Source organism: Gracilinanus agilis, chromosome 1, assembly GCF_016433145.1.
Source record: "Gracilinanus agilis isolate LMUSP501 chromosome 1, AgileGrace, whole genome shotgun sequence".
NCBI classification, from domain to species: domain Eukaryota; kingdom Metazoa; phylum Chordata; class Mammalia; order Didelphimorphia; family Didelphidae; genus Gracilinanus; species Gracilinanus agilis.
In genome coordinates this window covers 611,030,742-611,102,830 of record NC_058130.1, presented here as the reverse complement: position 1 = coordinate 611,102,830, position 72,089 = coordinate 611,030,742, and the positions used below count along the sequence as shown (strand labels likewise).

Sequence of the window (72,089 nt, the reverse complement as noted above, 5' to 3'; positions counted from 1 at the left end):
TCAATTCACAACTCCACTAGCTATGCATTAGTGTCTCAATTTTGCAGCATCCCCTCCAACATTTATTATTTTCCTTTACTGTCATAATGACCAATCTGCTAGGTATCAGGTGGTACCTCAGAGTTGTTTTAATTTGCATTTCTCTAATCAGGAGGGATTTAGAACACTTTTTCATGTGTTTATTGGTAGTTTTGATTTCTTTATCAGAAAACTGCCTACTAATGTCCTTTGACCACCTGTCAATTGGGCGATGCTTGATTTCTTGTACATTTGACTTAGTTCCTTATATATTTGGGAAAATAAACCTTTGTCAGAGAATTTTGCTATAAATTTTTTCCCAGTTACAACAAAGTAAATTTAGCTCTAACTTAAGGAAAAAATTCATCATGATTAGAAGTTTTTAAAAGTGGAATGGGCTATCTCGATGGGGGCCTATAGTTATGAACCCAAGATTCCATGATTCCATGGCAAGAGCAGAGTTAGTCCAATATATTTAAGAGTCCTGAGGAAAATATTGCAAATATTCCAATACCCCTATCCTTATTTAGATAATAGATATTAAAGCAGAAAATAAATACTTGGACAAAATCATCCACAAACAGCTTTAAAAAAATTTTTTGACCCTGGTTCAGACTCATACTTCTCCAGAAGGATAAAAAAGAATAGAAGGGAAGAGAAAAGAAGGAAAGGGAATAAGCATTTATATAAAATATATACATATATGTACATATGTATGGAAATAGAGAGAGATATAGACATTTTCATAAGCACTTTTATACATGTCATTTTATTTGATTCTCACAATTCTGTGAAATAGGTGCTATTGGGTGAGGAAACTGAGCTGACAGAGGTTTTGACTTTAAATATCTGAAACTAGATTTGAACTCAAGTCTTTCTAACTTCATGCCCCACAAATTTCAAGATTTCTGTTGTGCATTAACATAGGATTATAGGTATAGAGCTGCAAGGTAATGCACATGGCACAAAGGCCTATACAATAGAATGTGATGGCAAAGTAAAGCTAAATGAGCATAAAAGAAGTAAGAATTTAATCCCAGCCTGTTGGAAATAAAGACCCAGTGTGAAGACATCTAGTAAAAGGTCTAAGTCGTTGGAGTCCCAGCAGCCCCAGTGCAGTTTTTAGCTTTGGAGTCTCTGGAAGGGGATAGAACAGGCTTGCAGAAGAGCTCTCTGGGTAGTTTTAAGTTCAAATTCATATAATTGTAATGAAGTTTTCTGACATGACAGCAGGCTTATTTGCATATTCATGTCCATTTGGGGGATGCAGTTTGAATGTGTAATAATAGTGAAGCTTTGCATCTGTTTAGAGAAGGCTGGCTGCTTCACAATTCCAGTTTTGCATAGTGCATCTTTAGAATACATACTGCTTATCATCTAAAAACCCAAAAGGGTTGGGGAGAGCTCAGAAATTTGTGTTTCTCAGGTCCTCATTGGAAAATTAAGGTGAAAAATCATATCTCATCATTAAATTAGATACAGCTTCAAGGGAAAAAATCAAGCAGACTTAATTTCTAATCCTGGATCATTACCCTTCTCTCAGGTGCACACATTATATTGACTTTTTAGCAAGGAGGAATACTTAGATGAATCTATGATGTCTTTACTGTACAGTAATCCCTCCAATGGTGCAAATTTTAATCTAATCATGCCTCTTCTCTCTTTTAAAAATATTTGTTTTAATCATCAAAGTTCTGCTTTCTTATCCTTCCACCTACCCTCATCCCAACACAATTTTAATCTAATCATGCCTCTTTTCTCTTTTAAAAATATTTGTTTTAATCGTCAAAGGTCTGCTTTCTCATCCTTCCGCCTACCCTCATCCCAACACACACACAAATTGAGAACAGAAGAAAAATAAAACCCATTACAAATACATATAATCAATCAAAGCAAATTTCCACATTGTCCTTGTATAAAAATTATTTTTCATTCTGCATTCTGAGTCTTTTACCTCTCTATTGGGAAATAGATAGCATGTTTCATCATTGGTCTTTTAGAATCCTGGTTAGTTATAGCATGGATCACATTTATATACCATAACTTCTCATCCATTTCCCAATTTATGGATACTTTTTCAGATCAATCATTCCCTTAGTCTCCCTTCCCTCTATACCACCCTCCTCCTTTTCCATGTCCCCCATTTCCCTTTTGAGTGAAATATATTCCTGTGTACAACTCTCTCTGTCTCTCTGTTTTCTGTCTCTGCCTCTGTCTCTCTCTTTCTTCTTTTAACCAGTTCAGAGGAGTTAAATTTGTTAGCTACTTTCCTCACTTCCTCTTCCTTGTTTGTATAGATTTCTATAGATGTACCCATATTATGTGAGATGATTTTCCTTAGTCTTCCTTTCCTTTCCTTCCTTTCCACTTTATTTTTTTGCCCCTCTCTTTACATTCTTTTCTTAAGATCTTGAAGACACAATGGAACCACTCTCAGGTCTTGTCTCAGGAACTCCCTCTGTGAACCCTTATGTGACAGGGTTCAAAGGAGATCTGCATATCATCTTCCTATATCTGAATGTGAGAAGATTAAGATTGATCTTGCATAATTTATTTATTGATCCTATTTACAATTAATTGGTTTTGTCCTGTAGCTGCTTAAGTCGTGGTTCTTTGTCTCTGTGTTTAGTTCAGAATTCAGCTGGGTTAAGTTTAATAATCTAATTCTCCTGCCTCAAGGAATTTAACTGACCTTGGAGAATGAGTGTGAACATATACACAATTTGGGTCTAATATTTTTACTCCACCAAGCTTTTCTTAAAGAATGTCTGATTTGCTGTCCAAAAGATTGGGTCTCCAACTGGACCTGGACTCCAACAGGTCCTGGACTCCAACAATGAGCACTTCTTAGTCTGGTAAGAAAAAAAAAAGAAAAAGAAGGGGCACAGGATTTGTTGCTAGCCCTCATTGCCAAACTTCCAACCAATCATATTGTTTCCTGCATCTTAGCTCCATAACCAATCAAGTTGCCCTTAATCTCATAATATCATCTACTTTGTTCTGTTCTTTGTTCTATATTCCTCAAAACTTATAGAAGGGGAACTGTCATTTTACTTGGGGTCTTTAGCATGAATGGAGGCAAGTCACAGACCCATTTGAAAGTACTAGTATACCTCTGTCAACAAATTGTATCTTGCTGGAATGTCTGCCTCAGCTTAATCTTTTATTAAAATTAAAATGCTACAAATAAAAGCAATGTATCTTTGTTTAGTTTTATCATTGTTTATTCATATTCATCTTGTTATGCTTTTCTTAATTTCTATGATTGAATCTCCAAGTTTTTATGTACCTCGTCTTTTTTTCAGGGATGCTTGGATCCTCTTTTTCATTGAAGATCCATTTTCCATTAGACTAATTTTTTTTCTGGGTGAGTTATATTTGGCCATAAGTCTGTATTTTTTGCCTTCGGAAATACCATATTTTAATATATCTACTTCTTTACAATGATGGCCTGCTAAATTGTTTATGATTTTGACTATGGCTTGTTGATTTTTTAATTTTTTCTTTCTGGCTACTTCACCAGGAAGTTCTGGATTTTGGTAATGATGCTCTGGGAATTTCAATTTTGAGATTTTTTTCCAGAAACTGACCAGTGGAGAAAGCTGGGTAGTTTTAGAGTTTCTTCAACAATAATGTCTGGTCTTTTTTGTGATCATGGTATGCAAAAATAGTCCAGTGATACTTAAATTTTTTTCTCCTCAATTTATCTTCTAGATTTATTTTTTTAATGGGGAACCCCACATTTTTGCTACATTTACAGCATTTGTCTTTGTTCCAATATTTTTTGTTGCCTCATGGAGCTGTTGTCTTCTACTGGGTTCACTCTAATTTTCAGAGTGTTATTGCTTGGGTAAAATTTTGAACCTCGTGTCCAGCTGCTAACACCCTTTCTAATTCTTTCATAGCTCTCATTTCTTTTCCATTTCCCCCCTTCAAGCACTATCATTCTATCTGTAAAAACATTTTAAACATTTTCTAAACTCCTGCTTTCTCTCTTCCAAGAATTATTGTTGAGTTGGTATTCAAGCCATGTTTTCTCTGAGGCTTTATTTGTAGATATTTTAGAGTAATTCTCTTCTCCTGCATTTGTCTCTTAAATGTCCCAGCCACCATAATAGCTCATTATGTGAGATTCTTTTTAATTGTCCTTTCCTCTAGTTTACTTCCTAATTTTGGACCTGATGTTAGGACTAGACCCTGCTATACTTCTTGAGCAAATGTCTGAGCCGATCCTAATGCTACCTTCTTGGGGGTATTGAGTATTGCATTATTCCAGGATCTGTGACTGGCTGAGGACTTGCAAATTTTAATAGCTTCCAAAGTGGTCTGATCAAGGACAAAGTCTGAAGTCTGATTATTGACTCCTCTCTACTCCCCTAATTGGGAGCCCTACAAATTCCTGACCTAGGTTTAGGTCTGTGCTAGAGGAGACCACTCCTGGACTCCTCTTTCTATCATACAACTGGAAAGCTTTTTAAATTTAAAGCAGCAGAATTTTAGGCTCCCTTTTGGTCTGGAACTCCTGCCTTAGTTATTCCTCTGCAGGCTGGGCTAGATTCTGGAAGTTAGACCACTCTGAGATCTGAGTGACACTATTGTTCTGGCTGCTGACTCCTGACTCCTGAACGTCCTCTTTGCTCAGTATACTTCCCAGGGCTTCTGTTGGAAGCTATCCAGCAGCTCCAGGGATCTGGAAAGGTGCCCGGTTTAGGTGAGAAAAAATGAGGCAGAAGCTTGGAACTGTCAGTCCAATCAGTTAGCTCAGTGATGGGCAAACTATGGCCTGTGGGCCAGATGTAGCCCTTCTCCTTCATAATCATTCAGTCATTAATAGGGCTTAGTATCACAAAAAATGCAAAAATTTTTTAAAATGTATCATTGTTATTTTTTAATAAATTGTATTGGCCCACCTAAAGATCTTTTTTTCCTTTCCTTTGGCCCCCTCTTTAAAAAGTTTGCCCATCAATGGGTTAGCTCATGATTGCTCTGATAGGCATTGAGCTTGGGATTTATTATATACATTTTTTTAAATTTTAAACCCTTAACTTCTGTGTATTGACTTATAGGTGGAAGATTGGTAAGGGTAGGCAATGGGGGTCAAGTGACTTGCCCAGGGTCACACAGCTGGGAAGTATCTGAGGCCAGATTTGAACCTAGGACCTCCTGTCTCTAGGCCTGGCTCTCAATCCACTGAGTTACCCAGCTGCCCCCTATTATATACATTTTTAAAGAGCAGATTCTTACAAAGCCCAATTGAGTTCACAGCTGTATAGACACCCAAGGTTACAGAATTACCTCACATACCAATTTTTCCCATGTAGATTATGCCCAGATGAAACAAGGTCCAAGGTTAAAGAATGAGCCTTTAAGATTGTGGGGTGTATTTTGTCATTGGAAAGTACCTAAGTGAGAGTGGAATTTGTCTGGGTCCACCTACAGTGTCCTTAGAATGTCTGAAAGCAGGAAAAAAGATACAGGGCAGCTTTGCTAATTTTTTCGGCTTGGGGAAAAATTGTTAACTCCTTAACTGCTGGTTTACTATATGGTACACTTAGAGGCTTTCTATAAAACTTGAGGCTATCCTAAAAATTTAAATTAATATGTTTTCAATAATAAAAGGAGCCACGGAAAGGGGTCAAAGTTTTTGGATTACTCATCCACTCTGTGGCCTGATTTTGAGGCCACAAAATTCAGCGTAGGGCTTTGCCAAACTATGTTGATCTTGATGGGGTCCAGATAAGAGATTTTATTAAAAAGATCTTATTTCTCTGAGTGGCTCCCAACAGGCTTCCCTACTCTGAATGCCATATCCTTCCATGAGTCTCTTTCTCACCCTTTCCTGGATCTGTGACCTGGAACTGGGTAGTGGAAAACAAACCATCTATTTTGCTCCCTTCCCAGTTGTAGTGCCCTCGTGCTGGCCCGGAACCTCTTCTTGTCCTGGTTTATATCCTCTTCCTGGATGATGGAAGCATACCAGCATAGTGCTCCTGGATGACCTAAACTCCAGCATCCATTGACCTCCCTTCTGTCTCCTTCTATTGAGCTGCACTGGACAAAGGGCCCTCTGGGCCTACTTTTAAGTTTCCACATCAGGGTTCACTTTGGTGCATTTTGTAGATCTGTTTGGAGAAGTTTTTGGATGGAAGCTCATTGTACTGCTACTTATCACTCTGCAACCTTAGCTCCACTTCTCCCTATTAGTGCCTTCTAAGCCTATACAACTCTCATCCATGTTCTCTCATAAATCCTTAACAGTTTGATCAGCATGCTGGGGACCTTTCTGCTCCTTTGCCCAACTAGGTGTTCACAGCAAATAAAGCATTGGGCTTGCAGGAAGACCTGAGTTCAAATTTGACCTCAGATACTTTTTAGCCATGTGATCCTTGGCAAGTCAATTAACTTCTGTCTGCCTTATTTCCTCCATCTGTAAAATGGATATGATAATAGCACCTACCTTAGAGAATTGATCAAATGAGATATTATGTATAAAGGACTTATCACAAAGCTTGGGACATAAGAAGTGCTTTATAAATGCTTCTTCCTCTTCTCATCTCTTTTTCTTTTCATACTAATAGCTAATAATGTTATTTACCTAGTTTGTCTTTTACATTTCTTCATAGGTGATGGACTATGGAATACTCATGACCCCAGCATATATTTCCATTTTTCTTTGGATGACCTAATATTTTAATACCTCATAAACTTTGGGATTCCATAGTTAAAAAATTGATATTAAAAAAGGACCTAGAACCAATTTTATCTTCTTTTATTAGGAAGGATACATGAGGATGGTTTACCAAAACACCATGAGTGTGGGTTCCCTTCTTTCTTCCTTTATAACCCATTAGGGTAACAAGTAATGAAAGTGTATGCTGAAGAATTGCCTCTTCCTCCCAAATTAATGGGGCATGTGTGATGAAACTGCACATTTCTCTCAACTTGTGTTTTAAAGAAGGATTGACTAGTATCTTTGTTAAGTTAATAGACAATTTCTTCTACCTTTTGGAGATGGTTGCACTGAGTAGAAGGTGATTTTGTTTTAGCAACTGGCCATGTCAGCTTCTTTTAATCCTTAATAATCATTCCCCTGCCCCCTGTTCTTTCTTTGCTTTCTCTTTACCTATTTCTTCCATTTATTAAAAGAAAATTTGGTAGCTGCTAAAAGAGAAACAAAGGTTATTCTGTTTGGGGAAAGCTGTGTTGGGACATTAAAATTACCATGGGAATTTCCCCATGTAATCCAACCTATTCTCTTGCTGTCAATTCCAGTCCTCGGCATTGCCCGTCTTTAGTATTTGTCCAAATAGTCCTAATCTGATGCTTCGTTGTGGCATGAAAGTGACACTGGCTTTAGGGGGCTTATGCCTGTGGAGTGTTCATTTCTGAGGAAATCTTCCATTTTTGGAAAAGTTTAGAAAACAATTAGCAAAATAGACTATCTTTGCCTTCTGAGTTTCCAGCCTATTTAAGTATGAAAAAATTCATTGCCAGTAGAGTAGCTATTTCTTGATGAATTATTTGCCCATGACAACCCATGCAACAAGGAAAAATACAAATGATTCTCAGACCTAAGTGGCAAAGTGGTCAGAAAGGGGTCAGATGGCATTACAAATCATGCAGATTTTAGACTATCTAAAACTCATCTGATGAAACTCTAAATGTGAAGTCCTTACATAGTGAATAACTAGTCGATATTCTGTCACAACCCTTCTGGAGTGATTGCTTCAAATATGGGCACTAACATTCACAGGGTGGGATTCCAGGAGGGTAGAACTATTTCTGCTGCTCATATGGGTAACTCTGAGTGTTGCTGAGTTTATAGTTCTGTGGCTCATCAGCTTTCAGTGGTACCAACCGTACTTCTGGAATCACTCATGGCCAAAAAAGTAGGGATGTTCTTCACTAACCAGTTGAATTCCATTACTTTTTAGTAGAGGGTTTTACTGAGCAACATTATTTAAAAAGTTACAAAACCAGAGGCAGTTAGGTGATGCAGTGGATAGAGGTAGATTCATCTTCATGAGTTCTAATCTGGTCTCAGATAGTTACTCACTGTGTGACCCTGGACCTTAGCTCTGTTTGCCTTAGTTCTTTATCTGTAAGATGAGCTGGAGAAAGTACTGGGGGAAGCTAGGTGGCTCAAGACAGAGCCAGACCTAGAGAGGGGAGGTCCTGGGTTCAAATATGACCTCAGAAGATTCCCAGCTGTGTGACCCTGGGCAAGTTACTACTTAACCCCTACTGCCTAGTCCTTATTGCTCTTCTGCTTTGGAACCAATAAATAGTATTGCTTCTGAGATGGAAGGTAAGGGTTTAAAAAAATTACAAGACCTTCCTCCTCCAAAGAAGGGGCACATTCTATGTTTGTACACACAAGGTCCTGGGGAGGGTGGTCTCAAACTTAAATATAATTGTAGAAAACATGATGTGTGGCAACAGGGTACCTTCTGACTCCTGGCCTTGGGTACCCTTTTCACTCTTTGTGGAATCTTCATGAAGTCTTCACAGATCTCTACTCTGAGGTGAATGTGTTTCCATAGACCATAGCTGGCATTTATTTCTGTCACAAGAGACCTTACTCTTCCCTAATGCCATCATAGTCAAGTGATTTTCTTTCCACATTTATTGGAAAATGTTCACATTTCTTTCCACATATATTCCACAAAATTTCCACATTCCTTTCCACATATATTCCACATGCATTGGTCCAGTGAGAGCTCCCTCTGCATCTCTTGAAATCATCAGGTTAATAGGGTTCTCTCAGAATATTCATTTGAATGAATTCAGGAAACAATAAATACAAAAGAAATAGCGGCATAAGATTCTTACAGACACATGTTAGCTAGGTGGGGTAATGAAGCCAACGGTCTTTTTCTGCCTTGATCCCTCCAACCCCACCTCAGAGATGGAGAGGTTGAAGCTTTTGGACGCATCTGTTCTGTTTTGTACATGTTGAGTTTAAGATGGCCCATGACATATTCAGTTCAAAATGCCTGATAAGCAATTGTTGATGTGGAATCGAATTGAGAAAAGAGATTCATTTTAGAAACCTGGCACTTAGTAGGCATTTCAGTATTGTTTGTTGGTTGATTGACTTCTCAATCAATTTCAAATGTTCAACAAAGCAAGTTAGAATCTTAGGGCTGGAAGAGACCCTCAAGATGATCTAATTTATCGCCTTTGTTTGAGAGATGAAGACATTGAGATCCAGAGAGGTTAAATGACTTGTTTGAGGTCATCCATCAGACTAGTTAGTGGTGAAGCCACTAGTTTTTCTGATCCCTAGTTCAGGGCACTTTCCATGTCACTATGGTAGTATTCATGATGGTTTCATTTGGCAAGTATATATGGATTTCCCTCAGACTAATAGTGACTGCCTTATTCTATTCACTTTTTATATGTCTTGATAAAGGGATAAGATTTTTCTCTTGCTTAAACTAACTTTCTTCATAATATGTAGTTCATAATATGTATTTTAACTGTTTTTCCCTCTTGGAACCTATAATTAATCTATCTATCAATTTAATCTATTAATCTAATTAATCTATTAACCTACTTATAAGAGGATGTGAAAAATGGTACAAGTGAGTCAAATTCTTCTGGCCCCTTTGTGTTCTGGCTAACATGTGTCTGTAAGAATCTTGAGTTAGAAATTAGTGTCTCCGGATAGCTGAAATACAGTTTTGTTTTTGTGGTCCAGATCTAATTATTTCATTAATGTAAACTCTCAGGAAATTTCCTTTTAATGATCAGCAACAGTTTTCTAACTTAGAGCCTTCTAGAACACTAAAAGTTTAAATAATTTGCCCTTGGTCACTCATCTAGGATGTACTGGTGGCTGAGCTTGAACCTAGGTCTTTTTGACTTCAAAGTAGGCTCTCTATTCACTATGCCATGTTGCGTTCTCAGGTATATTCTATAGGCATTTCTAAGGTCAAGAGATGAGATTTTTGCCCATAAATCAACTGAAATGAGAATATGCCCTTTAGCATTTTGCACAGGTGTAAGCATTTTGTTAAGTTTTTGTTTTTTAGAAAAGTTGAATTATTTAGACTTAAAATAACTTGCTATGCATATCTCTGTTCTCCATATATTAGAGTTATGAAAACCATATCAAGTCCAGAGAGACAATGATCCAAATATAAAGAATTGCATTCATTTCATTTAATATCATAGTGGGTCTAAGGACATTGCAAGAAAATAACATTTTTTAAAAATAGTGAAACTATGAAAGTTGATGGAATGAGTCAACTATTTAATGACAAAGTAGGAGCACTAATTAAAGGTGATACACTGATTCTACTGTGTAATTTAATCAAACAGGTGAACTAATTAAATTGTTATGCTGATTTAGTTTCTACTTTTTATCAACAGTGATAAACTTTGAGTTAGAGCATCCTGAGACAACTTATTACTGGAAAGAAAAGCAATAGTCAAGGGATTTGATCTTGCAGTCTGGCAAACAGGTATACATCCAGCGTACAAGATGATAATACTGCCTTCAATTTGCTTTAATGGGAATGACGGACTGTTAAAGAAATTGGTCAACTGATAATTTAAAAAAATTTAGGAGGCCACTTAGAAGCTGTTAGAGCATGAATAACTAATATATTTTAAAAATTTATATCTTCTGATTTAGAAGAGGGATTTTCTTTTTAATCAGAACCTCTTTTTCCTTACCCAGGTCCTATTCAGCCCTCAAGGATTTGGTTTTAAGATTACTATGACAGTCCCCTGGCCTCCTGCTGCTCCCACAGCAGCCCTAACCACCAACCTTCTAAAGGTGTGTTGAATTATTTTAACTTTATTCTCCTTTTGTGATCTCTGTATCCCTCCTGACTCAAAATGGAGAAGAACAATATAACTACACGTGGCTATGTTTGAATCAGAGCCTTATCATATGTGCTGTTTTTCATTCGCTTGTACACTTCTCAAAGGCAGATATCTCATCTGTTTCCTTTAAGTCTAATTGTCTAGATACTGATTGTTCTGAAATATTTTAGTCAAAAATATTTAGATAATCAGAAATGAAAAACTATTGTCATCTTGATTTTTATTCTTTTCAAAGTCCATTCAGTCACTCAGTCAACAAGCTTTAATCAAGCACCTACTATGTGCCAGTATTTTGCTAAGTGCTGAGGGTTAAAGAGAGACAAAACCCAAGTCCTTTCACTCCAGAGCAAGTTTAATGGTTGAAACAATCTGCCAATAACAATGTGCAAACAAGATTGATACAGGATAAGTAGGAAAGAATCAATAGAGGCAAAGCACTAGAATTAAGGAGGATTGCAAAAGGCTTCTGGGAGAAGGTAGGACTTTTGCTGAGACACGAAGGAAGCCAGAGAAGCAGAGAGGCAGAGAGCATGAAGGAGAACATTCCAGTCCTGGAGGACAGCCAGAGAAGATGCCCAGAGCTCAGAGATTAGAGTGTCTTCTTGTTCCTTGAGCAGCAAGGATGCCAGCGTCAGTGGATCAAAGAGTATGTGAAGGGGTTTAATTGGAAGTCTGGAAAGCTTTGGAGGGTATGTATGGCTGGGTTAGTAAAAGCTTTCAATGCCAAACAGAATACAAATACAGCATTTTATATTTGAACTTGGCAGTGATAAAGACCCTCTGGAATTTACTGAGTAGGGAGGAGAGACACAGTCAGGTTCATGCTTTAGTAAAATCACTTTGGCAGGTGAATGGAGGATGGATTGGAGTGGGAGACACTTGTGGCCAGCAGATCAATCAACAATCTATTGCAGCAGTTCAGGTGTGAGGAGACGAGTGTCTATTCGGTGTATATAAGTGGAAGTTTTGTACCTTTGAATTACGTTCCCCAGAATTCCTTTAGTATTTCCTAAAATTCCTTTTAATCTCTCCACCACCTCATGTGGTCATGTTTTGTATATAACTGGTTGTAACTCTGCCTCTGGCTTTTTTTCTTTTCTCATGACCATGGCTTGGTTAGCTAGCTTTTTATTTTAGTTATTATTAATAAATCTTATTAAATATAATACTTTGGAGATATTGTATATTAATTTTAAATCTCACATTGGGATGGTGGCAGCATCAGAGAAAAGAGAAGAGGGCACAGCTGAGAATGTGGCAAAGGTGAAATCAATAGGCCTTGACTATAGATTGGATAAGGGGGAAGGGTGGGTGAGTGATAGTGAAGATGGATCACACCTAGGTGGTGAGCCCGGAGGGTGGAGCACTCACCAGTAGTAACAGGCTAGTGTGGAAGGCATGAGGAGGAGAGAGAAGGTCAGCGTCGGGCATATTGAGCTTAAAATGTCTCCTGGACACCCAGGTCAAGATGTCTGAAAGATAGTTAGATGCAAGGATGAGGGAGCTGTGAGTGTGTTTGAAGGCAATAATAAAGCAGAAAGAAGAGAGGGAGAGACTGAAGATAAGTGATGGAGTAGAGATGTTAGAGGGTGCAATCTGCTGGAAGAGACATAATAGAATGGGATCACTAGTGCAGTAGAAGGGTTTGCCTTGGTAAGAAGCATTTAAGTTTATAGATTAGGAAATAAACAATAATATATGTTAATGTCATTCTATTTGGATATAATTATAGCTCGATTTAAGGTTAGTAAAGTGCTTTCACATAAATTATCTAATTTGATGTTCATAAAAATCTTGTAAGACAGCTAATTGGATACAGCACTGGACAAAGGAAGACCCCGGTTCAAATAGTGCTTTTCACAGACTTAATAGCTTTGTGAACCTGTTTAGGTTATAGCCTCTCTGCCTAATTCTCCTCATCTGTAAAATGGGGATACCAACAGTATCTATCTATCAGGGCTGATGTGAGGATAAAATAGGATAATATTTGTAAATTATTTTGCAAATCTTAAAGCATTATGTAAATATTAGCTATTATTATTGGGTAGGTGATATTATTATCCTCATTTTATAGAGAAGAAAACTTGTCTCAAAGAGGGACTTGCCTAAGGTCATTATAGCTAGTGAGTATTGGCAGGATTTGAACGTAGGTCTTTCTGGTTCTAAGCCCAGCACAGTATCCATGACACCATACTGTCTGCTTCCAAAAACATTCTCTGAATGGTAGTGAGTGTTATGATTTCGTGTTAATGAATGAAATAATTTCCTGTTCATCCTTCACACTGTGGTTGGCTTGGGATAGAAAAGTGGGAGACCAAAGCTAAAGAGCTGCCTTTTAGATGATGATGCATCACCCTCAAATCATTGCATTAATGGAAATAAGCAAATCATAGAGTTAGGAACTGCTTATGATTAAGGGATTTGGTGGTTGCTTATATTATATAATTAACTACTGAATGATGCACACATTTCAAACATAACCTCTTGGAAAAATCCCTTATGTGTTAAGTCATACAATGCTTTGAAGCTTTTCTAACCCCTTGTAATACAGAGCTTACTCCAAAGCAACAGTTCACTGAAGTGAATATTTTTTTTCATAATGTCACTACACTGTAGCATAAAAAGTATTCTAACTATATGCCATGAAATTAAAACAACAGACCATGACTCATAGTGAATTATGGCTTTATCTGACATTCACAAATTTTTTATAAGTAACACATTTATAGAGAAAGTAATGAATACCAAATCTTTCAAATACTTGTGATGATTAAAGAAGTCCTTTCATTTATGCCGGCAGTTCTTTAGGAGCTAGCAAACAAAAATAGAGAACGTGTATACTGGGAAATGTGGAAATCAGGTTGAAGAGGATGAAAACCAGGTGTCAGATAAAATCAGATACATTCAACTAATTTTGGAAATCCTAATTGTATTCTAGGCTCCCAAAGATATCCTGGTGGTATTGAATTGGGGAGGAAAATTTGCTATCATTTTTGAGAAGTTAGAGAACTAGGGAAGTTTCTAAGGGGTTTAAGAGTCAACATATTGTTAATATGTAAAGGGGAAGAAAACCAAACATGGTAATTAAACCTGTAAACTTAAATCCTAAATTGCTTGGGGACAGTTCAAGTAAGAGGGTGCCCCAAAAAAATCATCTGTTAAGTCCTTGAAGAGAACATGGTACTGGTTAACAACCAGAATGATTTCATAAAGATCAAAGTCTTTTCAGTCTAACACAACATGGTTTAAGGTAAAAACCTTAAACTGACCTAATTAAGAGTCTAGACAACATGTAATCTACACCAACTTTATCACAGTTCATTAAGGGCTAGTATAAAATACTTACTAATAAGTCAATTAGCACCATAGATTTTAAAGCTGGATGGGATCTGAAATACAATGTCCTTATTTTATAGAAATGAAAAATGAGGTCTTGAAGTTAAGTTCAAGATAGTGAGATCTGTACTTCAGTCTACTAACTCCAAGTCCAGTGTACTTGACACTGTAACCACACTCAGGAAATATAATAGATGCCATGTAATTTTAAGTGTTTTTGGTGTTTCCACTTCAAAGTGTGGGGGTTGAATAGGACGGATATTGGTGGTGTTTGGGGAAGGTAATCTCTAGCTGAATATCATTGATATATATATATATATATATATATATATTTTAAACGCTTATCTTAAGTCTTAGAATCAATACTGTGTATTGGTTCTAAGGCAGAAGAGCATTAAGGGCTAAGCACTGGGGATTGAGTGACACGTCCAGGGTCACACAGGGAGGAAGTGTCCAAGGCTCCAAGGCCAGATTTGAACATAAGACCTTCTGTCTCTGGGTCTGGTACTCCATCCACTGAGCCACCCTGCTGCCTCCATCACTGACATTTTCATCACAATCTTGGTCCCTGGCAAGAATGGCTAAGCCATTCTGCAGATGCTATTTTCAGTGCAGGGGTGGGAAACTTCATATGAGAGTGAGTCAAATTTTAAGTAATCTTGATAAATAATAATCCAATAAAACAAGAATTATATTAAGTACTGCTTTATATAAGGCATAGTGTTAGGTTCTAGGATACAAGGACAGTAGTCCCTCTCTCAAGCTCCCTCTCACATACATTGCCATAACGTATAAATAAATTGGTGTTGTCTTTTATCAGTCATGTCCAGCTCTCCCGGATCCCATTTGGGGTTTTCTTGACAAAGATACTGGAATGGCTTTGCCATTTCCTTCTCCAGCTCATTTTACAGATGAGGTAACTGAGGTAAACAGAGTGAAATGATTTGGCCAGGGTTAGTTACTTAACCAGGAAGATGAGCCTTCCTGAATCCAGACCTGGTATTTCAGCCACTGCACCACTTAGCTGCCCCCACACATTTATTCTAGTCCCATTGGAAACTATCTTAGCTTCAGCAGTCTCCTCTTTATCTTCCCCATTGCACCTGAGTGTTGTTGCTATGTGTTCAGTCATTTCAGTTGGTTCTGACTTTTTAGGGCTTGCTGCCCTTATCATCAAATAATACAAAGTAATACAGAGAAGGAGAAAGCATTAACAACTGAGGAAACTGAGGAAAGATTTAGGGAGAAGGTGGTACCTGAGTTGAAGAAGAGAAAGATTTAGAGCAAGAAAATGAGTAGGGAGGTGATGGATTAGAAACAAGCAGACTGATGTTTAACAAGTTTTAAGAGAGAATGGCTGAACAGGAGAAAACCAAAATGCTCAAATACATAATTGGGAGGATGGCTTATAAGTTTAAAAAAGAAGCAGAGATAGAATCTAAAAATTATAATGAGTAACATAGTGTTGTAATATGAGCAATTTCAAATAGATGTTGTTCTAAAAGCAAGGAAAGAATCAAATGAAATACTTAAAGAACCATGAAGCAACTCATCCATTATACTAGCCAAATTTAACTAATTATGCATTAATTAATAATGCAAATAAGAGAACAATAATGCAAACAAGATTGCAGGAGCAATTTTTAATCTACTTGGACAGGAATTTTTTTCAAATATTCAATATGTTTGCAATGAGGTATTTAATATTTAAATTCTAAATGAATTTATTCATTAAGGCACTTGTAGTAAGACCTCTACTTGGCAACAATTTATTAGTCTTTAATTAGTGCTACTATAGGTAACAACACAACTGTATTTCTTTTTAAAATTCTGTATTTTAGATTATTATATCATATTAGTATTTCCCATAATGATTGAATTCAAGAGGCTTTACTATATAAGAAAGCTATGAAAGGTCAGAATGATTTAACTTAAGCAATTATGCTTGGTAAAAGAAAGAATATTTTGACACAGGCAATTGAAACTCTGCAACAGGTTATTTAAGGATTTTGTGTAATCAGCTTTTTTATTAGGCACTTTCCCCCAAAAGGACAGTTTTATTTATCCATCTTTTAAGGCCAGAAGGGTAGATCATATTTTTCAAGGTTCATTTACATTGCAAGACAATACGATAAATTTACAAATGTGTATTATTAAGTCATCATGATTCCTGAAATAGCAATTAGATCAATTTTGAAAGATTAGAATTCAACTTTTCAACCCACAAGTGATTACTTCAAAATAGGTAATTGCAAATTTCAAATATTGGATGATCAGTTGTTATAACTTCTTCCTCCATTAAGTTACCTTCATCAGAAATTTAGTGATAACCATTATAATCATTGACAAAGTTAATAATTACATCAGATATGTTGCCAAGGCTGCTGATTTCACCTTCACATACCTTAAATATGCCCCCTTCTCTCCTCTGATGCTGCCATCATACTGGTGCTAGCACTCATCGTAGTCCTCTTGTGGGGACTATTCAATAGCCCCGCTGGCCACTGCAGGTGGATTTTTCTGCCATAAGTCTCTCCTCATTCCAAATCAATTTTTCAAAGTCACAGGTCCAACCATGTCCCCCATCCCTATCCTTCCCCCTTTAATAAACTATAGTGGCTCTCTATCACCTACAGGATCAAATATAAAATCGTGTGGCATTCAGTGCCCTTTATAACCCAGACCTGCCTCTACCTCTCCAGTCTTTTTACACCTTCTAATCTCTACACATATACTTTGACCCAGTGGCATTAGTCTCCTGACTATTCTCCCCTTCCCGCCAACACCATCTTGTCTTAGGGCAATTTCTCTGGTTGTCTCCCATGTCTGGAATGCTTTTTCTCCTCATTTCTACCTTTTGGCTTCCCTGGTTTCCTTCAAGCTCCCACAGAATTCTCACCTTCTAGAGGAAGCCATTTCCAATTCCTCTAAACTCTAGTACCCTCCCTCCTCTCATTTATTTATCCTGCATATAGCTTGTCTGTACATATTTGTTTGCTCTTTGTCCCTTCCATTTGGTTGAGGGTTCCTTGAGGCAGGGGCTTTCTTTTGCTCTCTTTTGCCTTTTTTTCTATCCCTGCTGCTTAGCATAGTACTTTGCATCTAAATAGTGAAATAGTACAAGAAATCTGAAATCATGTATGAAATAATCTATTGGAACAGACACTGAATTGATCTGACCAATATTATTTGTATTGGGGAATCAAATTTACGTTGGTTTTGAAAGGAAATGGTATTGTTATATGTTAGACATTTGAAAAGCTATTAACAGAATTAAGATAAATGGCTAAAAAGTCAGATTATTCTAAATGTAAGCAAATTCTAAATGGCATATTTTTGGACTTATGCCTTAATGGATAGAATCCTGACTTGGAGTGAGGTACACCTACACTGGTTTAATTCCTGGCTGCAGATAGGGCTTACAAGCTGGGTTCCCTGGGGCAATTCCCGGAACCTCTATGTATCTCAGTCTCTCCCTCAGCACTGATATAGTAAATGGAGAACCTGAGTTCATTTCTAATATTTACTACTTGTGTGACCTTGGGCCAGACACTTACTGTGGTTCAGTCCTAGATGGTCTTCCAATTATATAACTCTATTGAGACTATGGACTTAAGTCCTAAGAAAGGTTGTGATTTGTTGGTGGGCCCAGCTCCCTATGTCTTTTCACAGAAACTTTAATATTCTAAAATATCAATAAGTGTATTTACACTTCGGTAGATAAGTTCTTTATAACTTGTTTCACATCCCACCCAAACCAACATCACCTGTTGACCACCTTTCTGGTGATAAAACATTTGAAACATGTGAGGCTGGGACCAGGCCACAGGCAAAGCCCTTTCCCCTTGTTAGGAACTGACTATTTGTACCTCCCTGGCTATCCCTTTCAAAAACTCAGGGTCATCTCAATGCTGCAGCCCTGTTTTAATGACACAGTAAAATAGCATTTTAGTGGCGATCACTGCACTTCAAATAGTACATAAAAATAGCTTAGAAAATTTTTTCTATGTAAGAGCTTCTAATTATTTTTTGTATACATGAAAAATAAGCCAAACTTTCAACTACTTCAACTTTACCGTATCTTTTATTGTTTCAAAGCTGACTCAACGTTTTTTAAGAAAATTAAATTATAATTATTTTAAGACAAACTTTTTTTCTGTCTTAGTTAAGTGAATGAATCTCTCTGGGATCACTTAATTTTTCAGCACCATCCTAGTGGACAGAAATAATCCTTCCATTGATATGCATTAAACTGCTGCATAAAGGTAACTCCAAAGGACATCCTAGGCACATTTTACAGAATAATTAAAAGGCATGCTGTCACTGTGAAACAGATTTTTAAATTACAAGTGAGAGGAAATCCCTCAATTTTTTGCTTAGTTAAAGACTATCTAATTTCCATTTTTAACTTTAATACATAATCATATTAAGAACATTACAAATCATTAAATATATATTTTATTTAAAATAACCACTCTTCTAAGACTTTAAAGTGTAAATTTGGTCATCAGTATCATAATAGAAAAAATCAATTTTAATAACTCCAACCAAACAATAAAGACAAGACAAGCCTATGAATTCCATATCAATGGCATTTTAGATATGACATAAATATGATATCCAAGTTGGTCTTGCAACACTCCATTTCTACTGGAAATTCTCAATAAGCTGCCAAGTATATTTGGTCCTTCATCTTGATATTTTATTCTCATAATGTGCTACACACTGGCTTGTTGAATGTTTCAAAAGTAAAGTGAATTCAAGTGTTCTGAAGAGAAGGTCGATTTCATATAAAAATGTTCATAGTTAAGCCATAATGCATAGCTTGCCTTCTACTCCTTTGGTTTTTATAAAGATCCCTTTGGAAAATGAATTGATAATTGTTCCATCAAAAAAAAAAAAGAGTTCCATTTCAGACAGTGTAAATTACTGCCTATACTGTTTGTGCCAACGTCCTTGTCTTTCTGTCTTCCATTTTTTTATTTAATAGACTATGTAATGATGGGAGCTTGATTTTATCCATATTTTTGCTGTAAACATTGAGAAATATACCAAGCACAACTAACAAACCAGACCACACATACCTGAGAGGAAAAAAAAGTAAAAGAATATCAATTTAATAATTCATTGTAAACAAAGGAATTTGGCTTTGTACACATAATTATTACCTTCAAAAACAGAAGAAGTTTACTAAGTTACCATATTATTTGATATTGTCATTGCTTATTTATTGTTGATTTCATTAAACAGTATCTTCAGGAAAGCAAAAAAAGTACTGGATTATAAGTTAATCAATTTTAGAATTTCTAACTTTGATAAGTCACTTTACTAACCTGGGCTTTAGTATTTTCTTACGTAAAATCAGGGATTGGACTTGTACCAGAGGGACTGAAATTTAAGAATATCTCAAAGACCAAACTGTATCAACTCATGCTGTACATTTTTTTAGTTAATGAAGCAAAGAAAATATAATAGATGAAAATTTGTATTTCAAAGTAAAATTATAATTTTTTGGTGTCTGAATTCATGAGCCTGGTTCATAGAGTATTCTAGTTCTTCTACCTTCATTCCTAAATTCTATGCCTTCACTTACTGAGATCTGAGAGGCCTCTACTATTCTGAGTCTTTTTCCTGAATCTTTAGAGAAAAGCTATTCTTTATTTTTAGTATGTTTAACAAATTTTGAGCCTTTCATTATATTGGTTGAAAGTTTAAAACCCAAACTTTCCAAGAGATTTAAAAAACATAATCAATGGTTGTGGATAACCTCAGATGCTAGAAATTGGTTATGGGTCACTTAGAGAACCTAGAAAACTACTAGATAAGAGATTTAAAGGCATGAAAGAAGGAATCTCTGGGAAACAAAGAGAAACCAAGGAAACTCCCATAGATACTGTATGCTTTAACTATATATAGTCCAATCATTCTGTGTTTTGATGACAACTGAAGTGCAACAATTTTATTTTTGTGAAGATATAAATCTATATGACATGTGTAGATGGAAATGTATTCTAAGGCAACTGAGATAGATTTAAAATTCATCTGAGTGTGATTCCTAGGAATTGCAGTTTACAGCTTCCTCTGTTATGAAAATGCTGATTTCAAGTGAGATTAAGGATCAGTGGTCTTACTGGTATGTCCTAATATATTGACACAAGTCACAAGTACAATACACTCCTCCTCCCTCCTTAAGGTCAGCCTTGGGATGAACTCATCTTGGCTGGGCCTCAGACAACAAATAAATTATTTTTTATCGTAATATATATTATTTTATATTACATTGTTAATAATATTTTAATATATTTTTGCCAGAGTCTGTACTCTGCTGGCTTAGCCTTCAAAAACTCAGGGCTGCCAACATACCATGATGAGGTATGAAATGTCTCTAATGAAGGATGGGCATGTATAATACATGACAGAAATCTAATAGCAAGTAAATATTTTAGGCACATCAACATGGTTTCCCTACATTATGAGGAAAAGTCTTGAATTTCTGCATTAGAAAATAAGCACTTATTCTCAGTAATATATACAGAATACATTACTAGCATTTGGGTTTCAAGTTATGCATACTACTTTCAATAGAACCTATTTATACAAAAAGTGAATTAAGATCATATCTATGAGAACAGTATAGAGATATCTGCAAATAAGAGCTTCAAGCAAAAAGGTTCACTATAAAATATTTTCTAAAGCATTAAAATTAAGGTACTTATCAAAGACATAGAAGAAAAGTACAAGAACTAGAGTTAATGTTATTTAGGGAAATATGTATTATATGCTACATAGAAGCTGAAAAAACTGTAGAAAGTACTTACTGAAATGTGAATGGCTTAGCAAAGAATATAAAAGAAAGCACAATGGTCATTGCTTTTCTTCCTGTTGTTACTGTAGGAAAAAAATGATAAGTTTATAAGTGTTTACTTTCTTGCTAATGACTTCTGAGACTTTCAGTGACGCTGTTATAATACAAAACAGAAACTTAATATAATATAATGAGTTATCTAAACAGTGTCCATGAATGAGAAACATAACAGATTTCTTTCTTCTATCTGAGCTATGAATTTTCACTCTAAAATGTAATTCAATGGCTATAAACATTTTAAAATGTTACCTTTCAGTTTTATGTGATGTTATTTAAAATAAAATATATTACATTTTAATAGCTATGAAAGGACTTATTATTGATATGGGAGTTATCCCTGAATCAGCTGTCTGTATATAATTAGAACAGTGACTCAGAACTAACATCAGGATCATTAGTAAAAAGAAGAAAAAAAATAGGAAAAAAAAGATGTGGAGCAAAACTGAAATGTCTTAATAAGTAAGTGGAAATTTTTAAAAATGGGCAAACGCCATCAGAAATGACAGCAAGATAATTTATTCTAGAAGTTTAATCAGTATAAATTAAATGTACCAAAAAGGAGACCACTGATGGATTGAATGTACTATGGTCAATTAAGAAATATCCACTAAGAATATTTCAGAGAAATTTGGGAACACTTTTATGTATAAATTCACACAGAAGGTGGTAAGCAAAACCAAGAATACAATTTACATAATGAATATAATAAAGTGAAGGAAAATGATATTGAGAGATGATTTTTGATCTTGGGTCAAAGCAAAGACCAATGTTATCTCTGATTTTCCTCTTCTCTCCAGACATGAAAAGGTTGGTGAGGTTTTTAATGAAGCCTACTTTGTCAGACACGGACAATTTTTTTTTTAAGCTCTGCCTAGGGGCAGCCTTCTATGTATTTATACAAGGCTACTATCAGTAAAGCTGAAATCTTCCTATTTATTGTAAAAATAGCCACGTCCTGTGTGAATGATTTTTAGTTATGACATTTCTGGGACTTTTCTCTTTGGAGTTCTTTCTATCTTTGCTTTCTTGCCAGACCTATTAAACTGGGTGTTTCTTTTTTTTTTTTTCTTTTCATTCATGATTTACTGAAATACAGTGTTTCAGCTTTAAAGAAAATATGGTTTTCAGGAAGTTCTGCAATTAAAATTTTATCTCTTTGATCTGTCAATTATTTTATATCAGTTTATAGCTTTTCTCACTTTTTCAACCTTTTGATTTCATTCTGCTATTTTTTGATATCACTTGGAATCATTGATCTTTGTTCTATTCCAGTTTTCAAGTATTCCATTTCTTGAGTATGATTTACCACTTTTTCTTAAGCTACTTTCAATTCTTTTCTCCAAAAACTTAATTTCATTTTTTTGGATCTTGCATTTTTTTCCTCCTGGCACTCATGTCATTATAGAAAAATCTATTTTTTTAACCTTTAAATCTGTCATTGTTATGCTGTTACGTGCTCCTTTTTGGGAGAATCAAGATGAAATAATGTTTTACATTTTGGTTAGTGTTTTCCTTGATTTACTCATCTATCCTTTCCTAGTTCCAGAATTGAGCATTGTACCCTCCCAACCCCCTAGCTTCCTGTTGCTCATTTTAGAGGGAGTAGTTCTTACTTGTGTTTACTTTGGGTTCTTGCCCTGATTTCCACCTTTTGGATCTACCTCCCCTAGTTCTCCCCTTCCCAAAAGTTCAGCTTATTAGTTTTCAAGGTCTCTTTAGAGAAGTTTGAAGCTGTATGCCTAGGGTGTCCCAGTCTGAGTACACTGTTGGTCATGGCGTATTGCTATTGTCTGGGGCTTTCTGACCAGCATGGTGGTTGGTTCTCATAGGAGTGAGTATCAAAGCTGAGATTTCAACCTAGGTTTTTGGACTCCAAGTTCAGTGTTCTTTCCAATGAACCACAATGCTTACTTCACTAAGCTTCAATTAACATCTTTATGGAGATGACCACAAAAATCCAAAGTTAGCTTTGATTTCTCTTCCAACTATGAAATTTAGACCCATGTTTTGAATGCCTGAAGAATGTGACTGAACAGGTAGGTATCTAATGGCACCTCAAATTCAGCATAGTTTAAGTTTGGATTTATAATAGCTCACATCCCAAACCTGTCTTCTTCAGATTTGACTATTTCTTTAGTGGTACCATTGTCAACCAGTCTTTCATGTTTGAAATATCAATATTACTTTCTTTTCCCTGCACCCTTCATTCTCTACCAGTGTCCCAATCTTTTGACTTCTGATTCTGCTGTATCTCTTATACCCATGCTCTCTTATTTGTTGCAAGTACTATCATACTAACATAGGTTCTTATTACTTTCCACCTAGATTATTTGAAAAGCCTCCCAAAGGATGCTCCTATTTTATTCTAGTTCTTTCTCTATTCACTCCCCTTTAGAAATCATCCTATACCAGTGATGGGCAGACTACAGCCTGTGGGCCAGATGCGGCCCCTTGAAATGTTCTATCTGGCTGGGTGACATTATTCCTAATCTGACAAATACAATGAGTAGGATACAATACAATGAAACTTCGAAAGAGTTGCCTTAGAAACAGACTGACAGATGAGCATTTCCTTTTCTTTAGCCCCCTCTTTAAAAAGTTTGCCCATCACTAGTCTATACTGCCAATCATATTTCTTTTATGCTTTTCCTCTTGCTTAAATATTATCAAATTCCTCCCTAATGTTTTCTGCCATGTATATACTGCTTTGCTTGTCAATTAAGGACATCTGCAATCCAGGACCACCTTTCATTTCTGGCCTTAACTAATATCACTCCTCTCCATGTACTCTATGCTCTAATATTTAGCAGTTTTCTACATTTTTGATCATGTTGGGTTGACCAACACACCAACTTTTTTTTTTTTTCAGGAATATATCACTGTCTGTATTATACAACTATCATGGACATTCATAACTTGTCTCTACTTTCTTCAACCCATATCTGGCCAATTAAGACCACATTAGCCCACATTCATTTATAACTCAAGTTATAAAATGAACAGGAGTTAATTGGGTATCAATGTTTCAAGTGTATTTCATGCTAAAAGACACCAAATTTCTTATTTTTACTTCTTAAAAGTAACTGAATTTCAAAATTCTTTTAAATAAGAAGTGCTATACAGTTTCAAATGAAATGAAAAATATGGGCAAGATAGTAGCCACAAGCCCATAATGGCAGCTTCAGCTATTAAGCCTGGAGAAATAGCTGGTGCAACACAGCAACTTTTTATTTTTTAAACCCTTAACTTCTGTGTATTGGCTCATAGGTGGAAGCAGTGGTAAGGGTGGGCAATGGGGGTCAAGTGACTTGCCCAGGGTCACACAGCAACACAGCAACTTTTTGACAAAAATGCTACCCCTTCTAGGAAGTCTAATTTCCCCAAGTAGGTAATGACTTTTTGCTTTGCCCACATATCAATTCTTGGCAACTCAATGCCAAAATCAACTGTTATATATTACAAAGATTTATATCTCTCTTTTAATCTTTATGAAGGCAGGGATTGTCTTTTCTAAACTTTGCATCTTTCCTAACTCCTACCTTTCTATTCTCCATATCATAGGTAGTTTATATAAAAATGTATTGAATAGAATGACAAGTCAGAATTCAACAATGTAGGTAAATATGTATTCAAAAGTTTTAAAAGTAAATAAAACATTTCCTATGAATTTTAAGCAGTGCCAAACTATTTAACTATATTTAACTATATGATTTCTCAGCAACCTTTTGTACCTTAAATTTTTCAAAATGATAATTCTGCATAAAATGTATAATCACAGAGTATTCCTTGCCTATTCATGGTATGCATCTAATCATTACTTATTTTAAAGATAAATAATGTTTTGTAACATCGTCTGAATTTATGTATATTAGAAAAAAGATTTTTTCCATTATATGGAAAAAAGCAAAATAAAAAAGCATAGTTTTAATTAGAAAATTGAGTTTACAGATGAATAATTTAAAAATGCTTAAATTACTTCAGTTTTTTAATTAGTGTTATTTCTACTGTTTCACCAAATCAGTTATTAATTAAAATATTTATAACTATTTCCTAAGTTAAATGCCTTTTGTTCTTTTTTCCAATTAAGTTTGATAAGTTCTCATTTTCCTAATAGAAATACAATTTTCATTAAACATTTTCATCAGTCCCCACACTCAATAGAAGAATGGAAAGAAATGCAAGAAACAAGGGAATATTGTTCCACAGAAAGTAAATAAACATGTTCTAATTTTTGTATTTTTAAGGACTAATTAAAATTTAAGATCAGGGAGATAAAACCTAAGAAGTTTCGTATTAAAGTCAAACCTTAAAATTCTCACACATGAAATATGTTATATTTTTAAACTTGGTTAAATAATACTTTACTAAATTAAAATGAAAACAAGTTGTAGAAATAAACTAATGAAAGACTAACTTTTTTATTTTATTATTATTAAGTAGGTCTTTTGATGAGGTTGCATATGTATGTGTATATGTATATATGTATCAGTGGATATATGTATGCAAACATATGCACACATATTTATATTATTTTACATATATGTATATGTGCATAGACACATATATACATCTTTCATTACTGCATCAAATGTGGATAAGGAAGGAATCTTAACAGTTTCAAAAAATTAGACCCAATATTGCTAAGCTCACTATGAAGAAAGAAAAAATAAAAAAAACCTCATAGGTTTATGATCTCATCTTTTGATTAAACATATTACAATTCACCATGCCTGCCCATCCAGTGCAACTCTGCCTAAGTTATTCTGTATGTTTATCGCAGAAGGTCCAATCAACATGCTAGTTGTAACTTTCTTTGGGTTCTCTTGAAATTATGAGGATACCGATGTAGTGAGAAGGCCACCTAATTTATGCCCTGTTCCTACATGATCAGCACATCTTTTATTTGATCATATATTTCTATGTCGGCATCCTTTATTCTAGTACTCCTCCATAATTCCTTGTTTATAAAATGCCTCTTTCTGCTCATGTACTTAAGTGCCTTTTACATAAGTCTTATTTTGAATTCATCAGAGAAAATAGTATTCAATAATGTGCAGCCATATGATGTCATTTGAAGGATGCTAGTATTAAAAAAAAAATAGGATTTATGTCAGGGTGAAGTTTTGGGTAAAACTTCTACAATTTTCTGAAGATAAATCAGCGTACTCCCCCCTTATATTTAATGCTGAAACTTATTTCACAAACACATACACATGCGCACGCACACACACACATACATACATACAAGCACTATAGCTTTCCATTTAAATGAATGTCAGAGAAGACAAAAGATATTCTTAACCTACTTGGTTTTTCTGATGTGGATAGTTAGATCAAACTCTTCTAAGAGATTATGGATATAACTGAGAAAGCTTTACAGTGTTCTAGACTTTGACGCAATCATCACATTCTCCTCTATAAATAGAAACATTTGTAAGACATCACTGTCTAGAGATCAGGGGTTGGCAACCTTTTTGGCCGTGAGAGCCATAAACGCCACATTTTTTAAAATGTAATTCCGTGAGAGCCGTACAGTGCTCACAGTGCGCTCCTGTAACAGTGCCTGAAAAAAAAATGGACTTTATGGCTCCTGCAGAAAGAGCCATATGTTGCCGACCCCTGGGCTAGAGGAATCCCTCTGCACTGTATCTCCTTAAAGTGTTTAACACCTATGGAAAGTATCTATTTCTGTTTTATGCCTCACTTACTTAATGATCACAGTCTATGGACAAGATTTTAGTTATTATTTTTCAAGGAATTTTGTATGAATTTGACATATACATATGACTTTGTAGGAGGAAAGCCTTTAAGGTGACTATTCTACCAAGTTACACACTTTTATTTGTAGTCAATAAATAATAAGTACTATAAGATCTTTTGTTTTATATTTAAATCAACTTTGCCATGAAAAAGATATAGTCCTCTGGAATATCACTCAAGAAAGTCTGTCTATTTCTTTCTATTATCTCATCGAACAGACATCTGATGTATGTAGAGATTTATTTATCATTATCATAACAATATTGCACATGTAGGATATAAGTCAATAGTTACTGATGTTTTCTCCAATACTCTTTATGGGGAAGGTTCAAAATTTTCCCCTCCTGTACTTGATCAAATCAGGGCATTTACAAGTATTTACAAAGTATATATACTATGTACCAGGCACTATGCTAAGTGCTGGTATTTTACTTGCTTTCAGATACTTTGAGAATTAATCCCTCAAAACTGCTGCATTAATCCCTCAAAACTTGGGCATTGTACATTGGAAAAAATGCTAGGTATGGAATCAGAGAAGCTATATTCAAATTCTTCCTGTTAATTACTGACATGTACTATTTACTGATGCATGATATTTATATAATGATTTATTATTATAAGTCACTTAACCATATTTTGGGATCTCAGTTTCCTCATTTATAAATTGAGGTTAGAACTCTATAACTTCTGAGATCCCTTGTAGCTCTAGAGCTATGTTTCTTTTATTTCCACTTTCTCTACATGCACATCACTGACTGACTGATATGAGTCCACGATATTAAAAGTTCAAATATGGTGGTTCCACTGCTCTTGATGAGGAAAATAATTTATTTGCAGATCTTTTCTATCTTTTGTCTCTGTTATCTTCCTTCCAGTTCCATTTTTAATTGATCTCAGAATAATTTTGCTTAGTTGGGTCTTTAGCCTAGCTTTCTTTAATTTTTTTTTTTTTCTCTACTTCTTCTTCCCGTTCTATAAAGGTCAAGCAAGTCATAATCACCAGGTTCTGTGCAATTTTATGAATGGGGTTATATTTTATATCGGTGTTGTACTCAGGTACTATAGTCAAGTAAAGTGAATATTGACTAAAGTTTTTAGGCTCTTTTTGTTCTGTTGTTATGGTAATTGATTTATATATTTTCAAATATGGTAAGATTTTAAAAACATGAATTATATAAAAAGCAAATATAGCTTCATTTTGAAAGCTGAATCAAGAACATACGCAAATCACTCAAAGGTAAATGGAATTAATTTTTTCCTTTTTGCTCCTGAAAAGTGGATGCTAATCCTGCTCTTAAAGAATAACATTTAGATACGTGTTAAAATGCTCATATTAAAGAATCAAACATATATGCTAGCCTTACCAGTTACAGCAAGAAGAGCACCGAAAATTTTAATCAAAGCCAGAACAAAGGAGATTCCAAAATACCCAGTAAGGGAGAAAAGGAATGCATAACCATACGTCTGTACTGGATGCTGCAACAACAAAAAACCTGTTAGGAAAATGCAAAACAAACCCTGAGGTATTACAAGATGAAATAAAATACAGATTTTAATCAACTGCTTGAGCAATAATAAGCTGTTCAACAATGCATTCAAGCAAAGATTCTTATTTAATTTTGATTAAAGAATGGAAAATTATAATGAAATTAAAAATCTACAACTTTGGCATAGTGATTTAAAAAAATTAATTTGCTAGTTGTAGCAAGGACAAACACATTAAAATATAAATCATGCAAAATAAATTTCTGATGTCCTGACATAGATCACAGTAAAGATAAATTAAAAGACTTTCTAAATTACACTGTACCTGTCTTTTCAAACAAGGGTAGCTTTAAAAGCATATAGAAAACTATTTAGTGGCAGATGTTTGTTTAAAAAGTGATTAACTAGCATTACCTTTGAACAAAATGCTACTGCAGGGCTTAATCCAGTAGTGCATGTCAATCCCAATAAAATGTACACAAAACCTATTGAATAGGAATATAAAACCTGGAATGGATGAAATAAAGTGGTAAAAAAAATTACCTAGTGTTAATAACTATCAAACCAAACGTAGGTAATTAAGGCCTTTCAATATGTGGCTCAATTAATTTATTCAATTAAATCTACAGCACAAAACATTTTGAAGCTAACATCAATGCTACTGTATGGATTAACAAACTAAAAATGATGGCTGATAGTAACTGTTTATAACCTTACAGACAAAATTACACAAAACCCTGAAGTGTATTCTCTTGTATGTACTTATTACTAATATCTGGAAGCAGCTATTGAATTAGAAGACATTTTTGGAACAGGACACAAAAATTAAAAAAAATTCATAGCAATATATAGTAAACATGCAAACATACACACCCAATTTTAATCTTTCTAAAAGAAAATAGCAAAGCCTTACATGGCACACTTAACATATAAACTTCTCTATTCCTCCATCAACCTACCCAAGGTTTATCTGCCCCTAACAATCTCAAATCTTTATGTCACTGGGAATTGCTTACCCATTCCATTCCCTTCTGGCCAAGAATACCTTATCTGAAGAAAGGATGGTGATGATATAAAATTGCTTCTAACTAAAGTTTTAAAAGGAATCTATTGATTGATTCCACAAGGGGACTACTTAAAGCTGTCCAGTCCCTGTAAATTGTGCAGGGTCTGTGAGAAGAGGCTAGGGAAGTGGTAGAAAATTATAGCTTCAGGCACATGGCCTGGGGTATCAAACCCCACAGAAATTTAGTCACTATCCTGGTAGAGCAGTTACCCCAATACTCCCCTGTCCTGACCAGGGTATTACTTTGAGACATCCTTAGAGATAGAATAATAATATATTAGAACACCAGGCTTTGCAGTAAGTGGACATGAGGTCCATTCCAGGTTACAACCTTTATTAGCTATGAGAAAACAGGCTAATCACTTGATCTCCTCTCACTCCTTAAGTCATCTTGGGGGATCCCCTAACCCATCTGAGCCCCAGTGTTCTCATCTGTAAGATTAAGTTGTTCCTGATGAATTCTAAGGTATCTTCCAATTATAAATCTATCATCTCATGGTCATTTCATTTTTTATCCCCCCCATACTCATTCATTTAATTAAAAGAAAAAAAAAAGAAGGAAGGGAGGGAAAGAAGGAGAGGAAGGAGAGAGGAAGGAAGGAGAGGAAGAAAGGAAAAAAGAATAATAGGAAGGAAAGGGAAGGAGGAAGGGAGGAAAGAAATGAAGGAAAGAATGGAAGAGTGGAGGAAGGAAAGAACAAAAAAGGTGGAAAGAATGAAAGGGAAGAAGGAAGTGTAAAGAAAAAAGGAATATAGAACTCCAGCATCACATAATTTATGAGAAATAAATTCCCAAATTAGTCATGCCTAAAAAATGCATTTCTTATTCTGTATCATGAAATTGGCCTGGGTCAATCATGAAATTGGCAAAGTTCTTCGTCAAGCCTATTGAACCATGGCTGATCATTTAGTTTATCAGAATTTTTAAGTATTTAAAAATTAATGGTTTCTATAATGTTAATGTTTATACGATGTTCAATGTTCTTCTGGTTCTGCTCACTTCACTCTGCCTCAGTTATTAAAAGTCTTTTCATGTCTTTTTGAAACCATCAGTTTCTTCTTTTGCTAAAGTGCCTTAGTATTCCACTCCATTCGCATATAACAATTTGTTAATCTATTCCTCAAATGACGGGTATTCTCAGTTTATGGGGTTTTTTGCCATTAAAAAAATGAAAAAAAAATGGCCATAAATATCTATCTGTATAGGCCTAGCAATGATATATTTGAGTCAACGCACATATGCTGTTTAGTAGCTTTATGTGTATAATTTCAAAACTACATTTATTGGACACCAGTTCTCTTTTGCTTTTATTTCCATTTCTTGTCTTTGCAATACACTGTATGTCCTCACAAGTAATTTATTTAAAAAAATTAGATCTGGAAGGGAATTTGGGGTTAGAACAGGGCAACTCCTATATTAGAGATTGATGAGACATAGGCTAAGAGAGGGTAAGCAATTGGCTCAAGGCCATATACCCAATCAGGAGAAGTAAGATCTCCCTACTTACAAATCTAGGCTCTTTCCATTATGTCACACTGTTTAAGATTAGTATTCTGGGGGGCAGTTGGGTAGTTCAATCAATTAAAAGCCAGGCCTACAGAAAAGAGGTCCTCAGACACTTCCTCCCTGTGTGACCCTGGGCAAGTCACTTAACCTTCTTCTGCCTTGGAACTAATACATAGTATTGATTCTCATGAGGAAGGTAAGGGTTTAAAATAAAAAAAAATAGTATTTTGTCTACCATTTCTTTTATTTCCATTTCTAATCCTACTAAAACAGGACAATTTTAAGTCATATATAGCCAAGCTTTGGTAATACAAGCAGCACAGATTAGAATGGTTCAATAGTTATGGTTCTTAACAGTGAAAACAGGATTAAATTTAATTCAGTACTTATTAGACTCCTATTGTTTGCAAAGTAATTATGTTAGACAAACACTGGAAAGTTTAATTGGTCCAACAATGAGCAATTAGCATTGTTAGCTAATTGCACTTTCTCTGTCTCCTTTGCAGGATGTTCATCCATGTAAAATCTGGCAAAAGTAGGGACTGCCCAAGGCTCTTTCCTGTGTTCTCCTCCTGTGCCCTGGTCATCTCATCAATTCCCACTGTTTCAATTATCAGCTCTCCTAAGATAATTCTTAAATCTACTTGTCCAGGCCTCACTTTTCTGCTGGCTTCTAGTGTATCTTAGATCTAGGTAGCTAATTTGACACAGTAGGCAGAGTACTAGACTAGGAGACAGGAAAATTTGAATTAAAAAACAGCCTCAGACACTCATTAGCTGTGTGACCCTAGATAGGTCACTTAACCTCTTTGCCTCAGTTTCCTCATATATAAAAGAGGAATAACAGCATGTACCTGTTGGGCTATTATTGTCAAGATCAAATGAGATAATAATTGTAAAGTGCTAAGCACACGCCTGTACCATTATTAGTACTATATAAATATTAGCTATCGTTAGTATTATGGCTATTATCTCCAACTGCGCCATCTTGAGCCAGATGTCCCATAGACATTTTAAACTCAACAGGTTCAAAACTGAATTCATTGTTTTTCACCAGGAACTCCTCTTCCTAACCACTCTTATTGCTGAGAATACCATCAACCTCCCAGTCACCCAAGACACAATCTCAGTGTCATCCTCAACCAGTTCCTCTCTCATTGACATCTGCCTGTGCCCTCCCCATTGTCCAATCAGTAGTTGAATCTTGTCATTTGTACCTTTCTAATATCTCTCCTACACAGCATCTGAGACCATCCCCATGCTTGTGCAAGCCCTGGTCATCTCAGTCCTAGACCATTGCAAATCTGGTGGTTTGTTTCCCTTGTCTCATATCACTGCACTCCAGGCTCCAGTCCCTCCTTCAAATTCAGCAATTAAAATGTTCTTCCTAAAATGCAGGTCTGACCACATCACCCATTTACTCAATAAACTCCAGTGGCTTCCTATTACATCCAGGATCCAATATAAAATCTTGTCTGGTTTCTAAAGCCTTTTCAGAGCTGGCCTATTCCCTCCTTTCCAGTCTTCTTATATCTTTACTCCCCTCACTTCCAAATGTTCTATGATCCAGTGACACTGGCCTCATTGCTTTTGCTGGCTGACTCCTATGCCTGGAACACTCCTCCTCATCTCCATCTCTTGACTTCCCTTGATTTTTTCAAGAGTCAGCTAAATTCCCACTTTCTGCAAGGAAGCTTACCTGGCCCTTCTTTATCTTAGTGCCCCACGCCCCTGAGACTCCCTCCAATATCCCCTATTCATTATCTTATTAATACAGTTGTTCACATGCTGTCTTACTAACTGAATTGTAAGCTCCTTGACCACAGGGATTTTGTTTGTGCTTTTCTTTGCACCCCCAACTTCTTAGCATAGTGCCTGGCACATGGTAGGCACTTATTAAATGTTGGCTGACTCATCTTTCAAATTAATTTCAAAATGAATCAACCAACTAATTATATAAGTTGGTTAAAGGTTTGTGGTTGTCACTTGCAAATAAATTTATTTTCATTCTGGAAATACTTTGTGGGTTACTGGGGGTTGTTTTATACTGTACTTAACTAATTTATGGTTCCTTCAAAATCTTCTATTTGAAGAATCTCATTTAATGTGTTTATTCTCTGGCTCACATTAATGAATTTGGTCATTATTTTGTCTTCTGGCATATAAATTAAAGCTCCAACTGGATCTATCATTTATTTAAAATAATTTCATTCTTCTACTCTACGACTTCTGGATGCTTTCTTAATTAAGAATTTTTTCAATTATTTGTGCATGCTCAATTCTGTTGCAATTTGTACTTCACTCTCTTTTTAGTACTGAAATATGTTAACAAGATAGCAAATGCTTAATTCTTTGTATCTCTCTCCAGGTAGTTGGAGAATATGGAGACTGTAAAAGCTGGCGACTGTTCACTAGAAAACTATGAAGAGCTTCTGGGCTTTGTTCGGCTTTTGAAATCCCATATTGCTCATTATGATAAAGCACTTAATTTTATAAGCTCTGATTATTTTCTGAAGTAATTTCTAATGGGGCTAATCACCCAATTCTCTTCAGTACTAAGAACAAGCTACTAACTCTGATTAGGTAAAGTTTTAAGTTTTAATGACTATGTCTCTGTTGCTGTTTTTATATAGATGAATTTTTATCAAAATAAAAATACATTATAATTTTTTATTTTGCACAAAAGCAGGCCAATTCTATATTGTGCCTTGAGACAATATCTTATTGTAACCACCTTTATCTCTGAACTCCCTGATTTTCTGTTACTTTTCTCCTGTATCTTTTTGGATTTACCTACATTGGCAAGTTATTTGAAATTTTTCTTTTCATTATTTTATTGGTCCCATTGATGTGAAATAAGTATGATAATATATAAAGAATATGAATGCCTTCAAATGGAAATTATAAATCAGGTTTTAACAGCATTTAATATATAAAACCAGAAAAGAACTCTTCTAGAAAAAGCATGCTGCAAGTGAAGTTCCTATAATTAGACCTATGAAAGCTTTAAACATGTATAAGTTCCAGACAAAAAATTCTGCTCTTTAGAAGCATCCATGTGATAGCAAATTTGCTTTCTATACTCAGAATCACCTGTTGCCAAAAAGTGCCAGAGGAAGTCACACAACTAAGTCCATAGTGTTCATTCATAATTCATGAATGTCCTTCAGCTGGGCCTTCCCTGCAGCAAAGCAATCTGTTGCTTCTACTCTAACTGTCTCTCCTACACTGTTCAAATCTTTCTGTCTTCCTCACATTTCCCATATTATTCCTTTATTCCACTCTCTCAGTTGAGGACTCCTTTTCAACCTTTATTGAGATGAGGCCATTCTGTTAGCTTTCTATATTTCAGCACCACTTGACATCATCCCTCATTCTTTCCTCTTTTAATATTGAAGAGGTAGTCTTTTTCTCCTTCTCAAAGCTAACTTGTACCCTTGATCTTCTCCTCTCCCATTTCTACTATACTGCCCCACAATCACCTTCCCTTTCTCTCTAATCTCCAATCACTTCCTATCTACTAGCTGATTCCATATTACCTATAAACACTCGCACCCAGGTCTCCCCATCCTTATCAAAATGTTCACTTAATGAAATCCTCTCTTATCATCCTATATCTTTCCGCCCTTTCTCAACTAAATAGCTGCAAAAATCTGTCTCTACTTGTTTCTACTTCCTCTTCAGTTATTCACTTCTCAGTTCTTAGATGTTTGGTTTCTAACCTCATTATTCAACTGAAACTCATTTTCCCAAAGCTACTAAGATCTCTTAGTTGACAATTCCAATGGCATTTTATTAATCTTCACTCTTGACCTCCCTGCAGCATCTGATAGAGCTGACCATGCTCTCCTATGAGAGAGTCCCTTCTCTTTGTTCATGACATTCTTCCAGGGTTCTCCTATTACCTGTTTCACTTGTCTTCATTCTTCTTTGCAGGATCATCATCTATGTTACAAGAAACCATGGTTATGACCCAAGGCTCTGTACTGGGCATCTTCTATTCTCTCTCCAACATCCTTCTCTCAGTGACTTCATTAGGTCTAATAGGTTCAGATCTATTTATCAGTTCCATGTTACCAAATGTCAGTTGCTATGGAATATTTTCACTGGATATCTTACAGGTATCTCAAACTGACTATGTCCAAAGGAAATTCATTATTTCTGACTCTGAATCTATCTGTCTTCTTAACTTCCCAATTTCTGATATGTATGTACCTGTGTCTACTGAGTCATTCTCAGCTCCTCATGCTTTCTCTCTTCTCAACAGAAGTACATAATCTTTTTGTTCTACTCCCCTTAACATATCTTATATCTGCCCAACTCTCTTCTTATAGTCACCCCCCTCCCCTTAGAGTCCCTGTACATAGAAGGTACTATATAAATCATAGTTATCATTAGCATCACCACAACCTCTTGGCTGGACTATTGTAAAAGCCTTCTAAACTTGTCTCTCTTTTTCATTTCTTTCCTCTCTAATCCATCTTACACAGAGCTACCAAAATGATAGTCTAAAGTGCACACCTGACCATGTTGCTTCCCTAATAAGTTCCAATGGTGTATTGTCTCCAGGACCAAATGCAAATTCTACATTTGCCATTTTTTTAAATTATTCAGACATTTTAGTTGTGTCTGACTCTTTGTGAACCAATTTGGGTGGTTTTTTTTGTTTTTTTTTGGCAAAGATACTGAAGTGATTTGCCATTTACTTCTTGAGCTCATTTTGTAGATGGGGAAATTGAGGCAAACAGAGTAAAGTGGCTGACTTAACGGTCACACAGATAGCAGATGTCTGAGGCCAGGTTTAGGTTTTAGCTGACTTTCCAATCACAGATGGCTGTGATTGTCATTGTAATTCTCAATTACTAGAAAGTTCTTTTTTCATCAGTGTTTATTTGTGCTTGAAAGAGTAAAAGAATATTATTTCTTCTTTGATCTGCTTAATAAGAATGAGGAGCATGTGTACATATATATGTATATGTTTCTTCAAGATCTTTAGAAATGTATTTATATACTTTTAAAAATCACTATCTAAAAATGGAGCTGTCAGATAAAATTCAGTGTCACCTCTAGAAATTGCTGGAAAAAATTAAATATTATGTAGAATTTTCTAGACATGATTAATTCCAATGAATTTTTAATTTCTAAAATTTCTTTAGTGGATTATAGATTTTTGAGCTGGAAGAGATTGCAGAGTGAAGTCTACAAGGGTTAATGGACTTGCCTCAAGTAAAGATTTGAACCCAGGCACTCTGAATTCCAATCTCCCCTCACTCCCTGAAATAGCAAATTGTTTTTTAGTGTAATTAGAGGGAAATAGTTGAGCAAAATGTATCTATTTTTTACTAACAATATCTTTATAATTGGTTCATTTTACGTGATAGAGTACAGTTAAGATTCATACCTAACATAAGGTTTCACATGACTTCCTGTTTTCTGCAAGTGGGGGATTTGAGGCTTTTAAATTGGGTACAATTTCCTTCATCTTGCTACATGTTCATAAAGATTCACTTACAACAGATATAATATTCTGTATTATATAACTATGTAAACATTAATTTTTTTCCTCCTTGCTCTCCCAAATATGTACCATTTTTTTAGTTATTTTTCAGTTACAAATTAGTTAACTTGTAGTTTAGGGATAAGTTTGGGTTACACATTATATACATCAAAATTTTTTTCTCACAAGCGTAAATACTCATAATTTCTAAAAGTAGCTTCATATACTGGGTAGCTGGAAGAAGCTTTTTTTCTATGAGTGAAAAGAGAGAAGAGAAAGATTTCATACTTCTTTCTAAATTAGAACCTCAGTCCTGCAAAAGAGGGGATCTGAAATTAAAGGAGAGAGACAGGATCTCATTTTATTGTAAACCTCAATGATCCGGATCCTAGGATTTCTGTTTAACACTAGTGGATAATTGCAATATGACTTTTCAGTATTTTAGTACTTTCTTCTCTTAAAAGTCAAAGTATTCTTTACGTATTTTATATTTACATGATTATACTTTGCATCAGAGATATTAATACCTTGTGAGCTTGTGAGGCTACAGAATAATCCTCTAATATTTCCAGCTAAGGAAGATAAATGGAGAAGAGTTCCAATGTCATATCTAAATATATACACAGCAGCTTAATAGCGGAGTCAGAAATCAGAACTCAAGTGTCTTGAGTCTTAGTTCAGTGATCTTTCCACAAAGCATACTGTCTTTCACTTACATGGCATAAGCAAATATATCAATTTTATTTCTCAAGCTATAAAAAAAATACTACGTTTAAGGAGTAAGAAAACATAGTACTTATAAATCCAAACATGATTTTCCAAGAGAAACATTTATGTACTCTAGGAGTTTGCTATAAGAGAATGTAATAAATACTTTTCCAATAAGTTAGATTAGGTAGGGGTAGATTGTTTACAATGCATTTTTTTCTTTACAAAAGAACTTTCTCGAGTAAATGCCTAGTTTCCTAGTGCATTTAAAATGATCTGATCTACCAAAAACAAAATTCAACAAGTTTTCAGGAAGATAGCTATTACATGAAACAAGTTAAGTTCTTACATCTGAGTTTTTTAATGTGAAAATATAAGTGTGTTTGAGTTCATATTTACCATTTCTGAATTGGAAGCATTGTGCATCTTCATAGCTTTTTCCTGTACATTTCCTATAACAGCATCTGCACATAAGGCAAGGGAAATAAGGACCACACCTTCAAGAAAGTAAAAACAAAGGGAAAAAATCTCTTTATTTAATTATAAGAAACACAATAAGATGTCAGGTTTTAAAGTTGTCTTTGAGTGGGCAGCTGGGTAGCTCAGTGGATTGAGAGTCAGGCCTAGAGTCAGGAGGTCCTAGGTTCAAATCCGGCCTCAGACACTTCCCAGCTGTGTGAACCTGGGCAAGTCACTTGACCCCCATTGCCCACCCTTACCACTCTTCCACCTAGGAGCCAATACATAGAAGTTAAAGGTTTTAAAAAAAAGTTGTCTTTGAACTTGAATCCTCACACAAAGAGAAAATAGTCTTGCCCTGTCATGTCTATTTAAATCTCACATGTAATTTCTTTTTCCATCTGGTTTAATAGCCATATAAGAAAACTGATCTCCTTACAATAATAAGCAAGCCTTGTATTAGACCTAAAATCATGTCCTTTAAGGAATAATGATTTAGTGATGAGAAGTTATCACAAAAATGATAAGATTTTTAGAGAGGGCAAAGTATTGGTTCTCTATATCTTGGGGTAATACATAATTACTTTGGGCTATTTGGAGTCTATACATTATGATCCTAAACTGCCAACATTTCCATTCAAGTAAGCCCATCTTTGTTGTCAAAACAAGTAAGCAATCGATCAAAAGGTAAGCCAAGAGATTTTTCTGAATGTTGATAAAAAAGATAATGAAATTGATTAAATAATTCATAGAACCTAAAGAAATAAACTACCTTTTTTATTGGCTATATTATTAAAGTTTTTGCCTATATTGTTATTCCTTTGAGGTCAATATTAGTTATTTTATGATGAGTTATAGGAGGAGCTCAGGGCAGATTCAAGCCCACTGAGGAAAGCAGCCATGCTTGCCTGAGACTGCTGGCAAGGATCCAATTTCTCACACAAAGGCACTGCTGCTCTCAACCAAAAGCCATCATTAAACCCTGAGTCCCCCCGCACCCCCCCCCACCACTCTGAAGAGCAAAGAAGTTCTTGTAACATCATGACTGAAAGTACCAAACCTGCCTTTCCCCAAGAACAGATTAGCAATCATTGTTTCTAAACTTACATCTATAATAGCAACCCTATTAACGTTCATGTGTGAAGCCATTTTCATAAACATCATCCTGTGGGAAAGTACCACCCCCCAAGAATGTTGTAATGCTTAATATTTTACTCCCTACAAAAGTCTTTCTCTTTGTCATAATAAACAAAGATCATAGCCCCCAGTCATGGTGCCTTGATTCTTCTGTTCATTCCTTCTCAGGCAGGCTGGCTCCAACCTTTCCTGTACTTCTCCTTGTCTCACTCTCTCTCTTTCTCTAGCTGCTAATCTCCCTGGCAGGCTAAGTGGTAGCATTTAGAGGAAAGATGTTTCTTACATTCTATTAGCAAAAATCTAACATTCAATGCTTTCCTTTAAAGGCAACAAAAATATAATAAATGCCCAAATTAATACAAAATGACATTTTAATTATTTTATATCATTCTTAAAACCCAAATGAGATTTTGAAGATTGTCACTTTTAGGGAAAACATATATATTATATGCATATAATATATATATGTGTATTTTCTTTAAAAGTATATGTAAATAATAAAAGAACCACTCTGTTTCTAAATATTCAGAAATAGGGATACATTATCTATCTATCTATCTATCTATCTATCTATCTATCTATCTATCTATCTATCTATCTATCTATCTATCTATCTATTGCAGCTAAGNTATCTATCTATCTATCTATCTATCTATCTATCTATCTATCTATCTATTGCAGCTAAGTGGCCCAGTGGATAGCGTGCCAGCCCTGAAGTCAGGAAGAATTATCTTCCTGAGTTCAAATCTGACCTCAGACACTTACTAGCTGTATGACTCAGGGCAAGGTACTTAACCCTATTTGCCTCAGTTTCCACATCTATAAAATGAGCTATACAAGGAAATGGCAAACCACTTCAGTATATCTGCCAAGAAAACCCCAAAATGGAGTCATGAAAGAGTCAGAAATGACTGAAAAACTGACTAAATACAATAGTATGCATTCCTAATTCTTTTTAACGAAATTATAAGCCTAATTTATTGAAATCTACAAAGCGTAATAAAGAAAAAATCATTCATCTGATGAAAATTCTAAATGTGTTTGAGTTTTATTATATGTAAGAGGCAGCAAGGAATTTTTATTCTATTTAATCGTCTAATATAATTCCTCACTCTTAGGCAAACTAGTAAGATATAAATAGGCATGTCCTTGACCATGTGCACATTTAAAGAATTTTTATTAAATCAAGAGAGGAAAAGAAATCAGTACTATAATAATACCTTTGTATTTGTTTCTAGTTCTTTTCTGTTTATGCATGAGCACACAAAAACAGCCACATCCACCTATAAAAAGTAACTGGATTATATAATCAATAATTATAAGCAGCATGTTGGAATGCATTGGTTGTTGGAGGAGGAGTCAGAATGACTTCAGCTTGAATTTACAACACTAAGTAGGCTGAGTGACAAAGTCACTTGACTTCTGAGATCAACTTTCTCCTCTGAACAATGGAGATGATACCTACCTTTGGTAACTACCTTGCAAGATTCTTGTTCAGTTCAAATGAGATAATGTATGGAAAATGACTTACAAACTTTAAAGTTCTACAGAAATCTCAAGTGTTATTATGATCATGAGGCAAGACCACGGGCTCACATTGGGTCAGAATTCAAAGGCCACTGAAAGAATTACATTATTTCCAATTATCTTTGTAATTTAATTCTTCATACAGAGAATATGACAAGCTTATGTCAGAATCATGTGGATTATTGTTCTGATCTTGCATCAGGCCATTACCCAAATTTCTTATAAAATTTAAAGAAGTCTTGTTATGCAAAGGCAAAAATGATTAAGAAGTAAGAATTTCTTTACCTGTCAAGTTGAAATTTGGTGCAACTGTACTGTCAGCCAGAGTAAACCATATTAGGCCAAGACTCATACACACTGCAGCAGATACATCTGCAATATTATAACGCTTTCCTACATGGAACAAGAGTTCATAAATATCAAACAAGCTTGCTGTATGCACATATATACTTACTATAGCTTTTGCTATGCATTTAATAAAAATCTTCCACATAAATCCTTTGATATACTATGTAGGCTACTTTCCTTTGTTTGGAGGTGCTTTATTTTCTAGTTTTGAGTGTTTGGATGGTTTGGATGAGCTGAGAGTTCTTTACTCCAACATCTTAGCTCCCAACATACACAGTGGCCTAATTCTTTACTTATGCATGCATCTTGTCTATTTTTAGCATTGAGGAGGGGGAATCAATGAGAGAGAGAGAGAGAGAGAGAGAGAGAGAGAGAGAGAGAGAGAGAAAATATACAGGATAGAATAAGTAAGGTTTGCATAGTGTCTTCATGGTTTTGCTAAAGAGTAGTGAATTTCAAAAGGAAATAGGAGTGTATTCTGAACATTCATTAAATGTTCCCAATCCATCAGGGCAAATAAAATAGTTTTGACTACATTTATTATCCTTTAACTTAAAGAGTAGAGGGCTCTCCTAATCACTCTTCTTTTTACTACCAACTTGAGAAAATGTAAATAAATACAATATTGCTTAAAAGAATAAAAAGGAATTGTTCAAGAGCAAGAGAATGAAATGAGTCAGTCTGATTGCATTCTTCTAAATTTCAATTCTGAACCATTCCCATTTGTTTGGTAATTAGCTTTCCTCATCAAAGAGTGTTTTATAAATAATCAGCAAAAACTAAAATCAAGAAGATGAATATAAATTCTCTCACATAACTTAACAAAAAATATACCACCACTAAGGAATTTTTAAATTTAGGGAAAAATGAGATAAATCCTAATACTATGCCTGCATCTAGGTTAAACATTTCAAGAGATATGCCAAATACTTCAGAGAACAAGGTAAACAATCATATTTTGTTTTAAACCTTATGTTAGTTTTTTAATATACTAGTCATAATTTAATGATTGAAAATGACCACTTACTACTTTTTTAATGGAAGAGAAATGCCTTTTCCTAGTGTTAGATGCTATTTAAAAAACTGTAATGGACAATCTTTAATTAGCTTTAGGAATATTAAAAATCAATCATTACCTTGAATAAAAACTCCTCCTAGCATAACTGGAATCAATTTGCAGCACTTGAAGATGACTTGGGTGGGGTAATTCAGGTAGCCTAGGGAAGTGTTTGACAAACCCATAGTACCCACGGTTAGAAAAGCTATTATCATATAGGTTTTTCCTGGTATCCTGTGAAACACAATTAACATTAAAATGAAGACTGAGGACCAAATTAATAATGAGACAACTCAAGATGTTCATGAAAGGAAAATGCTTTAGTAAATATTTTTCTAATTTTTGCTTAGAATTGCTAGAAAGTATCATTTATTAAGCCAGAGTTATTTTTTAACCTAATGTTACAATTCTTTTATCTTTGAATTGCTTTATGGAAGTATGTTGAGAGAATAATAATTTTCACTTTAATTTTAAAATAAAGCATTTATGAAAAATTGCTTATGAATATGGTTTCATAAATAGCAAAACAGGAAATTAATTTACTTGAAATATGCTTTATTCTTCAGGAGACAGAGTACTTCTGCTTACATATGTACAAATTATGTAACAAAATACAGGAAAAAATGACCCAAGTCACTAAAATTTCTTTTGTTCTATAGTGATTTATGGCAATACCAAATAAATATTCTAATAATTTACTTTTAAACTTCACTTACTTTTATTTCAGATAAAGTCCATGTGTAGATTCAGAGAATATTTTTGCCAAAAATTAATAAACATAGAATTAGAAAATCAAAGCCCCAAGATTTTGGCAGGACAATCAAACCATCTACTTCAGTAATTCTGATCTATACATTATTCTTGGCAAATAGCACCTATAAAATAAAGTATATAGCAGTCTAAAGTATTTAAGGATTTCATTTACTTTCATAAATTCTCAATTCTTGGGAAAATGATGTTTTAGTTGGAACTTTAAAAACAGTCTATATTGACTTAACAAATGTCCTTTATTAGAGAATATATGATTTTTATGTTGAGCAATTACATTTCTAAGGTAACTAGGTTGAAAAATAGAATACAAAATATATTTTTTTCCAGTACCCAGTTATACATGCCGAAAGGGATATGAGGTAGGAAAATAAATTAACAATATCAAGTCATCAAATCTATTTTCCAAATATTTTCAAACTTTTTCACTGAATATTTAACCATAAAAAGAAATTGTTCTGATTTCTTCTCTTTCTTGTCCTCTTGGTCAAAATGCTGAATAATACAATATTTCAAAATGGAATAACAATAAAGTTAAAGGAAAGCAAATAAAAAACAACATCCATAAATAACACTATTGTGTCAAAGAACAGCATCAGATTTAATAAATTAAGAAATGGATACCTAAAATTGTACATATCTTTATTTTGCAAATACTTAGAGAGATGCTGATAAGTTCTACTTTGGAGAGTTTTATACTTTAGCCCCAAAATATATGTTGCATAAACAGTTAATGAAAAATTTTAGTACACTATTACAGTTATTTAGTTTATAAAGTTTATGAATTCCTCTTCCCAACAAAGTACCATATTTTTTCACTTGTACTGGAATCTTGAAATCAAAAGCTCACATTCTAAAATATATATATTTTTCTGTGGGCAATGTGGACATGAATAATGTGTATTTACCAAATGGATGATATTTGAAAGTTATCAAAATTAAGTATTGAAGTCCTTTGAATGATATCTGTGAGGCTAAAATTAGTTACATTGCTTCTTTTGTAAATTTAAGTGTTAAAACCTGAATTAGAATGATTTTCTTCATATATGTTTCAACATATCATGTTTCATTTAGTAAAACAGGACCAGCTACCTCCTATTTCATGAGGAATCAGGAAATCAATGGGCTTCTAACTTATCCCCCAAACATTAGTAGAAGCATCTCTATTTAATTTTCTATTTGAGAATTTTGTCTTACTCTTTGAGGGGAGAAAAAAGCAATACCTCGGTGTTTTATAATCAGAAATGGAAAGCAAAAGAACTGAAATTTTTGAAACTATCTTAAAAATGCCTGTAATATATTTCCACTACATCAACCTCAGATCAACCCTAATAATATATGGGAGCTTGGGATTTTTAGATATGGAATCAACAAAGAACACTACAAGTCTGAAGAATGTTGATAATCACTGCTACAATCCATTTCCTATCATGATAGTTAAACAAGGATAATTTTGGAAGAAAAAAGAATCTAGTGAAAAAGCTGCTCTCCTAATATTAAGTGATATATCCAGTTAAATTAGTAATAAAGTATAAATTAACTATGTCAGTTACAACTCCATATTTGGACTAATAATTATAGTTATAAAAATTATTATGTTAGTAATAAAGCAATCAAGATAAACTTGTAAATATAAGTTTTGTTTTTACTTTGAGATATTTTTGTCATTAGATTATTATTATTAGATATTATTTCATTAGCATTAGTTTTTATGTATTCTAGATCTCATAATTCACTGAAACTTTTACCCTACAAACCAAATTTCACTGAAATGGGTTATGATTATGGTAGATAAAAATTTGAAAACTTAGTTACTGATTGTTATTTTGTTTTAAGAAAGCAAAATGAATTGGTATAGTCAAACCCTACCTCTATTTTTATATTCATTAGAGTTATGCAACTACAACATTTTTATTTTCTTAGCTAATTTCTATGAAAATTATTGAGGAACAAATAAATTAAAAAGTGAAATGACAACAGAATTGAAAAAGTTTCATTAGTGCAGAAAAGTAGGGAATTAAAAGTCAACTATCATTACTGAAGAAGTTTATAACTATAAAATTTTTTATCTTATATTATTGGGTATCAAATCAAATATGCAAAATACTTAGAAGACTAAGTGGAAAAAGATCAAATTTTATTCATAATTGAACTAGGAAAAAATCATACCTTCTCCTTTTGTCCTGAATAAGCTGAAGTTCTATTAGTCCAAATATGGAGTAAAAGCCAAATTGAACTAAAGTAAGGTACCAGCCAAAGGGCTTAAAACCCTCCACTGAAAATATCAGCTCCTGCCAAGAAACATGAAATTATTAGGTTTAAATATGAATACCCAGAAACAATTAAAATACTAGCAACTCAAGATACAAGATAAAAAAACAAAGATCAAAGAAAATAAGTGACAACACAAATAAATGTGTGTTGACTTTTTATACAGGTAACTCAGAAGCTCATCCAAACGTAAACTCTGACACCTGTTCTAGAGAAAGTAGCAGGAACATTGTAGGAAGCTACTTTCTAAGGAACTGATGTTAGTTGATACTCAGATAAGCCTCCTCTGAAGGGTTAATATTACCTAATTACTAAAATCGAAAGAATTGCCAAAATTATAACCAGAGGATAGTTTATTTTGACATTCCAATGTATGAGTTAAATATTTTTTTATTTTAAATTTATTAGAAGTGTGAGCTCAAACTTGCTATACTTTCCCAAAAGACACTCAATTAGTTCAACTCAATTATTCTTAAGCTGTATCTAACGTGAATTCTGTAAAATCTAATTGATTTGAATTTCAGTAATATGAGAATTGAAGTATTTTAGATATGGAATGAGATTTAGTTTGCCTTTATATTTTTATACTAAACAAATTAATAGCATAAATAATTTCCCTTGGAAGGAGAAAATTTAACCTCAAGGTTGAACAAGCTGTTTTAAAGCACTTTAGCAGCTCATAATTTATATGTGAAAAATTTAGACATGTCTCCTCATGATCAAAACAGTTACTATGACAAAATTTAAAAATTAATTTTAAAATAATTATATAATTTTCAGATAGCTCCTAATGATTAATTTCATCTTCATTGGTGGTGAATTAATGCATTTCATTTTTTGATACGATTATTTGATTTTAATAAAATTAACAAATGCTCTTAAAAAATAAAATAATTCTATAATTCAAACTTTTTAAAACAGACTATATGCTCACAAATTCCCTACAAGAATGAGATTTTGCTGTTGAAAGTAAGTTTAACATATATGAATCTTTGTAGATTTAAATGTCCCTAAAATGAATAAAAAATATGCTTGAAATAAAAAAACGGAAATCCAGTAAGAGACTTAAAGACTCTTTTGTTTCAAAACAAAAATTAAACAAGAAAATTCTGAATTTTATATTCATTAATTTTATTAAACAGATTTTAAAGTGCCCTTTGGCATTACTGTCAAAGGAACTATTAATTCCTTTGTACACACCAATCTTTTGTAAAATGTCTTGGTTTCTTTTGGATGAGAGAAAATATGAAATCATAATATGGTTTGGCATTCAAAATAAGATATCAACCCGGCCTCAGCCACTTCCCAGCTGTGTGACCCTGGGCAAGTCACTTGACTCCCATTGCCCACCCTTACCAATCTTCCACCTATGAGACAATACACCGAAGTACAAGGGTTTAAAAAAAAATTAAAAATCAAAATAAGATATCACTATTACTATGTATAACTAACCTATCTTATTTATCATTAGTAAAGATATAGTTTTACTCTAAATGAAGAATATCATTTATATCTTAATACTAAGTAAGAATATGCATTTCAAAAATGAAAATGGCAAAAATGGCTTGAATTATGATTACAAGCATTTAAGTTACTTTCACTGATTTTTGTGCATGCTATTTAAAGAGATGAAGGAAGATGGATATTTTTAACTTTTGTTACTTTAAATAAATAGTTCCTCATTAAAACTGTTCAAATTGCCAATTTCTGTTCTTCTGCAATAATATATATGTGATATATATATATAATATATAATATAATATAATAATATAACTCATTTTGTAAAAATGGGACCTTGTAGTTAAAATGTCCTCAAACTATAAAGAATTTAAATCATGCTGTAAACAACCATAAAGAAACTAATAGCAAGCTACTTATGTAATTCTTCTAACAATAGCAGTCTTTTAAATGTCAATTTTAATCAAAACCATGGCTCACTGGTAAATTTCTTGTTTTGTATCTTTTAATAAGTGCATATAATATGAAAAATATTAAAAAAGAAGACTTTGGATGAGGCACGTAAATGATCTTTTCCTAAGAAGGTTATTTTAATGATATTCTCTATATTTTTCAAAAGATATACCTTTCAATATGGTGAAATTAATAAAATTTAGATTTTAAGGATTAGGAAGAAAGGTTTGATAAATATTTTGCTGTGTGACAGAACACTCACTCTTTGTTCCTCTGCATGGATCAGCTGACCAATTTCCTGCAGCATTCTACCTCTTTGAATCCCTCCCCCTTTTTAATAAATTGCTCAAATATTACTTTCTATAGGAATCCTTTCATGGCCACCTCTAGTGCCTCAGTCTATGAAGATCTTCTTAAATTTACTTTGCATTTACTTTGGATCTGCTTGTTTATAAACAGTTTGTTTCTTCTAATAAAGAATAAGATTCTTCAAGGAAGCAACCATTTTTCTGTTCTTTGTATCTTCAGTGATTAGCACAGTGCTTGTGAAAGCTGGCACTTAGTAAGTACTTAGCAATCTTCTGTGCTAGATCACCATGCAGATAAATTTACTACACTGTCTTAAGCCCTGTTCATTCTTCCTTCTATACAATTTCACTTGTTATCACATCAGTTTTGATGGATTCAATTATGTGATATTGAAAATTTGGGAGGTCCTTAAACGGATCTTGAGGTCTCTGGCCTCAACTTCCTGTGGATGTTTAGGGGACTTGAAAACTACATTTCCCATATTTCCTCATATGTAATACAGGTGGGCAGAAAGTGTGATTATGTAGACAGAGGTATAAAGACTCAGAACTTGATTGGGATGCTCTCTTTCCTATGAAGCAGTCAGGGGAAAAGCATGGTGTGGCATTTGAATTAGATCTTAGCAGGCACTTGGTTATTTTAAATTACCAATATGGATTACAATAAAACCCTAAAATTTTTAAATATATCCTTCTATATTAATTTTATTTGTTACAACAATTATGAGCAATATGTTATTGTCTTTAAGTCTATTTATCTAGGCCTAACCTCTTCACTTATTTTCAATCTCACATCTCCAAATGGATGTCCTGTAGACTTAAATTCAACATGTCCAAAGCTGAACTCATTAATTTCCCCATCAAATCCTGACCACTCCCTCTTCCAAACTTTTTTATTATTCAAATACAAGGTTTACAACCTAGGCATCATCCTTAACTCTTTCACACCCTTGTATATATAATCTGGTGCCAAGGCCAGTCTATTTTAATTTTCTCTCAACATCTCTCAAATATTTCCCCTTTTCTCATCTGACACAGGCCCCATTCCGATAGCAGCCTCCATTATCTTGTACCTGGACTATTTGATTGGTTTGTTTGCCACAAATCTCTATTCCACCAAATTGTCAAGTGGTTTTTCTAAAAGTACAGGTCCAGCCATGTCACTCTTCATTCAGTAAATTCCAGGGGCTCCCTATCATATCCAGTATCAAATATAAAATCCTGTTTGGTGACTTCCCTCCCCTCATCTTTCTAATCTCAAACCTTGTTCCTTATTTCTTGAATTGTAAAATTAACTTATCCTATTAGAGATAGCAGGAAAACTGATGTAAAACGTAGATGTGAAAAAATGTTTATCTTGGATTTACTGTCAGTAAAACTGAATATACACACAAATGCATGCATATATACAGTATATGTATACACTATCTGATAAGAATAAGTGGTATCAATACAGAAGAAATAAATGAAAATGTTGTTATTTTTTCTTTACCTGTAAATATCCATAGATTAGGTAAAATACAAAAACTCCTGTAACACATATGAAAAACTGAGTGGGTTTGTTAAATTTGCTGAGATTTATGCCAAGTACTACAATGTCATCTATTGACTTGATGTGTGGTGACATAGCTTGGGCTTTGGAAGAGACACTGATAGAAACATATTTCCTTGAGTTGCTGAATTTCAGATCCATTGTTCCTGGTTCGATGCATTCAGTGCTTATAGAGCTACTGTTCTTATAGTTGAGTTCTTCCTTGGAATGTTGACCAAAGTCCTAGAGAATCAGACAAGCAATAGAGGTGTGAAATTAAAACAGAGAGAAATTAAATTTCTATTAGGTCACACAATTTATTTTATCTTACACTAAACACTGTTTTAAAATTACATAAACTGGTCTCACTTAATATAAAAGCATTCATGTACCTTTCATAACCATCAAAAATATATGTGCTTCTACTCACAATTCATCTTCTCCTGTTCAAGATGATGGTGAAGTCACAATATTAAATAGCCTACATCAGACTCATTTCCATGGCAACAAACCAATAGTTAAAACAGGATTGCTAATTTAATTCTAGGATTATGTACTTTAAAGAGTTTATAATACACACATATATATGACTTGTCTTTTCAATATTATGCCAAAATAATATCTATATTTTAAAATACATTGTTCCTATATTAGTTTGCTTCAAAATGAAGACAAAAATCATGTTTTAATTTTTGATGACATCCTTTTTTTTAAAGAAAAATATACACTTAGTTTTTGCATGTAAAATTTAAATGATAGTATAATAAAGATGCCAAAAATAACTTCTAATGATTTAACTTTTATTGGTTATATATTCATGTAACTATTTTTAAGCAATGATTTTAAATAATCCAACTCAACTATTCCCACAAAAGACTATATCAAAACCTTCAGTAATTAGCACCACAGAAAATCTGGTAAACCCTACTTGACAAATACTACTTCTATGACCCTAGATAAGTCACTTACCTTTACCCTCTATCATTTTCAGTTTCCTTATTTGTAAATGGAAATAATAATGGCTGTGGTACCTATCTCATAAGGTTACTGTGAGGTTCAAATCAGAAAGGATATTTAAATAACACTATTATTTTTTTACTATTATTTTTAACTAGTTAAAAAGAACATTGGACTGTGGCAGACATATCCAGCAATTATTCACTGATAATATTATGCATTAATTGCACTACTGCACTAAATTTTAAGGCAAATAAAAAAAGTTAAGATACATATTTGCTGAATAAACTTTAGTCAAGGCAGCCTATAAAATTCAGAAATCAGTGAGCAGCTATAGTGTTGGAGAAAATGTACCATCCCCAATAATATATTCTTTCATATTGAAGGAAACCATAAGACAGAAGGAAATTGTAGATAAATAGAAGAATGGCTTATACATTTGCCTCTGAAAGTAATTAGCAAGTTTTTATCAGGTACTCAAGGTGGCAAGAAATATCATTTAATAGTCTACTTCGTTACCTTATCTTAAAGTACTCCTGGTAAGTGTATATAAAAAGTAATTGTAGCCTATGTAGCAACTTCTGTTTTGTTGGATGAATTAGAGAAAATTCTGTTAATATTTTTGACAATATTTTCTCTAAGAGAAAATCCATAAATAGTACTTGGTAACACTGAAGAAAGGTAGATGAAAAATAGGTAAGTTTAGGATTAAGAATTAAAGATGTTTTATGCTTATATATTAAAAACTTTTTTTCAAGGAAAGCTGAAAGGCATGACAGCAATTATCAAATACTAACATTAAAAATGAATCTGACTTTATATCAGGGAATAACTTAATTACTAATAAGGGAGTCATTTTGGAATTATCTTTGCATAGTTAGATCATCAGCAAATTAGAACAAAGATAAAAAATTAAGAGCTGATTAAAAGAAACAGTAACGATGAAAAGATGGTGTTCAATTTCAGAAGCCTCAAATCAATATCCTGATAAGGCTAAATTCTGAAAAATTGAAAACATGAAAATTAAGGCAACTGTAGTTATAACTATGTCATAAAGATATTTAGCCAACATAAAGGAATCATCAAAAAGAGGTCAAAAGAGCACTAAGAAGGGAGTTGAAAGGTACTGGACATGGTGAGAACTAAAATAATATCATAAAAAATGACACTGATGATTCTCAATAAATAGGAAACAACTAAATACCAATGTTGGAATCATTTCCAAATCAGCAGTCTATGTAGAGACATTTCCAATTGTATGTCCTGGAAACATTGTAAACTCAGCATGCCCAAACCTTAACTAATTATCTTTCCTTCAAAGCCCTGCCCTCTTCTAAATTTCTTTCTCTCTTTCAATTGAAGGTACTATCCTTCCAATTTCTAGGATTCATAAGCTCAGTATTCTGGACTCCTTACTCTCCTTTACCTCACAGATCCAATCACTTGCCAAATGTTGCCCTGTCTACCTTCTCAACATTGCTTCCATCTGGCCCTTTCTACTCCTGAATTCCAACCTTAGTTCAGACTCTCATCATTTCTTGCTTAGATTATTACATGTCTCCTAAATGATGTCACTTCTTCAAGTTTCTTTCTTCTATAGTACATTCTACAAATGGTTGCCAAAATTTTCCTTAAGTATAAATTTGGCCATGTAATTCCCCTACTCAATCAGCTCCAGAGGTTCCCTGTTGCCTGTAAGATAAAATATAAACATCTCTATTTAGTGTTCAAAGCCTTACATGTCTTGGCCCAAACCAATTTATTCAATCTCATTGGTGGTTGAATAAATTACTCTCTGTAATACAGCTAACTGGCTATCTATTTGTTCTTTAGTTATAACACTCTGTCTCCCACATGTTTGTCTTTATACTTGCCTTCTCCAGTTCTAGAGTTGATCTCTACTTCTAGTTCATGGAATCCCTTCTCTTCTTTTAAGATACAGGTCAAGCACAATATTCTGTATGAAACCTTTCCTAATTCTCCTAAATTCTAGTGCCCTCCTTTCCAAACTACCTGTAACTTCTTTTTCTATATTTGAATTTCTTGAATTTATATACATATATATTTATGTTGTGTATATTGTAAAATATATTTGTCTCTCCCATTCAAATGTAAGTGCTAATCAAATAGGGATTACTTCTTTGTGTTTATATCTCTAGTGCCTAATATGATGCTTGACACATAATAGGAACTTGAATAAATACTTGTGAATGACTGACTTTCCATAACATACCTACTACATGATCACCTAGCCTTTTTTTATTTTTTTAAGATTTCTAATGAGAGGGAAATTATTACCTTCCAAGACAGCCCATTCCATTTTTGAACAATATGGTATTTAGGGTGTTTTTCCTTATACCAGGGCAAAAACTGCTTCCTTGAAACTTCCTCCCCCTCAGCAGTTCCCCCTAACTCTTGCCTTGCTCTAATTTTTGCCTTCTGGTGACAAGAAAAATAAATCTAAACACCTCCCATGAGACAAATCTACAAATACTTAAATATGGCTGTCACATACTCTTTACTTAGGTGTTCCCTTTTTCATGCTAACCCTCTCTAGTTCAAATAGCATGGTTTCTGGGTATCTCCCTGACCATTAGAAAGTTCTCTGAGAGAAGCATCAGAATCATATTCACCAATTTAATCCAACAAACATTTACTCTGTACCAGGGATACAAAGACAAAAGCAAAATAATTCCTGACTTCAAGAAGCTTCCATTCTATCTTTTTATCTTCGATGCCTAGTATACAGTAAACATAAAGCTTACTATGTCTTGTTAATCTTGTGACATAACACTCCTCACTTCTCTCTAGGATTCTGAAAGTCCAGAACTTGCTCTTCTTGCATGCTAGGAGGCCAGGACTCCAGGTGCCTTGGGATGCAACAATACTATCACAGCCCTGCTAAGTTGAGGACTATGCTGGATTAAGAAGCCTTTATACAGGGGACACTTTGAACTTAGTAATCAATCAACTATCTTCAATTGAAGATACTCTTCAATTCACAGATGCTCTGCCTGGATTCATTCTATAATGGCTAGCATACTACTGATCCTCTTATTTTCCCTGTCTCAGTGATTATGAAACCCTAATTACCAAAGAGTAAATCTCACCCTCCAATACCACTATCAACTCCTGCAGGGCAAGGACTATGTATTTACCTATCTTTGGATCCTCAGCACTTAGCACACTGCCTGGCAAATAAGGAGGGCCTAATGAATGCTTGTTTACTCAACCCTACCCCAATGTTCCACTATACATTCCCCCAACTTTTCTATTGTGTCCTGTGGAATTTCCATTGAATAATTAAACTTCTTTTCATTTTAGATGTCTTCCTTTTATATTTCTTGCAGCTTCTGTCATTCACTAAGAGCTGGTTTTCCCTCTGAATGGCATTACATCTTTGGCCAATCTATACAGTATTCTCTTATGCCTTCAACTCATTCATCCTGGTTGGGGAGTCAAAATACTCTTTTTTCCCTTACTTATTGCCAATTCAGAGTTTTCCCTCTTCTACCATCATTCATCAATTTTTCCTCCTTTGAGGATCACTCTATACATATTAATCATACAATTCAGATCTTGCTGGCCAATATCTACTGATCCTCAAGACACAGTCTCTCCTTTCTGTTCAGTCTTTGTCTGGCAGTCTTCCTATCCATTCCAGATCCCATCCTTACACTAGGGAACTTTGATATACTGATATTACCTCACATACTCAAATTTCTCACTCTCTCACTCCCTCAACTTCATCTCAGCTACAGAGTCATGATGACCATAGAGTGTGTAAACTTTAAAGTATTGTAAAAATATTGAAAATTATATTATTCTCTTAATCTTGTTCCCTGCCCTATGCCTCAAAAGGCATTTTTTGTCCTCCCTATGATGTTCAATCTCTTCACTCCCCAGTGTTTTCACAGACTACCACCTCTGCTTTAACCTCTCAATCCATCCCAATTTAATACTTTCATGAATTAACTCTACACTATTCTTTACTCTCTAATCCCTTGCCTCCTTATTCTATCACCAATCTTGCCAAAATCTAACCCAAGATTACTCCTACTATCCTCTTCCATTCCTAAGCAGCTCCATCAAATAATCCAGAAATTTTTTATCTAATCTCAACTAGACCTCAGTGCAACAAGGCAATCCTTCTACTTTTCTCTAATCAATTTGATATCTCACTCACCACAACTGTTCCAAACCTTTTCTTTTGTCTAGTGTCTAACACTGGGACTTGACAGTAGAGGAGGGAGATCATTCCATCTATGAAGGACAGCTAAAGAAAATGCTTGAAGTTGAGAGATGGAGTGTTTTATTTGTAAAATAGCCAGGAGGCCAGTGTCAATGGATCAAAGTATTTGCTAAGTAGTAAGGTATAAGAAGACTGGAAAGGTAGGAGAGAATTAAGTCATAAAGGACTTAGAATGCCCAACAGAGCATTTTGTATTTGCTCCTGGAGCAATAGGAAGCCACTGAGGTGAGATTTTGGCTTGATTGGTGATTGGATAAGGAGGCAAGGGATTAGAGAGTAAAGGGTTTTAAAAGAAAATAAAGAGATAAATCTTTTAGAGAACAGGATGGAATGGGATTACTGGAATAGTAGAGGGGCTAACCTTGGTAAAGAGTAAAGCTACTTAATCATATATAACAAGGATGAATGAGAATCATATCTGAAATCATTTCTCATAATCTTCTTTAACTCTCTAAGGGAAAAGTTTACCTTTCTCCTTGTGAAAGATAAACATATACCCTTGATATCATGCCTTCCTCCATCTTTTCTCTAGTAGACTATTACTCCCCCTGTCCTCCTCACCATCTTCAGTTCTTCCCATCTGGTGTGGTTCTTTCTCTCTTGCCTTATAATAGTGATGATGAACTTTTTAGAGATGGAGTGCTGGGCCCTGCCCCCACCCCACCCCCAAGACTGAGTGCTGTGCCTCCCCCATCCTTACCCCACAAAGAGGAAGGAGAAAGTGCTCCCATTGGACTGCTAGGCAGAGGGACAGGGAATGTGAAAATATATAATCAGGCATGGTGGAAAAAAGGAGGGGAACAGCTCTACCTGGGTCTCTCTGTCTTTCTAGAACAAACTGGGGGGTGGGGGTTGGGGGGCGCCACGTGTGCCATCTTTGTCACCTGTGCCATAGGTTCACTATCACTGCTGAAAAACAAAAGTGCATGGAGAAAAGTTAGGTGAAAACAAAAGAATATTTGGCCAGAGGAGAAAAACAAGTCACTTTAATAATGAATGTTTTAAATTACTATCTATGTCAGATTCTAAGAAAATGAAAAACAACCAGCTACTGTTTTTCCAACTAAGAACTGTTGAAAGATGAAGTTAGCTAGGTACGGTTATTGTCTTAATTTGACTTTAGTCTTTTAGTGCAACACTGTGATGGCTTTCTGAAAGCTATATCTTGGAACCTCTTTCCCAAGAAAGGTTTGAAATAGAAATAACTATACCTACGTATAAAAATGGGTAGAATGCTTCTCAAGGTAACTTTTAGCCAATTTTATTAACTTCATTTTAAATTCTCCTATGGTATTAAAAAAGTTATTTCTTACTCTGCTTTGTTTAGATAGTCTCTTAAATGAACAAACCTTTGCAAAGTAAGTCAACTTATAACTTTTGTAATGACTGTGCTTAAAACAAAATTATTCAATAATTATTTACTCCTCAAATGACTAATAAAGTCAGTTGATTTCAGAAAGATGAATCGTTTTAATACTTGTTTTCAAAAGGATTATGTATAAAGTATAAGGGTGCTATCTGAATTTCCAAACTTTAAAATTTTCACAGTATATCATTAAACATACAAATAGTAATAACATAATGTCTGAAATAATCAGCATTGTTTAGTGTTACTCTTCAAATGACCCTAAGAACTTTAGACGAGTTTTCTTAGTGTAGTATCTAGGGAAAAATCTCTGAGTGAGGCCAAAATATGCAAAAGTCAGTAAGAAAATATGTGTGACATTACAGCTTCAACTCATGTATAAAGTAACTACTGAGCTCAGATAAAAAGAACTAACAGATGTGCCTTTTTGTTTCTTTGCTTCAGTAGCATGTTCCTTCCCCTCACAAAAGTCATTACCTTCTCTCTCTTTTAACTTTCAATTAAATTAACCATGCCAAAGGTAAGCCCATTAATATAGACAATATAATAAAAACACAGAAAAGAAGTCTGGCCCAGGATTCTTATAGCAGAATGATTTACAGGTGAGAGGCAGAAAATCTAGCTTTAGCAAACAGTGTGACCCCTGAGGCAGCCAGCATCCCTCCCCTAGTAACAGAGAAAGGGGATATATATATATATATATATATATATATTTATACACACACATATATATACAGCCTGAAACAGACACCTTGATTACTATGTGAGCATGTGCAATAAATATTAAACACTGAGGCACTAATAGTAAAAATTAACTTTAAAGATGGTATTTGATGTCTTCAGTTAGCAGTATTCCTGATTTGTGTTTCCCTAGTGCACCTCCCCCCTTCCCCCAATCCCCATCTTTCCCCTCTCTATACTTATTAAAAGTACTCTAATACTTTATCTACTTGTGTTGGGCATGTGCTGTTAAGGCCTTCTGAAACTTGATGGAAAATGTCTGCCAAAAGATAAGTATTCCCATGATTAGGCCAAGAAATAAGTGGTAAAGGATATGAAACACATTCACTTATTTACTTGGGGCAGCATCTTCATTAATTGCTAGGCAATAATATCTTGAAAATTTCCCTTAAGAACCACCATAACTTGTTTCTATTTAAAAGTTATTAATCATAAATCTACTTTTCCATTCTCAAATAACACCCAAGATTAGATAAGTCTACCTTTGATGTCCATCAGATCTTATGCCTAAAATATGCTCAATCTTTCGTATACTATAGAATACCAATCTGCATCAGATGCTTCCAGGTCTTGTCTATTATCCTTGAACTCTCTCCTCCCTTTTTCAAGCAAACTCCTTGAGAAATCTTTCTATATTGGTGCCTCTACTTTCTCTCATCTCTTCTAAACCTTCTTTAATTTGATCTCATGCTTTATCATTCAACTGAAAATGCTATCTCCAAAGTCACTGATATCTTAAATGCCAAGTTATTTTCTCAATCACCTTCAACCTCTTAGTGGCATTTGATACTATTTGATCACCTTCTCTTCCTGGATCTTCCCACTCAGTGGGTTTTCCTGGCCCTGCTTTCTCTAGGTTCTCCTCTTGCCTATCTGACTGCTTCTTCTATGATCATGCCATCAACACTGAGTTGTCAAGGCTCAATTCTGGTTCCTCTTTTCTCTCTAAACTCTTACTTGGTATCCCCCTTGGCTCTCACCAGTTAAAAATCATTTCTATACTGATGATTATTAATTATTAAATGTATTTATCTCATCCCATTATCTCTCCTGAACTTGAAAGTTCCATATCATGAACTAACAGATACTGCATTTAAAACTTGATGTCTTGTAAACAACTTAACCTAAACTGTCAAAAAGGATTCATTATCTTTTTCTCCAGAACCTATCATCCTCCCAGTCATCCAGGGTCACAACCTCAATGGCATCCTCAATTCTTCACTATCATTCACCCCACACATATAACTGGTTGTCAAAAATCTTGTCCTTTTGCATCTCTCAAAATCAACCCTCTTTTCACTCACATAGCAACCAGTGTAGTTGAGAACCTCATTGCTGCTTATCTAGACTATTGCAACAGTCTTGTATCTAGCCTCATTTCAAGTTTTTCCTAATTTCAATTCATTCTCCTCATAGCTGCCAATGTGATTTTCTTTTAAAGTGTAAGGTTGAATGTTACTCCCCTAACCTCATGACTCCTTATTACTTCTAAGTCAAATATAAATTACTCTGGTATTTAAAGTTCTTCACATCCTAGCTCCTTTCTACTTTCAAGTCTTTGTACATATTCCTCTAGCACCCAGCCAAACTGGGTTACTTGTTATTCTCCAAAATGCTTCAATCTCTCGTTTCTTCTGGCTGTCATATATCTGGAATGCACTTTCTCTTCATTTCCAACTCTTGGAATGTCTAGGATCCTTCAAGATTCAATTCAGGGAGCAGCTGGGTAGCTCATTGGATTGAGAGCCAGGCCTGGAGATGGGAGGTCCTAGGTTCAAATGTGACCTCAGACACTTCCCAGCTGTGTGACCCTGGGCAAGTCACTTGTTCTCCATTGCCTACCCTTACCACTCTTCTGTCTTGGAGCCAATACATAGTATTGGCTCCAAGATGGAAGGTAAGGGTTTAAAAAAAAAAAAAAAAAAGATTCAATTCAAATGTCATTTGCTGAAGAAGGCCATTCCTTGTCTCCCATGCTCTTAATAACTTCTACTCCAAGGTTATCTTGAATCTTACTTGTATGTATCTTTTATACACATACATATGTACAAGTTAAGTTTTTTAACTCAGAGATTGTTTCTGTATGAAAATTAAGGTTGTTAAACATTTTAAACATGTTGGATGTTTGCTAGCTATGTAATTCTGAGTGAGTCACTTAACTTCTGACTGCCTGAGTTGCTTCATCTGTGAAATGGGGATGATAACAACAGTATCTACCTCATGTCTATATTGTGAGGATAAAATATTTAAAAAGCTCTGCAAATCCTGAAGTGCTATATGAATGCTATTTTTTTCCCCTTTGAATTCCAAGTCCTTATCATAGTGCCTGACACATCAGGGGCTTAAATACAAATAGACTGATTTTTAAATTGGCTAAGCCTTCCGTATATTAAGTCAAAATGTATGTTTATAGCAATCAAAAAAGAGAACTCTGACAAAATCCCTTGCCTTGCATTCAAAACAGATACTTAGTAATGCAGACACTATCCAATAATTACAATTACCATGTTAAAATAGTCTAAAGAATATATAGTCCAGATACAATACTTATAACATAATTTATAGACTTCAAGTTTTACTTCTATGTATAACAGAATCTAATTATCCTTAAAGTAAAATGATATGTAATAAATCCCATTTTCACATTTTAATTTAAATTATAAAATTAGGCATAAATCCTCTAGTTCTGTGCATTCTAACCTGCTGCTGGGGTAAGATAAGAGGAGAATATCATGAAGTAGTAGTACTTCCTGTTTTTGTCAAAGTGACCAAAATCCTTACCATTTAGAATATTTGTGAAGTGGGAGAAGGATGAATTTTGATGCTATAGTGGTGTTGCTTGCTGCTGTCACCATTCTAATGGACGTAATAATCAAAACTCCCAGATCAGATTGCCACAAGGGCTCTAGGCAAAAATATCCTGTGAGTTTGATGTAATACAATATACATCAAATTCATTTCTGAATCATGAAGAGAAAAGGGGAGGCATAAGAGGGGGAAGGGTAGAGAGAGACAGAGAGAAAAAAAATATAGTACTGGAATGCGAATATTGCTAATACAAACACAAGGCCCCTATTAGTCTCTGACTGAGAATCACTCCTAAGTGTTTGATGACAGACAATATAGATCTACCACTTGCTTCTCCAAAGATCTGGGAAAGGGGACAGGCTAATAGCCTCTAGGACAGATACATAAAAAACTGGCAAGTGGGTAGAGGGGGAAACTATTTTCTAAAGTTCCAGCAATCCAAAGAATGGTGGTATAGGACAAGCAGTTGTCAAGGTTCTTGATTAACCAATCCACTGACATACAATTTTTAAAGGAACTGTTTTAAAATAATAGTAAAGGGGGGCAGCTGGGTAGCTCAGTGGAGTGAGAGTCAGGCCTAGAGACAGGAGGTCCTAGGTTCAAACCCGGCCTCAGCCACTTCCCAGCTGTGTGACCCTGGGCAAGTCACTTGACCCCCATTGCCCACCCTTACCAATCTTCCACCTATGAGACAATACACCGAAGTACAAGGGTTTAAAAAAATAATAGTAAAATTCCTTTTATTGTGTTACTGTAAAGCATTGATACTTGTACTTATTTTAAATTTGTAAGTGTGAATGACAAAGAATTAGGTTTTCTGTAGAATGATTATGTATAATGGAAAATACCATAAAGCTAGGACTCTACCCTACTCCTTAACATAGGTCAACTTTCCTGTATTTTCTTTATATAACTATGCAGATCTTATACTTGGTAAAAACTCTGAAAATTTTCTTTGTTTTAAAGTCATCTCTTCTTTATAGCAGAACCTTTTGTGAAGTTGGTATTACAATATCACATTTGTTTTATTTAATATAATGTAAGAAGAGAAGAAAAAGTCAAAGAAGCTAGATTACTAAAAGCATGCCTCTGTGATCCCAAATCAGGTAACAAGGGAACCAGGAAATCAGATGTAAGTGATTTAGAAAAGAATAGCATTTAAGGGGAATGAAGCAGTTGTCAGAAGGAGTCTAATGAATATTATGATGATGAGGCAAAGTTTTTGATGTTTTCTGGTTTGGACTCCAGAATTTTTTCAGGTAGCCGTGACAGAAAAACTTTGTTCAATAAACCACTCACTACGTGTGACAAAATTTAATAACATAATATAGATTCAAAAAGCAAAATTGCAGGAACTCTAAGCTCAGAAGGGTTTGTACCCTTCCTAATATTACATACATGAAATCACAGCACAATTTAAAATGACAAGTTTTTATCTATTTAGTGGCCTTAGAGTAGATAAAAGGCAAACTTAACAAAAATATTTTTAAAAGCTCAAAACTATAGTTTTAGAAAGAAAATTTCTGAATATAAATATGATTAATTTAATAAGATCCCATGTCAGATTTTATTCAGGTCAAAGATTAAGTTATATCCTAGAATGAATAATATTGATTCAAAGAACTCTGCCTACTAACCTTTATTGATATGAATAATATTTAGCTAATCCAACTGCAAGGCTTAAGTTCTAAGGTATTAGATTAATGGCTTCACTTTAGGGAAATTGTAAAATCCTATCACTGTGTTATTTCCCAACCTCTACTAATTTTTGAAAATGACTTAGGAAAAATCCTAGTTGATATATACTTATTTGAAAAATTAAAGTGATAAAAATTAATTTTGCTTTTATACTTTCACAATACTTTTAATAACAATTCAGTGTTGTAATCATATGAGTGTTTCCACACCCAGGAAAATAGATATCCTTGATGTAATGCCATAAGATGTTGTAAAACTAGGACTGGGAATCTACTGCCCTAAGGCTTACTATTAAAGTCAACCAAGAAATTTAGGAACTTAAGTTTCCCAAGGGCAGAGTACACTTCTGATATTTCTTTAGTTGAAGGGTTCTTAGCACATAGGATCATAGGATTTAGAGCTGGAAAAGGCCTTAGAGAGCACTTAGTCTAGACTCCTCATTTTATAGACATTACATAGTAGACATTTATTAAATGCTTTATGAATTGAATTGTAACTGAAGCTGAACTGAAAAGAATTGTTTGCAATCATACTGGGTATAAAAAGGGCATAAGTGATATTTGCACCCAGGTCCTCTGCCCCAAAATCAAGTATATTATATTCACTTCATCAAATTGCAACTTTGGATGGGTCATAACAATGAAAATAAACCTTCTGTACATACCAAAATTATTATTTAACCACTTAAGCTAGTCCCATTTTTTTCTATCCATAGTTTTTTTGTTTGTTTGTTTGTTTGTTTGTTTTTAACCCTTAACTTCTGTGTTTTGGCTCCTAGTTGGAAGAGTGGTAAGGGTGGGCAATGGGGGTCAAGTGACTTGCCCAGGGTCACACAGCTGGGAAGTGTCTAAGGCAGGATTTGAACCCAGGACCTCTAGTCTCTAGGCCTGACTCTCAATCCACTGAGCGGTTACCCAGCTGCCCCCCACTATCCTTAGTTTTTAAAAAAGTTCCCTACCAATGAAATAGTGTCACAAATGAGATTCCAAATCCATTAAATGATCATGATATTCAGCACAAATAAGCTTAGCTCATTATAGAAGTTTTGATATGATGTATGTAGATATGGGGAAGGGATGAGTGATAGAAATGATATTGCTTTACAATTACTGTTCAGTTAATTAACATATGACCATAATAATATTCTCATTATTCTTTTATTATTCTATTGCTTTAAAGGGATAAAAGTACATTTAGGATCCAGTACCAATCTTATTTTTATAATTTTTTTTCTGATATGGATTTGTGATTTCATGGGTATAAGGAACTTTTGACCAAAAAAAAAAAAAATCCTTGTTACTAATTCAGAAGGCTGCCTCTGAAAAATTTCTAGTTTACGACAGAAATATCGGTTGTCTAAACATGCTATGGAATTTCTTTAAGTGGTTACGAGAGGTAAGCAAAGGATTTTTAAAGCTTTTTCCTTCTCATATATTAATAACAACAACATTTTGCCTCTTTGGTAAGGAAACCTAGAAAGGTTTGGGAGGGTGTAAAATAAAAGTGACAGAAATACAATAATTAGAAAACACACCCAATTAAGACTGAATTCCTGGAAAAGGGATTGTCTTTTGCTTTTCTTTGTATTTTAAAAGTTGCCTGACATACTGTAAGTGCTTAAATATCTGCTGACTTGAATTGACTCAAATATCTTAGCATACCATGTTAAATTATCTAAATATATACAGATATGTATATACACAAGTGAGCAAGGTTGTATAAGCACAAAGTCAAATGCTCTCAATTGTGTCCATAAACAGATAAGAGAGCTTCATATGCAGGCAGATACTTCATTCAACAAGACTTTTTCATGGCACAAAACTCAATTCCTCTGTAGGATTAAACGCAGCGATCTTCAACACTTGTCCTTAACATGCCAGCGCTCTCAGGTACTTTTGTCCTAGAACCAGGAAATTGTAATTAAATATTGGCCCCAGTGCCTAGGCCCCAGATAAGTACAGACTACAAAATCTACACTGGCCTTAAAATCAAAAGAACAAAAAGCGGGAGGTGCAGGTTCAAGTAGCAGCACAGAGGCTGGGGTACACCAGGAAATGTAGGATAGGTTGGAAAAAGAAGGAGGTGTATGTGTTGGGAGGAGGATGTTTCTCTGCCGGCAGGATCCAGGGGTTACGCCAGCGTCATGGAAGATGTCGTCACCTGGGATGATAGCCGTAGGCCATTAGGATCTGGCGCTGACCCACCAAATTCGCCGCCAACACCTTCTACCACCACAGCCTCTACCGCGGTCAGCATCCCCGTAGCCTTAGACCCACTTCCGCGTGTGTATGTACGTGTGTGCGTGAATACGTACATGGGCAGTACGTGTCTGAGTGCGCGCGCACGATCGAACTAGTACAAGCGAAAGCGAGAGCAGCGTCAGCCCCGCCTACTACCTGCCCTACCGTGGGGGTCTCACTGCTTGGTCACCCTCCCCCCTCCCCGGTCCCCAGAGCGGCGCGCGGGGTTCGTTACCTCGGAGCTGGCACGTGCTATGCTTGCTCGCTCTCCCTTTCGGGGTGAGGGACGTGGCGGGGCGGAGGCGGCCGCCGAGGTAGCGGCAGCGAGCCGGCCTCCGCTCACTTAGCTGCTGAAAATGGCGTGGGAGGATGGGGAGCGCCTATCGGCTCGAGCATGCTCATCTTACCACTCGGCGCTCTCCGCCTTAGCTGCTCCTTGTGGTGCGGCGGGGAAGGGAAATCGGTTCCCCTAGTGCTCATTCGTGGTCCCTCCCTCGCTGCCGCCGCCCCCTTGTCCCTAGGAGTTCACTGCTCTTGTAGGTCGGACCCCTTGGTCTGAAACGTGTTCCATGAATAGGGAAACGAGTGCCTCAGCTTACCTGCCTTCGTTTCCAGGACGTGGCCACGAGCAATATCTTGATCTGGACCCGCTTCCCTCACAGAGTTTGCAAAGCACTTTACATGCTTTACAATCAGAGCTAAAAGCTAATCTTAAAAATTGCTAATATTTCTATAGCAACTATTATGCGCCAGGCACTGTGCTAAGCATTTTACAATTATTATCTCATTTAATCCTCTGATCTACACAACAATCCTGGGAGGTAGGTGCCATTATTATCCCCATTTTATAGGTCAGGAAACTCAGGCAAACAGGTTAAGTGTCTTACCCTGGGAATATAAGACTGGGTTTGAACTTTGATCTTCCGGACTCCAGGCTAGCTCTATCCTCTGCTCTTCTGCTGCATATACTTCCAGCTGCCTCTGTTTTACACGAGAAAACAGGGCCAAAAAGGTTTAAGTAACTTGCCTAATGTTGCAAAGGCAATACATAGGGAAGTAGGAATTTGAACCCAGGTTTTCAATCTCCAACTCTCTGGAATAGGTTTTATTTTTGTTACTGCTATTTTAGAGGTAAGGAAAATTGCTCAGTATTGGAGGCTAGATTTGAATCCAAGTTTCTTCTGGTCATTTCTTTCCACTGTAATATGCAGTTTTAAAATAAAGTTTGGATAACAGCCTGTACTGGGGAAGAGACCGAAAATGATGTCACTTGAGTGATGCCTTTTGACTGAGCATGACCTTGACTTCTTCATTGTCTAGCCAAACTCTAGGTACTCCACAGTACCTGCTTCTGCTGTCTTCACCACCATTGGAACAAATTGTTGTTTTCAGTCCTTTTCTCCTGGAGAAGTCTACACCTGCCTGGAGTATGCATGTTAGAGCTTTCAAGGAGCAACAGAGGAGAGCTAGGTGGCAAGTGGACACCCAAGGAGGAAAGCAACCCTGAAAAGGTCTTAGCAAGCCTTAACACCAATGAGTATTCTCATCTTCCCTGAACACCCCATTTTGGAGTCTGAAAGACCTTCTCTCACTTCTGATAAACACAAACTAGTTATGGGCAAATCATTGAACCTTTCAATGCCCCAAACAACTTTGTTCAGGTTACAGACTATTTTACTTGGAAATTTTTTTGTGATTATTTACGATTTGTTTATTTTTTTAAGTTACATATTCAATTTATCATTTTTCATAGTTGTTTGCAAACACAAAAGCTAATAAAACTAATCTATGCCATAGATTCAGACATTCTGACGTCTTTGTTTTGTATTGAGTACTTTCTTTTTCTAGGATCTCAAAGGTAGCTCAGGGCAGGTACCTGTAAATATTGCACCCTAAGTGATCTGTTCTAGAACAAAATATGAACGTACTCCTTTTCATCTGAGTTTTGTAAGTTTCTGATCACTGGATATGAGAAACACAACTATAAGCTTGTCCCCAATTGATTCAGCAAACTCTTGCTACTACCCAATCTTGTCAGCTAGTTGGAAGGTCTTATAAGCTAGACTGACAATTACAGGCTCTTACTTGATCTGAGCTCTCTGTCCTGCTTACTCAGCTGCAGTTCACAGACTGGGTTGGGGGATGAATTGCAACCTTTTTTTGAAATCGGTGCCATACTTGTTGCTTATTCCTACTCTTTGTCCAGTATACAACTTAAGGTCAGTGAACTGGATCTGTTAGGTGACTGACTGCTTCTTACCCTGGAATACAGTTGGAAGTCAGACCAGTTCTCAAATTCAGATCCTATCTTGTCTATACTAGATCTATAGCCAACCTAGCTCTGGGATTAGAGAGACACAACTTCCAGATGGATCCTGTTCCTCCTTTTTCAACTAGAAAAAATGCAGTGGGTCCCAAAATCATATCTTTGTACCAAAAGGAGGAGTCCCATGTCAGATCTGGAGTCCTTCATCTAGTGACTAGTCCTTCTAGATATTACAATTTGAACATCATTTGGCAACTATTTTCTGTTTCCTTTTCTTATTTTGGGACAAGCAGCTACTGGGGTATGAAAAAACTCTATGGTGACTTTTCTGGAACTTTTCTGTTCAGAGATTGTCTTTGTATTGTATAGAAGTGGACTGTGACTAGGAAAAGCTGCAAATGGGTAACCATAATTCTCCCAAGTCAGTCTTTTGTTATTTTACTGGGATGCTAGCCTGGGTGAAGCATATTACTTCCCCATGGCTCCTCACTAGATTAAGTTATAGCTTTTACTGGCAGATTCTGCTATGGATTCCAATTAGTGACAATACTTTAAACATTTTGAAGATGATTATATCATGACCTGACCTGTCCTTTTTTCTAACATTCATTCAGTTAAGATCAAACAGAGAGAAAGACCAAACAGTGATAGAAGAAACAGAAGCAGCCATGGGTTCATGGCCACATAGTTTGGATAGAAAGACAGTGTAGCTGGCAGTAGCATAGAGCCCACACATAAGCTTATAATGTTTATTTCTTTTCACTTAAAAAGCTATCAAGGAGAGAGAACTAATAAGCTTTCATATGTATATATTTTTGTGTATATATATGTATATTCAGCAGCCAATGAAACAGCTTTTCCTCACTTCATAATAAGCCAAAAGGAAACAGTCAAAAGATATTGCACGTTTCATGATCCGGGGGCAAAACCTCTTCATTATGTACTATTATAAATTTTTGGAAGCATGCTCACCAAATCTTTATATATATTACCACCAAGTGGGGCATAGTGTCCATAATCCAAGGACTCTACTCCCATTGAACTCTGGGATGAGGGAGAACCTCCATTCCAAGAAAGAACAACCTTCCCTTCAACTTCAGGCCTCCCATCTCCTGATACACTTGTCTTTTAAGAGTAGATGAGTAGTCCTTTTTACCTAATAATGAACACTCTCACATCTGTTTACATCCTTCATATTTCAGGGATTAAACTCCTGCAAATCTTCATCCAAACCCCATTTCACTTTCCCTATCACCTGAATCCTCAATCCCTTCCCCCTCAAATTTCATCCTAATTACTCAGACTTCCCACTGTGCCCTCTGGAATACCCATTTCATAGGCAACAAACTTCCCTTCATCTTAAATCTATTTCTTCTATTTGCTGGCTCTTACTGAAACCTATTTTCCCCTTGGCGACACAGCCTCCCTGATTACCATTTCTAGTACTGGTGTTACTTTTACTCATTCTCCTTTGCTCACTGGTCAAGGACAAGGGAATTGGAATATTCTGTGTTCCCCATTGTAACTTCTAGATTTTCCCCCTTCCTCTATCCCTCAGTAACCTCTCTTCCTTTGAGGTTCATGCTATTCATTCCTACCACTCTATCAAAATCAATAGCTTTTCTCTACAGACTTGCCCTCTCATCCTTCCTTCCCTTCCTTCCCTTCCTTCCCTTAATGACATCAATACCTGTTGAACAATTTTTCTTTCCTACTCAGCTCTTGCCTTTATATTAAGAGAATTCAACATACATATTGATTCTCTCTCAAATATCCTAACCACTAAGTTCCTCACCTGCTCACTCCCATGAGCTACTCTTCTATACCCCAGTCACACAGAAAAAGTGTTTATACATACCCTTAATTTTGCCATCACCCATAAATGTGCCACCCCATTCAAGAACATTGAATTCCTCTTACCTGACCAGATATCTGTTTTTCACCTCTCTCTCTTCCTTCCTTTACATAAGCCTGCTCTTCATCTACACCATGATATCTAATCTTTTAACCCCTCAATTCTTACCTAGGCTATGTCTCTCTCCTCTCCCTATCTTGACTCTTGGTGAATCAATTCATCTTTAACTATCTTCATTCTTGAATCCCTATTTCCCCTTATCATATTGCTGATATGCCCATCTAGACATTAACCTTGGATGACTTGCATCATTTGTCACACACACACACACACATATATATATATATATATATATGTTGTTGATTGAAGGTGGAGAAAATCACATAGCTGTACTGACTGAATCCACTACAGATTTATGTTATATAACTTATTTGAGTCCTTCCTGCTCCTAGGCATCTTACCTTGCCTCCCCTATCAACTCACTATCTCACTTTCCACAGTGGTTTTTCCAAACCTTTTCATTGTTCGTCTATGATTCCTCCAATATCTTTTCTCTGAGCTGAAAGCTTTGCCTCATATTTTATAGAAAAAATTGAGGCCATTTGTCATGAACTCCTTCTTATTTCTCTTTTCTTTCAGATGCCTTTTGATACTTCTCCCTTCACCTCAGTCTCACATGATAAAGTGACCTTACTCGTTGCCAAGGCTAGCTCCTTTACTTGTTCAAGTGATCCCATTCCAGTCTGTCTCCTCCAGCAGATTGCCTCCTCTGTCATCTCTACTTTCATTTATTTTCAATCTCCATCTCTACTAGCTCATTTTCTACTGCCTACAATTTTTCTTATATTTAATTCATCCTAAAAAACCTCAACAAAAGTCTCACTTGATCTTTCCATCCCTACTAGCTATCATTCTATATCTCTTCTATCTTTGTAGCCAAACTCCTTGAAAAGATTGTGTACACTAGGTACCTCTACTTTTCCCACCTTGCTCTCTTCTTAACCACTTAAAAATCTGTCTTCTGACCTTATCATTTCATTTAAACTGTTTTCCCCCCAAAATTACCAGTTATCTCTTAATTGATCATCTAATGATCTTTCCTCAACCTTCATTCTTCTTGACCACTCCTCTCTGCAACCTTTGATGCTATTGATCACTCTTTCCTCCTTGATATCCTTTTCTCTCTCAGTGTTTTGGGATACCACTCTCTCCTGATTCTCCTTCATATCTAACTATTCCTCTGTTCTTTGCTGGATCCTTATCCAGTCATAATCAGGGTTCTGTCCTGGACCGTCATCTTTTCTCCCTCTATACTACTTCCTTTAATGATCTTGTTAGGTCCCATGGATCTAATTAACATCTTTATGCTGATAATTCACAAGCTTACCTGTCCTGCCTGAAACTCTCTGCTGATCTTTAGTCTCTCATCTCCAATTGCCTTTCATACATCTCAAATTGCATATATAATTGCCATTGTAAATTCAACATATTCAAGATCAAATTTGTTAGCTTTCTCTCTCATCCTTCTCTGCCTCCTTCCTTCTCTATTATTATAAGGACAAAACAATCCTTTCAATCCTTCAAGCTTGTAATCTAGGTGTCATCCTCAAACCATCACTATTTCTCAAACTCCATATCCAAGCTATTGCTAAGGCCTATTGATTTCACATTTGAAACATCTTTAAAATATATCTCTTTCTCTCCTCTGATACAACCACCACTCTAGTAGACTCTCATTACATCATGTCTTGATGAATGTAGTAGCCTGCTGGTAAGTCTACCTGCCTCAAGTTTCTCCTCAATCTAATTCTTCATTCAGTCAGTAAAGTGATTTTCCTAAAATGCAGGTTCAATCATGTCACTTACCCCTCCACTACACTCACCCTCCACTCCCGCACTGAATAAATTCCAATGTTTTTCTATTGATTTATGGGGCCAATACAGAATATTCTTTTTGGTATTCAAAGCCCTTCATAATCTACCCTTTTCTACCTTTCTATTAAACTTTGCCCCTCCAACATGTGCTCTTTGATCCATTGATACTGGCCCCCTGACTGTTCTATGAATAAGACATTCCATCCCTTGGCTTCAATCATTTGCTCTGGCAATCCTTCATGCTTGGAATGCTCTCTCTGTCTTCCTTTAAATTGCAACTAAAATACCAAATTCTACAAGAAGGCTTTCTCAACCCCTCTTAATTCCAGTGCCTTTCTTCTGAAGGCTATTTTGTATTTATCCTGTGCTGTATATCATTTAGTTTGTATATATTTGTTTGTATGTTGTCTCCCTTGTTAGAATGTAAGCTCCTTGAAGACAGAACCTATCTCTTGCCTCAGTATCTCTAGCCATTAGCACAGGGCCTGGCATAATCAGTAAATAGTTATTGATTGATCAAGCAGTTCCCAGTTACATGCTGTTTATTTTTTAATTCATTACATGCAAATAGTAAAATATTTATTACAGGATGCAAACATACCTATCTATTTGCAAGAGAGTACTAAATCCATTATGTCAAGGTCACCACTCTAGGATGCATTGAAATATGACATATATGACAGATCAAGGGATAAACCAATTTATGCTAGGTGGAGGACTTAAAGCTATTCTAATAGTGTACATCCATAGCAGCAATAACCCTTAGACTAAGGTGATAACACAACCACTTCAAGAGACTCAGCACTAAAAAAAAAGAAGCTCATTTTCTGAAAACCATATAGAACTTTGTACTTTCTAAGCAATCCTGATGTATGAAGAACATAGGTAGCAATGCCTTTTCTGGGCTTGATCCTTTTTGGTTAATATAGTCAGATTAGTGGTTAACAATGCTTTCTTCAGTCTTTCATTTATGTCTGGCACTTGGTGATGCCATGGATCGACATTCTCGAAGTTCTGCAATAGATTGTTTAAAAAAATTATTGACACTTTTGCCTTGTATCACTTTCATTTTTAGTGTATTGTTTTAAAATTATGGACTATAAAATAAAAATATTAATATTTACATGTACAGAAGAAAAAGAAAAGAGACTGCACATGAAAACAAATCATTACAGATTCTTTGTTATAAGTATATTTAAAGTAATGTGGTTATATGAATATAATTTTAAATGGGAACAATTATACCTCAGAAATTTGCAAATGATACAAATTAGGGATTGTTTTATTTCTCATCTAGAGTTACGAAAGTGATGGATAAAATGCTAATATTGCAGATCCAATTTAAAAGTATGGTTTTAAACACTGTTAAACATTTATCAATAAACATCTGGAAATATGTTTCATTATCGAGTCTTCAGGAGTCATGTCAGATTAGATTATGACTAGAATTAATTTTAAAGTTTTCTTTTAAAATAATGCGATTTTTGAAAAAAAAATTTCCTTCTACTTCATTCCACATTAGTTAATATAAGTTATCCTAGGGTTTTCCAAATTTGTTCATTTAATCATTTCTAATGGAGCAATCATTTCTTAAATTTAATTTTTACACAATAAGTTGGTCAGCCCTTCCCCATCTGATACATCTGCTTTATTTCTAGTTCTTTGACACAGCAACAAAAAAATTCTGCTACAAATATTTTTAAACATATTTCTTTTTATCTTTGATTTCTTTGGGGTATATATTTTGTTTTGGTGTTTATGGCTCAAAGGATATGCAAAATTTAATAACTTTTTGGGCATAGTATCAAATTGATTTCCAGAAAGATTAGACCAATTCATATTTCTACCAACAATACATTAATGTTACTCCTTTCTTCAGCCACTCATAAAAAATTGCCATTGCCCTTTTTTTGTCATGTTTTCTAAACTGATGAGGATGAGGCAGAACTTCAGCTGTTAATTTGTATTTCTCTGGTAATTACTGATATGGAGCATTTTTCTAATGGTTCTTGATGTTTCCTTGATAACTGCCTGCTTATACCTTTCTATTAATATATCTCTCTATAGTTATCTCTCTCTGTTGGGAAGTGGCTCTTATTTTTATATATTTGTAGAAGTTTTCTACATATCTTGGATACGCAAATCTTTGTAAAAGAAATATGTTGGAAAGATTTTTTTTCCCCTCACAGTTAGATATTTCTATTTTAATGATAAAGGCATTGTTTTTATTTGTACAAAACTTTTTCTTTTTTTCTGAAATAAAAATTGTCCATTTCATCTCCTTTGATAATTTCTTTTTTTATTTAGTGTGATAATGAAATTAAATCTACCCTGCCCATTCTTAAATCTAATCACCAAAAGTGTAAACATCCCCACTTAATTCACAAGTTGGGAGGTCTATGACCCATATGTGCTAAAGTGAGTGATGAATCAGAATTTACTGACTGCCTCCTGGACAGTCCTAAGAAAAATGTCTATTGTGATTGGACATGCAAACTAAGAGGAAGGCACAGGAAGTGATGCAAAAGAAGCCCTTTTAAAAGAGAGTTCAGTGAGTTCAGCGGGGCTTCTGGTTTGTGTCTTGGATCTGAAGGAGTTCTGTTTGTTCATGAGTGGACCTGGGACCCTGAGACCTTGGTGAGACTGTTCTTAAGTCTTTCCTTTGGAATTCCACATGGTGAGTGTAAAGACCAAATCTTCCTAACTTCTCTTAAGGAACTTCCCTTTCAAAAGAGACTCTGTGACTGAAGCTTTTACTTCATTTGCCTCTGGCCCTCTGACTTTCTAGCCTTGGGCTCAAGGCTGAGTCTCCCTTGACTAAAGACTAATTATATACGTCTGGGTTAAACTAGGGGCCGGAACACATTACCTAGTATATTAGGTTACTTATCCTATCTTATCCTCTTTCTGATTTTCTTATTTTCTCTTCCTTTCCTCATTTGTAAATAAACTTCCATACAAGTCAATTTGACTTGTGGTTATTCCTTAATTGGGGATTGATATTCAATTCCCTGGTCACCAAGCCTCTTAATATTCACTCAATCAAAACCCCTTTTTACCCCTTACATTAGTCAGGAACTTTTCTTCATAACTGTGAAAAAGTATGTCTCCTCTAATTTGTTTTTTTGATATGACCTTTTATATCTAAGTCATGCATCCTTTTAGGAATTACTGTATTTTGGTATGTTGTTCAAAGCCTAATTTCTCAAAAATTGTTTTCCAAAATTGACAACAATTTTTATTGAATCTATGAATCCTTACTAAAGTACTTTGTGTCCATGTATTTGATACTATGCTTTTGAATTTTGCATATCAACTTTCTTCCATTAATCAGTTTTTTAAAAATATCAGTACCAGTTGTTTTGATGATTATTGTTTTGTAGTGTAGTACCCCTTCTAGACTTATTTTCCCCAAATCCCACTCCCATTTATGGACTGGAGTTCCAGAAATCATCTGACTACTTCTCCCTTCAGGGTTCTAGGGATTATCTTGGGAGTATGAGTTTCTTACAGCATTATTCATGAGCCCCTATCTAATGGGCTGTCTGCATATTAATTACCCAATTAACAGAATGAGTCATTTGATATCAGTTAGGTTTACAAAAAGATATTTATTGAGAAGGCCTATATAGGAAG

The 72,089-nt window shown here is 35.0% G+C and overlaps 1 protein-coding gene across 2 annotated transcripts; it reads right to left on the bottom strand.

Moving 5' to 3' along the window:
- Positions 1-18,870: 18,870 nt before the first annotated feature.
- On the bottom strand, positions 18,871-48,632 carry SLC35B3 (solute carrier family 35 member B3). Of its 2 annotated transcripts, XM_044658157.1 has the most exons (9): positions 48,357-48,632; positions 44,544-44,665; positions 41,686-41,840; positions 40,487-40,594; positions 37,478-37,575; positions 28,715-28,807; positions 28,180-28,291; positions 21,009-21,078; positions 18,871-19,274 (listed from the first exon to the last, which is right to left on the bottom strand). In XM_044658157.1, the coding sequence occupies exons 1-9, from the start codon at positions 48,555-48,557 to the stop codon at positions 19,124-19,126; spliced, it is 1,110 nt and encodes a 369-aa protein (XP_044514092.1). In that variant the 5' UTR covers positions 48,558-48,632; the 3' UTR covers positions 18,871-19,123. The 2 variants fall into 2 exon arrangements, with proteins under 2 accessions (XP_044514092.1, XP_044514091.1); XM_044658156.1 differs by lacking the exon at positions 28,715-28,807 and having other exon boundaries at positions 48,357-48,611.
- Between the last annotated feature and the right edge of the window lie 23,457 nt (positions 48,633-72,089).

Excerpts from the sequence above, each read along its gene's own strand:
- SLC35B3 (XM_044658157.1), bottom strand. The coding sequence starts at position 48,557 with ATGGATCTGAAATTCAGCAACTCAAGGAAATATGTTTCTATCAGTGTC. Across the intron at positions 44,666-48,356 it reads TAATCTATGGATATTTACAG|GAGCTGATATTTTCAGTGGA; the intron begins GTAAAGAAAAAA and ends GTTTCTTGGCAG. Across the intron at positions 19,275-21,008 it reads GCTAAGCCATTCACATTTCA|GTATGTGTGGTCTGGTTTGT; the intron begins GTAAGTACTTTC and ends TTTTCCTCTCAG.